General features: G+C 32.5%; 8 protein-coding genes and 2 long non-coding RNA genes across 11 annotated transcripts; 5 read left to right on the forward strand and 5 right to left on the reverse strand.

The window, feature by feature from the left end:
* Positions 1–4,072: 4,072 nt before the first annotated feature.
* Positions 4,073–5,601, forward strand: LOC106325887. Of its 2 annotated transcripts, none has more exons than XR_001267082.1 (3): positions 4,073–4,578; positions 4,645–4,790; positions 5,244–5,601. It is a non-coding gene; the product is annotated as an uncharacterized LOC106325887 (long non-coding RNA). The 2 variants fall into 2 exon arrangements; XR_001267083.1 differs by having other exon boundaries at positions 4,073–4,561.
* Positions 5,602–6,353: 752 nt separating this feature from the next.
* LOC106324242 lies at positions 6,354–7,380 on the forward strand (the record flags this gene model as incomplete). The annotated part of the gene is made up of 2 exons (XM_013762242.1): positions 6,354–6,735; positions 6,812–7,380. Coding segments are annotated over 2 exons (507 nt in total), but the record flags the coding sequence as incomplete, so codon positions are not given.
* Positions 7,381–10,041: 2,661 nt separating this feature from the next.
* LOC106324243 lies at positions 10,042–11,846 on the reverse strand. Its single transcript, XM_013762243.1, has 2 exons — positions 10,141–11,846; positions 10,042–10,051 (listed from the first exon to the last, which is right to left on the reverse strand). The coding sequence occupies exons 1-2, from the start codon at positions 11,844–11,846 to the stop codon at positions 10,042–10,044; spliced, it is 1,716 nt and encodes a 571-aa protein (XP_013617697.1).
* Positions 11,847–18,476: 6,630 nt separating this feature from the next.
* LOC106326497 lies at positions 18,477–19,600 on the forward strand. The gene is made up of 3 exons (XM_013764469.1): positions 18,477–18,528; positions 18,676–19,047; positions 19,137–19,600. Exons 1-3 carry the CDS (start codon positions 18,480–18,482, stop codon positions 19,520–19,522), a joined length of 807 nt encoding a protein of 268 aa, XP_013619923.1. The 5' UTR covers positions 18,477–18,479; the 3' UTR covers positions 19,523–19,600.
* A 2,790-nt stretch (positions 19,601–22,390) lies between these two features.
* Positions 22,391–23,961, forward strand: LOC106325943. The gene is made up of 3 exons (XR_001267098.1): positions 22,391–23,366; positions 23,458–23,584; positions 23,673–23,961. It is a non-coding gene; the product is annotated as an uncharacterized LOC106325943 (long non-coding RNA).
* A 920-nt stretch (positions 23,962–24,881) lies between these two features.
* Positions 24,882–25,503, reverse strand: LOC106326397 (putative invertase inhibitor). Its single transcript, XM_013764385.1, has one exon. The coding sequence runs from the start codon at positions 25,466–25,468 to the stop codon at positions 24,941–24,943; it is 528 nt and encodes a 175-aa protein (XP_013619839.1). The 5' UTR covers positions 25,469–25,503; the 3' UTR covers positions 24,882–24,940.
* A 5,254-nt stretch (positions 25,504–30,757) lies between these two features.
* Positions 30,758–31,431, forward strand: LOC106322961 (putative invertase inhibitor). Its single transcript, XM_013761111.1, has one exon. It carries the CDS (start codon positions 30,831–30,833, stop codon positions 31,356–31,358), a length of 528 nt encoding a protein of 175 aa, XP_013616565.1. The 5' UTR covers positions 30,758–30,830; the 3' UTR covers positions 31,359–31,431.
* Positions 31,432–42,275: 10,844 nt separating this feature from the next.
* Positions 42,276–45,293, reverse strand: LOC106324244. The gene is made up of 2 exons (XM_013762244.1): positions 44,360–45,293; positions 42,276–44,305 (listed from the first exon to the last, which is right to left on the reverse strand). Exons 1-2 carry the CDS (start codon positions 45,291–45,293, stop codon positions 42,276–42,278), a joined length of 2,964 nt encoding a protein of 987 aa, XP_013617698.1.
* Positions 45,294–51,440: 6,147 nt separating this feature from the next.
* LOC106324245 lies at positions 51,441–54,153 on the reverse strand. The gene is made up of 8 exons (XM_013762245.1): positions 53,965–54,153; positions 53,208–53,481; positions 52,726–52,848; positions 52,495–52,576; positions 52,372–52,402; positions 52,050–52,213; positions 51,847–51,937; positions 51,441–51,782 (listed from the first exon to the last, which is right to left on the reverse strand). Exons 1-8 carry the CDS (start codon positions 54,151–54,153, stop codon positions 51,441–51,443), a joined length of 1,296 nt encoding a protein of 431 aa, XP_013617699.1.
* Positions 54,154–55,741: 1,588 nt separating this feature from the next.
* Positions 55,742–56,399, reverse strand: LOC106322962. The gene has a single exon (XM_013761112.1). It carries the CDS (start codon positions 56,295–56,297, stop codon positions 55,839–55,841), a length of 459 nt encoding a protein of 152 aa, XP_013616566.1. The 5' UTR covers positions 56,298–56,399; the 3' UTR covers positions 55,742–55,838.
* Between the last annotated feature and the right edge of the window lie 12,671 nt (positions 56,400–69,070).

Genomic DNA, 69,070 nt, shown 5'->3' on the forward strand with positions numbered 1-69,070 from the left:
GCTCGGTCGCTACGTAGCGACCGAGCGGAACATGTGTTTGGTTTCTGCGTAGCGACCCTCTTTGAGCTCTTGTCCGATGACTCGCGTTTCTTCCGCAAAGCTTTTCGTAAAGAAGAATCTATTTCGAAAAAGTATTTGTCGAAGAAGTTTTCTACGTTTTCTTCTTCGGAGATTTTGACGTTAACTTCGTTGCAACCGTTTTCGACCCCAACAATAACGATGATTTCAGATCTTGGGGAAGTCGAATTGATTGGATAAATATAGCCCACTTTGGATATATACCATCTATGAGATACTATCCCATATGATACTGATGTCCAATGACAAAGTAATTTACTTTTGGAGCTTGGGCTTGTAAAATATTATCAAAAATAGGTGAACGGTCAAGAATATTGATATCATTTAAGGTACCTGGAGGTCCAAAAAATGCATGCCAAATCCATAAGTCATGTGAAGCAACAACTTCTAAAACGATTGTGAGCTTTCCACTTCCACGGGAATATTTCCCTTTCCAAGCGGTAGGACAATTCTTCCATTCCCGATGCATACAATCAATATTTCCTATCATACCTGGAAATCCCCGCATCTCTCCAATATCTAGTAGTCGTTTGAGATCCTCCGCAGTAGGCCTTCTTAGATAATCTTCTCCAAATAAAGATATAACTCCGTCAACAAAATTTTTCAAAATGAACTCACTGTGGTTTCACCCATCCGGAGGTATTCATCCACTGCATCACTTGCACAACCATATGCCATAATACATATAGGTGTTGTACACTTTTGTAGTGTAGAAAGACCTAACCTCCCCGTAGCATATCGTCTTTGTTGAAAAAATCCTTCTTCATTTGAGAGTCGATCAACGATACGTACGAACAATGATTTGTTCATTCTAAACCGACATCGAAATATAGCATCTGAGTAGAATGTATCACCTTAGCGATAGCATATTACAATATAATATAACTTAAACAACAAGCATTAGAAGCATAAAATTACAACATCTCATCAATGATTTTGTTCTTCAAAGTTTCTTCTTTCTCTGAAAGTTGTTCTGTTTTTTCCAGAAGACTTTTAAGGAGCTCCGTCTTTGTTAGTTTCTTTATCTCAGCTATGTCTTTCTCCTTCAGAGCCCACAAGTTCTCGAGCCTTGATCGAGAGTTGGACTTCCTTTCTTGATGTGTTGTTTTAGTAACAACCTTCTTTCCTTTGCGCTTTGATGACTTCACACCAAGGGGACGGACGAGCCATAAATTGTTCGTCTACGTTACTTTCTGTGTTAGAGCTTGAAGAAAATGTGCCAGCTTCATCCAGTTTTGTTCTTTTTGAATTTCCACCACTCTTAGAATTTTGAGAGCTGTAAGAACTACACTATTTTTGGTCATGACGGAGCTCCTTCCATGCATGTTCCAGCGCGAATTTAGTGTTGTAATCGTTGAAGTAGAATTGGTATGCAACTTGGACAACATCATCTTCAGACTGGCCACTAGTTCTTTGACTCACAGCTTGATCATAGCATCCAACAAACTTGTTGATACTATTATTTATTTTCTGCTACCTTTGCTTGCAATTACTGGATTCTCGTTTTGGTAGACTTGATACTGCAGGACTTGATGAAAAATATGCACCAATTCTTTTCTAAAAAGCAGAAGTTTTTTGTTCATTACCAATAAACGGATCATTGTTCGTGTTTAACCATGCCTTAATAAGAACAACATCTTCAATTGGACTCCACTTGCATCTTGTTTCCTTACAAGCATTGGTTGTGCTCTTAGTTTGATTTGGATCATTGCTTTCTCCACCCATATTATCATATTTAGTATTATATTGTGATATTTCAGATGAACTTATTTGGGTAGAAGGTGAAATAGGATTAAAAGAATACGTAGTGTTTCTTTCTTGTTGGCTATCGAGAAGATCAATAAAATTTGTAGAGAAAGTGAATGGATTGTTTGAAATCATAATGAAAAGAAAGAGATACAAAATGTTATGAGATTGGATAAGGTTAAATATGAAGGCTATATATGGAGAAAAGATAATAACTACACATAATTATTTGTATATTTCATATCTTAGTAAATATTTTTTAATTTCTAAATTTATAGTTTTCAGTAAATTATATTAATTAAAAACCCAATATACTATTATTGTATAAATTTTTAGTCATTTCAATTTAAATTAGTATTAATATATAATCTATGAACAACTTGTTACATAGATAATTTTATTTTAAGATTTATAAAAAAATGTAAAAATATTTTTAATATCATAAAAACAGTGGCGGATGTACATGGACAAAGGGTGGGGCAATTGCCCACCATGGATTTTAAAATTTCAATGTATTTTTAATTTTTTTTTTATCAAATGCCCTTGTTGATGTTGTTCATTTTATATGTATGCGCCGGATCAAAACAACTTCTAGATCCGCCACTGCATAAAAAGTATATAATTGAACTTTAAAGTGCATGTGTTTTTATTTTGTTAATAGTAATCTTGGTTAATAACAAAATGACATGTGTCATGTTTATCAATGAATCCAAACAAAAACAATACTAAAAGATTTTATAGTTTGCATAATATTTTGAACATAGTGGAATATGTTAAAACAATAGAAATAATAATGGATATATAATCATAATATATTTCTGAACACTCCCAATAAAGTTTGTATTTTTAAGGAATAACCTATGGTTTGACGAAAATAAAAAGGAATAACCTATGAAGTTGAATTGTATATACTAATTACTAAGGAGTAAACAATAAAATAGAGCTTGCACAAAATAAACAGGATAAACATTTAAAAACAGTTTTCATCAATAACATAAAAAGATAAGTATTTTACAAACTGTTAAAACTCTTTTAAAAAATAATACTTTGAACCTTTTTAAAATTGGTCTTTGTCGTTATGTGAAACCAAAGAGAGGGAGAGTAGAAAAATTGACAGCTCATAATACTTTTAATGGGTTTCTTATTTTTTTTATTTTTATTTCGTTTTTGTCTCATAAAAAAAAATATTAAAAAGAACCAATCGCGGATAGCCACGTGTTAGTAGGGCCCGCAAACAGTTGAAAAAACCTACAGAAAACGTCTTTTACTTGACGACTTGGGCATACGGTATTTGGCGACTTGGGTAAACAATAGTGGGACCCCCACATAAGAAACTCCCGATGCAATGCTCTGAGACCATGTTTAACGCTGTTTCTTAACAGGGTTTTTAAAGAAAAATAAGTGATTTAATTAAATCAGAAGTAAATGAAAGGGCAAATCTCCAAAATAGCATTTTTCTAAGTTTATATCACAAAAATAGCACTCAAAAACTAAAATGACCAAAATAGTATTTTCTCTTTTGAAAATTTTAAGTTTTTTATTTTTCAAAATTTGAAATCTTATCCCCAAAACCTCATTTCTCAACTCTAAACCCTAAACCCTAAACTCTAAACCCTAAACCTTAAACTCTAAACCTTAAACCCTAAACCCTAAACCCCAAACCCTAAACTCTAAACCTTAAACCCTAAACTCTAAACCCTAACCCCTAAACCCTAAACCCTAAACTCTAAACCCTAAACCCTAAATCCTAAACCCCACCCTTTAACTCTAAATTCTAAGTTTGTGACTTTTGATAAAATGTTAAGTGCTATTTTTGTAACTTTTGACCTTGAGTGCTAGTTTGGAAACAAAAACTTGATTTAGTGCTATTTTTGTGGCAAATCTCCAAAGTAGCACATTTCTAAGTTTATATCACAAAATAGCACTCAAAAACTAAAAATGACCAAAATAGCATTTTTTAAAACTCTAAACCCTAAACTCTAAACCCTAAACCCTAAATTCTAAACCCTAAATCCTAAACCCTAAATCCTAAACCTCACCTTTTAACTCTAAACCCTAAGTTTGTGACTTTTGATAAAACATTAAGTGCAATTTTTGTGACTTTTAACTTTGAGTGTTAGTTTGTAAACAAAAACGTGATATTTTTGTCTTTTTTTTCTAAATGAAAAGGCAATCACCCATCCTTAAATTGGGATTTTGGAAACCGTTTTTAAGAGGGTTTTTCAAGCATGTGTCAGCAAGAGAAGGCATTGAATTTCTTTTTTTTTCTTTCTTTTCTTCTCTCTCGTTTCTCCATCTCCGTCCTCCTCAACGGAAGTTCTTGTTGTTGTTGCTGCGGGGAAGACGATGGTGGATTGCACGAACTCGCAGACCACGAATCGTTTGAGCTTTCGTCACTATAGAAAGGGTTTGAATCGATCACACAGCTTGGGCTACTGCTCAACGAGGATGATGAGTCGCGATTCTTGCGTTTGAGGCAAGATTGGGTTTCGATCTGTAAACCCATGTGATCTAATTGTAATTGGAGGATGAGATTATAGCAACCTTCCACCTTTTCCTGTAAATGCACGATAACTGTTCGTGAAAATGCCAGAGTGAAACATAGTATTACTGGTGGAGTGATAAAAAGCTAATCTTGGTTATGTTAAGGACACCGAGGAGGTTGGTTTGGTTTGGATCCGAGGAAGGTATGCTCACAGATAGGACTCTGCGGTTTTGACGGTACACATAGTGTGAGGTCAGTACATAGTTCAGGTGAGAAAAGGATGTCTCTAGAACATTAGTTAGCAAACTAAAAACTGATTCATGTTCTGTCTGCAGTATGGGGATAAAGTCAGTTCTAGAAGATGGAGTCTCAGGTCTTCTAAACGAACATGTGCAGCGCCTGTGAAATGGCATCTGTGTGGATGCAGAGTGAGTTGTCTCAGAATCAAACACAAGAACGCATACTCACTTATGCTGCTGAGGTGAGTCTTGAAGACTTGTTTTGGACATAAAACATGTTCAAAAACAAAACTCTAATCTCTGTGAATTTTTTTTATAGCTTTGTGACGACCATATACCATCTGACTTTGACTTTGATTTACTTTTGTTTAGCTGATTGGGTTTTGCTTATGCTTCCCTCTTTTTTTTATTATTCGTTACTTCTACATTCAGTCATCTCTTCCTGCTTCTATAGCGAATGAGTCACTGGTTTCTACTTTGAATGTGGCTTGGTTGATCTGCTGCTCTAGAAATTGCTGATTAGGGGGTTTAAAGTTTAGGTTTTTTAGCTCAATTTATGTGAATTGTATTCGAAAGCCTCTGTCTTTGAATGTAATTCTGATATGTGCTGTGTTAAAAATTGTTCTATCATCTGGGTTTTTGTTTCTAAAACTGATTTTTTTTGGTAGATGTTACATTTTGATTGTATTTTGAAGTATTAGGTTTGTGAAGATGGCATCAAAGTATCGTTATCGTATTTGGACATGAGGACATAGTGCGGAGAAGACGAAACGGCATTGTATTAAGAGTAGCCGTCATTGAGATCCTCGGAGAGAAGAGAAAGTCCCCCAATCAACAATTCATCTTCTTCCTCACCGGTGCCGCGTCTCTATTGCACAAACACAAAGGTACGGTGAGCCTCCCAATATATTTGCCTATTGCGATTTAGATTTGGTGAGAACTTGATCCTGTACCATGACTTATGGAGCTTTGCAATCTTGGTTTTGCCTTTCTGTGTGGCTTCTCTCAGTAATCTAACTATCTTTCCATTCCTTAAATTTTTTTTTTCCTAAGAAACCCAAATTAAGAAACTACCATTGTAGCACAAAAATTAAGAGCATGATTATCCGGGGTCTTTAGTGGGTTTCTTAGTGCGTGGACCCCCACAAAACCCTTAAGGATCGGTTACAAAAACCACTAATTAAGAACCGATTTGAGTGAGTTTCTTACACTGTTCGCGGAATCCACTGACACGTGGCGGCCCGCGATTAGTTTGCTTTTTAATTTTTTTTTTTTTTTTTTAAAGTAAGGGATAATCATGGCCTAAGTGATTCTTAATTAAGGTCCTTAGCTAAAATTTAATAGTTAAATAGTCATTAAAATATACTTAAGAAATCTTATGGGTTTCTAGGGATAATCATGCTCTAATGGTTTTTATCTCAGTAAAAAACATTTAAACAAAGGTAAGTAAATCACATAAGCAAGCGAAGACCATAGTGTTCTTTTTTTTTTTAAGGGCTTGAAGACCATAGTGTGTTCATTTCAACAAAAATCTATCACAAACTCCATTCTTTAAAGCGAACGAGAGAGAGAGAGGGAGAGATAACACAGAGAAAAAAGAAGAAGAAGAAGAAGAGATGGCTGAGCCAAGAGTCCTTGACATGTCGAGAGTTCCATTCATCCCAGGTCTCTCTATCTTTCTCTTCGATTACTCTCCCTTACCTTACTTGGTGCAAAAAAAAACAATAAAGTTTCCATCTTTATGAGTTTGCTGCTTTGTTAATCGTTGCTTGTCTCTTCTTTCGTGGTTCCCGTTTGCGTTATAATCGAACACAGGGAGGATACACGCGACTAACAACGAGTTCCAGAGATACGGTCCGAAGGGTTTCATGGAGATCAAGATCCTCCAAAACGACAACCTTTACGTCCGTGTCGACTTGCCCGGTGTTCCAGACGACGGTGTCCGCCACAGAGTCGACTCCGTGAGACAAAAGGTTGTCTTTTTCTCCGGTGAAGAGACTCTCAGCGACGGAGACGACAAGAAAAACGCCCGTGAGTACGCTGGAACCGCCGGTTTAGGGTGTGACTGCTGCGAGATAACAGGGTTGGATGCGAAGATGAAAGATGGAATGTTGAGGATGATTGTGTCAAGGGTCAAAGTCAAAGACCATGACAACAAGTGTACTCTCTTTCTCCCTCCCAACACAGGTTCGAATCCCTCCTCTCACTCAAAAAGATCAAACCTTTCTTGCATATTCCATTAAATGCTTTAGTTTGTTTATAGGTAAATCTGGGAGATACAATATGGATGAACCTGCTTTGAACATGGCTAAAGCGGTGGAGGACCATCCATTTGTGGTGAAAGGTCCTAAGCGGTCAGAAAATAGTGTACAACGAAGAGGTGATTGAAGTGTTTGGGTTTCATTCGACTTGCCAGGTGTTTGTGGTGATGATATATTGGTGCTTCCCAATGAGAATGAAGTCAAGTTCTACGGTGAGAACAAGGGGGTCTATGAGCACGATGAGAGTTGCCGTCAACGGTGCTTACGTTTGTGCTCCTGGAGTTCCACTTTTGAGCCACAGCATCGCTTGGGATGCTGAGTTTGGTGTTCTCACGGTCCGTATCTGACGGAGCGGAAGTAACTATTAGTAACCGATAACCCGAAGATAACGTTAAATTCTGCGAATGCCTGTTAACTAAGCGTTCTTAAAATCTGTTGAATTCTCAAAGAATGCCCGGAAACTAAAGATCAAGAGTGGATTAAAACCAAAACTCTAAATTTATATTAATATCAAATCAAAGGCGTCTCTCACAAATCCAAGAGATCACTATATATATAGCAAAGCAAAAGTCCTAAAGTTACTAGGGATAAGGACAAACAAAACCTAATTGAAAACAGAAAAAGAAACTAATATAACTATGGAAAAGGAAACTAGAAAACCAAAGCCTTTTGGGATAAAGAAACTAGAAAACCAAAGCCTTTTGGGATAGCGATGTACGCTACATCAGGTCTCCCCCCTGAAAAGGAGTCGTCCACGAATCCCGACAGAGTATCATCATCCGGTTCGTACTTGAACAAATGGCGAACATTAAACACGTCGGCGGTGTTGACATGGGAAGGTAAAGCAAGACGATAGGCATTAGCGTTGATCCTCTGCACAATCTCAACGGGACCTAACTTGCGAGGTTTCAGTTTATTATACTGTCCCACCGGAAAACGTTCCTTGGTTAGAACAGCCCACACGTACTCGCCAACCCGAATATGGACCTCTCGACGCTTTCTATCGGCATCACGTTTGTACTTGATCGTTGTACCCTGCAAATTGTCCTGTGCTTTGGCATGTATGTCAGTTAGCTCGTCCACAAGCTCCATAGCTCGGCCATGAAACTCCCCCGGTTGAGGCAGGGTTGTTAACGCTAAAGGCCCCCGCGGGACGACAACATACACAACCTTGAAAGGGCTGAACCCGAGACTGCGATTGTTGGCATGATTATGAGCGAACTCCGCTTGACAAAGAAGAGAATCCCAAGAGCGAAGATTATCACCAACCAAACACCGCAACATATTACCTAAGCTGCGATTGACGACCTCTGTTTGACCATCAGTCTGAGGATGATACGCCGAGCTCATATTCAAACTGGTTTTGAACAACTTCCAAAGGGAACGCCAGAAGTGGCTGATGAACCTAGAGTCACGGTCGGAAACAATTGAGATAGGAAGACCATGCAACCGATATATCTCGCGAAAGAATAGCTGAGCGATTTGCACGGCATCTGTTGTCTTTCTACACGGAATAAAATGTGCCATCTTTGAGAACCTATCGACGACCACGAAGATTGAATCATTGCCACGTTGGGTTCGTGGGAGGCCAAGGACAAAGTTCATACTGATGTCGCTCCACGGTTGCGTCGGCACCGGTAATGGCAAATAAAGGCCAGCGTTGGAGGCTTGCCCTTTGCCTTGTTGACATGTCGTGCAGCGAGTCACAAATCTTTCCACATCACGTCGTAATGTTGGCCAGAAGTAAGACTCGGTGCCGAGTTTCAACATCCTATCCCGACCCACATGTCCCTCACAATGTAGTTCTTGTATAATCTGTAGCCGCAGACTGCAGTCTGGAACAAAAAGATTGTCTTTAAATACATACCCATCCACCAGAGAGAACTTCGAACGCACACCAGCCGTAAGGTCTGCAAATATGGCCGAGAAGAACAGATCCGACGGGTAAAGGTCTGCGAAACATTCAAAGCCTGGAACAGAGACCTGCAGTGTAGAGACCAAGGCGTGCCGACGGCTTAGGGCGTCTGCAACTCTATTGAGTTTACACGATTGATGTTTAATGACGAATGTAAACTGTTGTAGATAAGCTGTCCAAGTCGCATGTCGCGATGAGATTTTGTCATGCGTTCCTAAATATTTTAACGCCACATGGTCGGTGAACAAGACGAACTCTTTATGTGCCAGATAATGGCGCCAGTGTTTGATAGATTGAACTATCGCATAGAACTCAATATCATACGTGCTGTACCGAGCCCGCGCACCAGCCAACTTCTCACTATAGAACGCCACAGGACGTCTACCTTGACTTAAAACTGCGCCAATCCCAAGTTTTGACGCTTCACAATGTAATTCAAATGGAACGTCAAAGTTAGGCAAGACTAAGATGGGAGCCGTAGTAAGTTTGTTCTTGATCAATGTGAAAGCCGCAGAGGCTTCATCGTTCCATGAGAACGACACTTTCTTCATGCAATCTGTTATTGGCGACATAATGGAGCTGAAATTGTGAATGAATCGCCGATAGAAAGAGGCAAAGCCGTGGAAGCTACGAACTTCAGAGATCGTGGTTGGTGTTGGCCAGCTTGCGACCGCCTCGACCTTTTGTGGATCCACCCGCAAACCGTTCGCGGAGACCACGTAACCGAGAAACAAAACCTCGTTCGTACCAAACTCACACTTCTGTTTGGCGATCAACAGCTTGTCCCTGCGGAGGACAAGTAACACCTTGCGGAGATGCTCTAGATGGTCCGCCATTGTGTTGCTGAAAATAAGAATGTCGTCAAAATAAACGACTATAAACCTCCCAATAAATGGCCGTAAAGCTTGATTCATAACTCTCATGAACGTGCTTGGCGCATTCGACAATCCGAAGGGCATGACTAGCCATTCAAATAATCCTTCACGCGTCTTGAAAGCAGTTTTCCATTCATCCCCCAGTATGATCCGAATTTGGTGATATCCACTTTTAAGATCCAATTTGGTAAAGATCGAAGCATTTCTGATTTGGTAAAGTAGATCGTCCAAGCGGGGAATCGGGAATCGATACCGTGTAGTGATCTTGTTGATTGCTCTACTGTCCACACACATACGCCATGATCGATCCTTCTTTGGAATAAGTAGGGCAGGCACTGCACAGGGGCTCATACTCTCGCGCACGTAACCTTTAAGCAACAAGGCTTCGACTTGTCTCTGTAGTTCCTCATGTTCTTCGGGGCTCATACGGTAATGTGCGCCATTAGGTAGAACTGCATTAGGTACGAGATCAATATGGTGCTGAATATCCCGAAGTGGTGGTAATCCCGCAGGGAGTTCGTCCGGGAAGAGTTTGTGAAACTCTTCGATGATAGGTAGAAATTCTGCAGGAATTGGTAGTGATACAACTTTTTCTGTCTCTATTGCGACTAAAGCAAATATCTGAGAAGTCTCGCGCAGCTCTTCGTTGAATTGTGACTTGGAAACGATGAGCAGGTTTGGTTTAGACGGGTTTAGTTCCTTAGGCGGCACGCGATCTGTCTCAGGGGACGGTAGCAGCGTGATCCTCCGGCCTTCAAACATGAAAGAGTTCGTGTTTGTCTTACCGTTGTGAATAACCTCTCGATCGTATTGCCATGGGCGCCCAAGGATGATATGAGAAACGTCCATTGGGGCGATATCACAACAAATTGTGTCTTTATAGAAAGAGCCAATGGACAATGATATAATGGTTCTCTTCGAAACATAAACCTCGGCGCCAGTTTGCATCCATAGAAGGCGATATGGGTGGGGGTGGTTTTCGGTGGTGAGGGCAAGCTTGCGGACTGCTTCTTCGGAGACGACGTTCGCAGAACAGCCCGAGTCGATGACGAAGCGACAGACTTTACCTTTCACCGTACAAGTCGAGCTGAACAAGGTTGTTCTTTGCCATGCTTCGGTTGTCTTTGGAGCTAGACAATTTTGTCGTATCATTAGGAAAGTTCCCGTGTCGCCGGAGACTTCTTCTTCCTCCACGTCGTCGAATTGACCGTCTTCTGTGTAATAAACTGGATCTCCAGTTATTTCTTTTTCTTTCGCAAGTAATCCACGACGTCCTTTATGAGGGCAAGCCGTCTGAATATGACCTCGTTCGCCATAGGTGAAGCATCGGAGAGCGTTGGGACGAGAAGGTCGTGGTCCCACGGTTTCATTCGGACGAGGATCTGTTGTTGTATCCCGACCTGTGGACGTTTTTGAATCGTCTGTAGTGGTTGTTGTGTTGCGTGTTTTGGTATTACCGGACCACTGATTGGCGCCGAGACGGGTTTTCTGTTCCACTAAGAAAGCTCGTTGACGTGCTTCAGCGTCAGAGCCCGGGTCGAATTGGTGGAGTATTTTCTGAAGCTGGGGTCGCAACCCTGCTATAAAGCGGGCTACTAACTGGTCTTCGGAGTCATTGATATCCACTCGTGTGAGCATCTGGTAGAACTCGTTAGAGAAGTCTTCGAGAAAATGTGGTCCTTGTTTTATGTTATGAAATTTCTGAAACAAAAGACGCTTAAAGTTATATGGGATGAACGTTTTCCGCATATGTTTCTTGAGCTTGTCCCATGCAGTTATTTTATCTTTCCCGCGTCGAGAACGAGACAGCTTAAGTTGGTTCCACGAGGAAGCGGCGTGACCGCGAAACCGAGTAGTAACTAAAGGAACTTGCTTGTTGACTGGTACTTCTTTGAATTCTAACAACTCATCGACCGTTACGAACCAGTCGAGAAGCTCTTCCGGCTGAGAACTACCATGAAACTCTGGGATATCGAGTTTTAAACCTGATGTCCAACGGGTATTCTCGGCGTGTCTGGGGTGATGATCTCGATCATGCTGCTGGCGTCGATTGTTGATGTTGTCTCCGAAAGGGTTATCTTCTTCAGAATCATCATTGTCATCTTCAAACACCGGATTGTGACGACGGTTTTGGTGCTGTTGTGGCCGTGCGTTTGCTGCATTGGCTGCGTTTGCTGCATTGGCTGCGTTTGCTGCAAGGGCAGCTTGAACTCCTGCTTGAACTCCGGTCTGAATTGCATCAGCCATTGTTCGTCGCATATTATCTTGAAAGTTTTCTTGAAAATCTTCGAGAAACTGTTGCATTTGTGTCCATTCATTAGGACGCGGAGCCATTGAAACCGAAGATCGATAATCATGATTAGAATCGTAATCAAAGGTCTCTGATACCAAATGACTGAGCGGAAGTAACTGTTAGTAACCAATAACGCGAAGATAACGTTGAATTATGCGAATGCCCGTTAACTAAGCCTTCTTAAAATCTGTTGAATTCTCAAAGAATGCCCAGAAACTAAAGATCAAGAGCGGATTAAAACCAAAACTCTAAGTTTATATTAATATCAAATCAAATGTGTCTCTCACAAATCCAAGAGATCACTATATATAGCAAAGCAAAAGTCCTAAAGCTGCTAGGGATAAGGACAAACGAAACCTAATTGAAAACAGAAAAGGAAACTAACATAACTATGGAAAAGGAAACTAGAAAACCAAAGCCTTAAAGCCTTTTGGGATAGCGATGTACGCTACATCAGTATCACACCTCCTGGTAGCAGCAACACCAACAGCGAGTAGTAGTCACACGGTCTCATCTCTCTACTTCATTTCACATGTGTTGTCTTTGGGAGAACTTTTAGTTGGCTACTAAGTCTTTTGTGTTTTAAGTTTGGACAATAATAATGCGTCTTGTTTTGGTGTTTGTTATCGAATGACTTACTTGGTGTCGACGTATCACTTCCACTTGACATAGTTCAAAACGAGAAGAAGTTCACACTATTCTTCAAGTCATTGTATAGTTAACCACAAGCCTAACACACTCATATTCCTCCCTGGAAAACGCGTGTAAAAGACTTTCAGAATAAATGTCCAATTACACGCTTAAAACTAAATAGGATTGGAATTCAAACCTATAAAATGTGTGCAAAGCTATTGTAGTTATACTATTGAACAAAGGCTATAATAGTAACTTTAAGGTCTTTGGATAAGTCATGAATTTGTTGAGGTTGCTCGCTGGAACAGAGCTATACAGAGGAAGGATGAACATCTAGTGCAGAGAATTTCCATTTAGAAGCAAAAGATAACATAAGTGATTCATGTAGATAGGAAGATGGAATTATGAAAAAAAATACACAAATAAAATAACAACTGAGGAACCTCATGAGAAGTGTTCTTAAGGATCAACTATTAGTCTTTTCTAGTCCAGTTTATGGAAACTCAAACCACTATATTCCTCAAGTCACGCCCAACCTGACCAATTCCTATGCTCAGTGTTAATCTCCCGTAGTTGAACATCATTAATTACACTCTAAAAGGCAGAGCACGTCCATAAGGTACAGTCAGAAAATGTCCCAAAGTGAACAATTTTGATAGATTCAACATGTTATGAAAAGATGGTATCACCACGTAGTGACGGAGAGCATCAGAGCATATGACACAAATTTATTATAGCCTCTCATCTTTCATTGACCAAACGTGATGAATACTGGATTGAGATATGTTGGCAAAGAAGCCAGGGACATATACTATCATTTGATCTTATGTGCAACATCACAGCTTATCTTGTGTGATTGATCCCATAACACAAGATACTTACAAAAAGTAGAATCATGGATGTTCCATATGCCTAAGAGAGTGGAACATCCAAATAATGGTGATGATCACATCATCATGCGTATTCATATAGTCGCATATATGCTATGCATTGATGATTACTAACCTCTTAAATTCTTAATCATAACAATAGCATAATTTAAGCATTTCAATAAAATAACTTTTACTATTCCTAAATCATAGTTATATAGTTGTAACATACATGTCCGACTGTCCGAGTATGGACACGACGGACGCAAATACGAAGGCAGAGTGGTTTTGGATCCAGTGGGTTTCGAGGTGAAGAGGTAAGGGGTTTATGGTTTTTCTACTACTTTTGTTCTCTCTTTTATGGTTTTGAATAAAATGATATGTATGACGCGGACGTTGCTGGTTTTGTGTTGTGTTTATCTGGTTAATTAAGTAATTTTAATTTCTTCTACGTATATATCATCTTATGAATGTCATGAAAAACGGTTTAAGAGAGAATCTATAACGCGATATTTAAGGGCTGTTTCAACAAGCAACGAACTTTAAATTGTCGTAAAAACAAACTTTAAATGATAATAATACTTAAGATCCATGAATAATTTGTTGAAAATAATTGGATGAACATCAAGTAAAAACGGCTGTAATTTTTTGCTTTAGAAGAAAGAACACGTTGCATTGCTTTGTGGGTCTTTTTTTTGCCGTATATATTGAAAAAGGTTGAGGAGTTAAAAAAGAAGAAAGTTGACATTAACGTCAGCGACTCGCGTCTTGTATGCTTCAACCATCTTCTGTAAAAATAAGAAAGAAAGGGGATGTTTATGTGTAGTGGTTTCATGAGTAGTAGTGGATTATTGCTATAAGCCAACGGACGATATAGCTTTCTTCTCATAATGAACCCAAACAAAAACGATATTAACATTTTATACAGTTCTTTTTTTGAAAAAGACCATGTATTATTAAAAGGAACAAACTTATGAAAGTGAATTGCACGTACTAATAATAAAAATAGAGCTTGCACAAAATAAACTGTAAAATGAATTCGTAAACTAAAAAACTTGATATACATTCAAAAAGTAGTTTTTAAGAAAAAAACAAAAAGATATATAAAAAATTACTAAAGGTTTAAAACTTTTTACATATTCGATTTACTTTGAATCTATTTTTATGTTGGTCTTTGTCGTTATGTGAAACTAAAAAGAGAGAGGGACAGTAGAAAAAGTGACAGCTCATGAGTGTTTTACCATAGATAAAGAGCTTCTTTAATGTTTTCACTCGGTTGAAAAAAACATTTACACAAAGGGTAAGCGACATAAGCAAGCCAAACTCCATTCTTTACATATCGAACGAGAGAGAGAGAGAGAGAGAGAGAGAGAGAGAGAGAGAGAGAGATCACACAGAGAAAGAAGAAGAAGATGTTGAAATTATTTTTTGAACATTATGAATAAGGTATTCTACGTCAAAAATGAAGTTTTATTTGAACGAGAAATGAAGTTCTAATGTGTGTGATTTGAGAATCTTGTATAAAGTAGTAAATACATACATTAGATATTTGATCTTGTATTTGGGTTTTGAGTTGTTAGTTGGACTTCATGTTCATTAACTTAAATCAAATATATATTGATCTTTTATATTGATAAAATATAAAAAAGAAATCTATTTTAAAGTATATTATTTAGTTTGAATTGGTCAAACAAAAAATAATTTTACTCTTTAATTTCTTGGTCAAAATGTGGAATAAATTCACATAATAATTGACAAGAATTAAAGACTCCATTAGTGCACATGGAGGTTTAATTTTTTGTGTTGAAAAATGAAACTTGTGATTCTCATGATTTTTCTATAAAAAGGCTTGCTAGCATTATAGAAAATACACACATTCATACAATCAAGAAACATTTCTTCCACTCAGAATAGTTATGCTAGTATTTTTTTTTATTTTGAGTCTGAGAGTACATCACAGAAATAGGGTCGATAGATTCTGTGTTTCGGTGATGGTAAACAGAAACAATGATGCAGTTGTATCCTGGGAATCTGAGCGCCATGAAACTGTCACACTACGGGATGTTTAAAGATTTAAGGAAAGAGAGTAACTATCTCGACTCTGCAATTCTTCTTTATTTTTATATTTCGGTATTGAAATTTTAATTTATGTTCTTATTATTCTTTACAAATATCAGTTGTCCTATGGTAGTAAAATAAAGTTCCTACACTCTTAAATCTTTAAATATTGTTTATGTTTTTGCACTAACAATACTGATATTTGTTAAAAGTTTTTGTTTTTTAAGAACATGTTAAAAGATGCTCGAGTCCGATCTGCTAGATTATTTTAAAATAATTTTTCTGCCACTTGAGACAATCGGTTATTAGTATTAATCGTGTTCAGTCAATAGTAGTGATCGTTTTCAGCACTAATGATACTAACATTGGCTTAAGTTTTATGAAACTAGTCAACAGGTGCTGATCGTGGGTTCTAGCAATCGAACGGGAAAGTAAATAGCAGGTTGTGGTATTTGATTATTGATTATATTAAATTGCAAAATTTATCAGTTTTGATCAGTTTCAATATGTTTTTTTTTAAACAAAAAAGAAAAGAAAACTGATGTTGATTTTATATCAAACCGTTACAAATTGCAAAGGAAAAGGGTTTATTGCTTTTGGTCAAAAATATATTTATAACTATTGGTACTTAATTAGTAAAACAATATGTTGAATAAAACGTTTTCCTGGATTAGTTATTGTGGAGTTATTGTTTAAACATTATTAGTCATATGTTTGGTATTGAGTAGTATATTAATCTGGGTTTGGTTTCTAGTGAACAAACTCATATTTCAATATAGCTAAACCAAAGTGATTAATAAAATCTCGATCTTTAAGAGATCGAAAGGTATATATATGGAAATGGATTTAGTGAGTCGACGCCCCAAATTTAGTTTGGGAGAGGTCTGCCACATATAAATCATTTGCCATAGAAAATAAAATGTTTGTTGATACTGATCAAAACATTTATATTTCATCAATGCTTAAATGCAATTTGTAAAAGGATTGACCATGAAAAAAAAAATGAAAATTCTAAAACCAATATAACTGGAACTGACATGTGTTTTGTAGTTTCTAAAGTCAATATGGTTGAGAATAATCATATAAAATTGTGTGGTTTTGATGGCAAAAATAATATCTTGTAATGATATGTATATTTGCTAAAAAGCAAAATATGGTTTTGGAAAAATCCAAAACATACAAGTTGGATTTATAAATCAACTTGAGAGAACTAGTATGAAAATAGTTGTATGTAAAATATGAATTTCTAAGAATGAAACACATTTTTCAAGAAAATTGTAATAATTTTCGAAATTACTTTTTATTCATTTAAATCTAAAAGAGTTGTAGATTAACTTTCTAAACTCTTAAGAGATGTTAAATATAATTATGCATGTTTTTGAGTTATCTTAAGAAATGTGGGGGAAGTTTTGCTTACCATATAAAGTCATTGGCAAGAGGCCAAATGAACTTAGTGATCGTTATCACAATATTTTTTTTTAGAAAACAAGTGTTATACACTTAGTTTTGTGTATAATGGTTAATTGTATCTTGAAAAACAGATGACAAAATCATTAGACAATTGATCTCGACTAATCTCAAGAGATTATGTCCACTATGATGACAACCTAGGATCTTTTTATTAAAGGTGTGTTATGAGATCATATTGTATATCATAAAAAGGAATGGGTAGCCTGTGAATTAAGATGAGGTTTGGCGGTAACTCTACCTAACTGACTGGAGATCCCAAGAAATAGGTTCAAGGAGACAACTAAGTCAAACTAAGTCTGTCCAAAGCTCTGTAAGACTTCGGTCTATACCCAGTTCCTATGATGATTAAACAGTGCTACATGTAAGGATTATAGGATAATCATTTGCTTTTAATGATTTGTGTCCATAGCTTTGAGATATGAATGAAGTAGTACATGATACTCCTCTAAACAAAGCTAATGGGAAATCACCTTGTGAGTGTGAAATGGGGCCGTTTCTAGGAGAATGAAGGAAAGGCTATATTCTCCAAGTTCACTCATGATTACCAGGACTGTTCACGGCCAAAATGAACACAATGGAGAACCTAGTTCTGTGAGAGAATGAAGCTGTGTTGTAGCTATTGTCTAGGTTTACACCAAAGCCCGGGAGGTTCAAGACATCATGGCCACCTCCTGGCCGAGTAAATCCGATAGCTATTAACAATGACTGGTTCAAGGCTGAAAAATTGCTACCAACTCATCATGCAGTGGATTTTTCGTTTGTACTCTCAAAAGTCCTTATTCATATGTCAAAAATGAAGTTTTATTTGAATGAGAAATGGAGGTCTAATGTGTGTGATTTAAGAATCTTGTATAAAGTAGCAAATACATACATTAGATATTTGATCTTGGATTTGGGTTTTGAGTTGTTAGTTGGACTTCATGTTCATTAACTTAAATCAAATATATGTTGATATTTTATATTGATAAAATATAAAAAAGAAATTCATTTTAAAGTATATTATTTAGTTTGAATTGGTCAAACAAAAAATAATTTTACTCTTTAATTTCTTGGTCAAAATGTGGAATAAATTCACATAATAATTGACAAGAATTAAAGACTCCATTAGTGCACCATGGATGTTTCATTTTTTGTGTTGAAAAATGAAACTTGTGCTTCTTATGATTTTTCTATAAAAGGGCTTGCTAGCATTATAGAAAATACACACATTCATACAATCAAGAAACATTTCTCCCACTCAGAATAGTTATGCTAGTATTTTTTTTTATTTTGAGTCTGAGAGTACATCACAGAAATAGGGTCGATAGATTCTGTTTTTCGGTGATGGTAAACAGAAACAATGCTGCAGTTGTATCTTGGGAATCTGAGCGCCATGAAACCGTCACACTACGGGCCGGGCGTTTAAAGATTTAAGGAAAGAGATTTACTATCTCAACTCTGCAATTCTTCTTTATTTTTATATTTCGGTATTGAAATTTTAATTTATGTTTTTATTATTCTTTACAAATATCAGTTGTTCTATGGTAGTAAAATAAAGTTCGTACAGAAAAAGAAGACATGGCTGAGGCAAGATTGCTTGACATGTCGAGAGTTCCATTCATCCCAGGTCTCTCTTTCTTTCTCTTCCATTACTCTCCCTTACCTTTACTTGGTGCAAAACACAATAATGTTTCCTCCTTTATGAGTTTGCTGCTTTGTTAATAGTTGGTAATCTCTTCTTCTGTGGTTTTGTTTATGTTATAACCGAGCACAGGGAGGATACACGCGACCAACAACGAGTTCCAGAGATACGGTCCGAAGGGTTTCATGGAGATCAAGATCCTCGAAAACGACAACCTTTACGTCCGTGTCGACTTGCCCGGTGTTCCCGACGACGGTGTCCGCCACAGAGTCGACTCCGTGAGGCAAAAGGTTGTCTTTTTATCCGGTGAAGAAACTCTCGGCGACGAAGACGACAAGAAAAACGCCCGTGAGTACTCCGGGACAGCCGGTTTAGGGTGTGACTGCTGCGAGATAACGGGAGTGGATGCGAAGATGAAAGATGGAGTCTTGAGGATGATTGTGTCGAGGGTCAAAGTCAAAGACCATGACAACAAGTGTACTCTCTTTCTCCCTCCTAACGCAGGTTCGAAGCCCTCCTCTCTCTCAAAAGTCAAAAAGATCACACCTTTTGGAGTTTTGCTTATACATTACTGTAAAATGTTTCGTTTATAGGCAAATCTGGAAGGTACAATCCAGATGAATCTCCGTGGAACTTGGCTGAGTTGGAGGATCATCCCTTTGTGGTGAAAGGTCGTAAGGACTCGTCCACTTCAGAAGCAACATCCGATGGAGGCCGTCTCTTTTCATTGGATCTGCCAGGTGTTTGTGGTGATGATATGCTGGTGCTTCCCAATGAGAACGAAGTCAAGTTCTATGGTGAGAACAAGGAGTTGTGTGAGCACGATGAGAGTTGCCGTATCTTCATGGGAGCCATCAAGGGTTCTAGCTTTTGTGCTCCTGGAGTTCCACTTTTGAGCAACGACATCGCTTGGGATGCTGAGTTTGGTCTTCTCAAAGTGCGTGTCTCACCTCCTGGCAGCAACATCAGCAGCGAGTAGTCATGCTCTCATCTCTCTATTTTGTGTCTTTCATTTCAAATGTCTATCTTGTTTTAGTTTGGGAGAACTTTTGATCGCTACCAAGTCTTCATGTTTTAAGCTGTGACAGTTATGTGTGGTTTTTCGGATGGCTTGCTTGGTGTCTACGTATCACTTCCACACTTAAAGCTACACTCAAAACTAAATGGGATTGGAATTCAAACCTATAAAATGTGTGCAAAGCTATTGTAGTAATACTATTGAACAAAGGGCTATAGTAACCTAAGGTCTTTGGATAAGTCATGATTTTGTTAAGGTTGCTCGCTGGAACAGAGTTACACAGAGGAAGAATGAAACATCTAGTGCAGAGAATTTCCCAGTTAGAAGCAAAACATGAGAGAAATGACCTATGAAGATTGAATTGAAAAAATATGCACCAAAATATAACAACTGAGAAAGGAAAAAGCTGTAGGGGAACCTCATGAGAAGTGTTTTCCTGAAGCATTTTTAGATCCATGTTCTGAGGCTAAACTATTAATCTTGTCCAGTCCAATTTATGAAAACTCAAACCACTATATTCCACCACGTCACGTCTAACTTGACAGTCATATGCTCAACGTTAATCTCCAGTAGTGGAACATCATTACTCCCTAAACCAAGAGCATGTGACACGAATGTATTATAGCCTCTCAGTTTTTTTTTGACAAAACGTGATTTGCTCCAAAGTGAAAGTAGAACACAGAGAAGTTCGGATGTGCAACAATATAGTTTACCTTGTGTTAACTTACAAAAAGTAGAATCATAAACGTTTCCATTTGCCGAGAGAGTGGAACATGAAAAAAAATGGTGATGATCACATCATCATGCTTATTCCCTATATATTAATCATTCCCTATATATTAATCATGGAGCATTACAACATATTTTTGTAGCCACGTGTCATCACGATAATGATTCTTAGAATTGTTAGAAAAATAAGTTGGTCCATATAAGCATATACTATGATTTTTATTAAACTAACTATCAAATTAATTAGTAGTGTACAAAAGAATATTTCTTCTTTCCTTAAATAAAAGTTACGGAATTACCTAATATGGTTAACATATAGATGACAATTAATGATTGTGAATAATACATATTTGATAACAATTTTTCTAACATCTCTCTTTTCTGTTTAATTTTATACTATTAAAAAAATTAAACAATCACATTAATCATATAATAAACAAATTTAGATTTTTTCTTATATATTATATTTTGAATTTTTAAAACGACTATAAATTACTAAAAATGGTAAAAGTCCCACATTGGAAATTTTGTGATCAATGGTTTAACTTTTTTTTGTTCAAGCAAAATGCAAATGATCATATATCGTAGGGGTAGGCGTTCAGATACACGTTCGGATTCGTATTCGGTATTTCAGTATAAAGTTATAGAACCCATTCATGTATTTTTTATATTTCGAGTCGGTTTCGGGTATTTTATGTTCGGGTTCAGATATTTTGGGTTGGGTTCGGATATTTAAATTTTTTTAAAAAATAAATAAATTATTCATTGTTTAAGTTTTTTGTATTTAAAATATATTTTAACTTAACTGGTTTTTTAATTTTTAAAAGATTAAACTATTAATCGATTAGAAAGACACAAATTTAATTGTTTTTTTGAAAATTTAGATGCAACTTTTGTTAATGCAAGAAACAAGAGCTTGATATGTATTTTAAATTTTTAAGTGAGTAGCAAATGATTTTGTCCATAATTAGATGTATATTATCTAATTTTGAGCAATAATCATTATTAATATAAATAATTTGAATAAAATGAGAGAAGTAAACTAGAAATATATGGTTAAGTATACTTATGTTTGGTTTTCTTCGGATATCCATTCGGGTTTACCCGTTCGGATTCAAATATTACCTGAACTGCTCAAATAAATAATTTGATTTATTGTTCTTGAATTAGATGATTTTCAGACCGAGCTGATGAGTATATACTTAACATACATTTATATTTCGAGTCTGCACTTATATCCTATAACAACTTGATATATTAGATTTGAACACTAATCTGTTAATATAGTTTTCCAGTGATTTTTTTTCAAAATTTTGATTCTTAGATATGTATCTGGAGTGAAACTAATTTTTACAGATGTCTATTTTTTTTTAAATTGACACTTATGTAATTCACCGAATTCATAGAAGAAGTTAAAAACAAAACTTAACTCATATCAATGAAACAAAGACGGGAACGAAAACACAATTTTATAGAGGTATAAAATGAAATCACTTATGGAGAGTCAATAGTAAACAGATCGAGAGAAAAAAACCTAATCCCCTTTCGTCATTATATATAATTGATGTTGCCTATTTGGTTTTGGTGATTTGTGTCAGCCGCAAAACTTAATTTTTTTTACAATTGCGTTAACTATTCAACAACGATGATATATTTAAGAGACCAACATTTGTATTCGTCAGTATATAATCGATAAAAATTGTAGTCTTGCAAAATGTTAAAACTATTTAATAAATAAACATTATTATAAAAACTCATTTCGCGCATGCGCGTGGATTATCACCTAGTTCATATAGTACATATGGTATGCATTGATGATTACTGACCTCCTAATCATAACAATAGCATAATTTAAGCATTTCAATAAAATAATATTTACTATTCCTAAATCATAGCTATCTATCTATTTATATAAAATAGAGTTTCTTTCTCTCCAATGATGTCCACATGGAATGCCACTAATTCGTGCATCCTGCATGTGACACGTGTCCCATAATGAAACGCAGCGTGTCATGTTTTGGCTTCCGCCCAGGCTTCACTTGGGCTTCGTCCCACGCTTTGTCAAGCGGCCCAGCGACGACCTAACTGAGCGCACACCCTAATCCTTGGTGTGATGAACACATCTGTGTTCTTCGTTTCTCTTCGAACGGCCATATGCTCTTCTCTTAATCGAGTCTGTTACAGATCCATCGCATTAAACACCTTCTTTAATCCAGCAACCACTATTCTACTTTCAATTTGAGTGTTGCTTCTGAAAAGCGTTCTATATGTGAGTATAAATAGATATGTCTTTCTCCTCTCAAAATCATATTCTCGATCTCTTGGAACAATGAAATAATGTTTTTAAGATGGCGGCCTCCTCTGTCCTCCTCATAGATTCTGGTTCGATGTGGTAGAGAACGTCTAGATCCGATAATCTTCGATCTACACCAATTATATTTGTGGTTCTTCCCAGAAAGATCAAACCAATTAAAAGAGATAAACAAACAGTGAACCGATGTTCCGGTGGCCGGAAGAAAGTTGTGTTGTCCGGATTCATGTACCGATCTGGTGACATTTATGCGCTAAGATGGATTTTCCTCTGAGAATGTTTACTCCTGTGTAATTCGTTTTTTTTAAGATTTTCCAGTTGTTTTTGCTCTCTGTGCAGTGTTTTAGAAGAAGATAAATCTTTAAAAGGTGGATTCAGTTCCATGCGTGGTAGTTGTATTCTAATTGTGTTGTTAATTAGTTTGTTTTATATGTTGGAATATTTAAGGTTAACACTATGCTGCTACCTGCTAATTTTGTTTGTCAATATGGAAATTTAGTGTGTTAGATGGATTGTGTTGTACGTTTATGAAAGCTTTCTATTTTATGATCTCTAAGCTGGAGTTTTGATGTTCTTTCTGGTCTTTTTATTGTTGTATCTGGTGATGATATGATACAAAAAGCCAAGAGGTATGGGATCTGCATGTTTTCAAAAAGTGCATAGGAAAAAACAGAGGTTCAGACAAGAGCTACAAGAAGGCTTACCTAAGAAATATAAGCCTTTGGCCGGAGCTTCTCACGCCAAAGGACTCGTCCTTGAGCTCATGTAAGACATAGAATATGCTTCTTTATCTGTTTTTTTTGTGTGTGTGGACATTGTTGATGATGAGCGATTCTCTGTCTGTTTGATTATGCAGAGGAATGTAGGCTAAGCAGCCATGCTCTGGTATATGTAAGTGTTCTAGAGTAAAACTTGTCAAGAATGGAAAGAAGGTTGCTGCTTTTGTCCCCAACGATGGTTGTTTGAACCTCATTGAGCCAAATGTAAGCTGAATGAATAAAGCCTTTTGTAACCATTTATGATTAGTTTTGTCAAAGGTTGAATTCATGTTTTGTGTTATGTTGTTTGCAGGACGAGGTTTGATATCTGGATTTGGGCGTAAGAGTCATACTGTGGGAGATATTCCAGGCGTAAGGTACAAGGTCGTCAAGGTTTCTGGTGTTTTACTCTCTGCTCTCTACAAGGACAAGAAGGAGAAGCCAAGGTCTTAAAACAAAACCTTCAAAGCTTTTGAATTTTATTTTTGATGGCATAAGCACTTTTCAGTATTTTAGTTAAATAAAAGAACTCTTGTGTTATGTTCTACTTTGGGATTCAGTAACTTGGTGTGTTAAATCTTGTATTCTGATGACCATTTGAGTTTTTAGTTTATTCGACCTTATAATATGTCACTGCCAATGGCATGGAATTCTATTACTAATCCAAAACAAGTGATACATATCACTACATAATATACTCATTCGTAATCCTGGCAATTATAAGTCATAAAGATAAACAAAAGTCACACAGCCAGCTTACAAATTGAATAAGGTAGCCAAACAAGTTTAAGATCACATCAGTGACCAATCAAAACAGACCAGAAACAAAACAGACCATATCTAATATACATAAATAATTTTATAATCAATTATACATTTTAACTCATACAAAATTTTAACAATAATCTATTGTAAAAACTAAATTTAGTAAAACATAAGATAATCCACTAAAGTATATAAAATTAAGCAAAAAAATTATGTAAATTTATTTACAAGTTTGTTTCTTTTCTACTAACAATAAAAAAAAAGAACATGATGGGTTTTTTTTGATCATCCAACTACAGAAAATCACAAAATAAATGATGTAATGCCACATCCAATTCTTAATATATAATTAAAACATAGATTACTTACCAAAAGAAAATCATCTTGAACCTTTTAACAAGAAAAAAAAATTCAAAATTTAAAAAATCATAACTAATTTTTCAGATAACATGGTTTATTTAGTTGTTCATATACAATAACATGCACAAAATTTTACTATTATGTATATTTCTAAATAATAAAAATTTATATTAAATATTTACTCTAATTACTTAAATTATTTGTTAATTTTCATCCCGCACTTAGGGCGGACCGGCCCTAGTATAATTATAACATACTGTATTGATTTTTTCCGCTAAGACAGTGGAGTATTTAAATTTCCTTTTTTTTGCAGATATTATTTTTAGGGTCTTTTTGAAAAAAAAAATTCAAATAATAGCAAATATTTCCAATGGAATAATTTTCCTTTGCTCTTAAATTTATTATTAGGTAAACGAAAATCCACATTACATAATGCAAGAACTTATGGTAATTTCATCAGAGCATATTGGTAAAAGCTAAAGGAATCAAAATCTTCTGAAACGAAACATTGTTCTCGTTTGTAACGGGAGATTTAGCGTGCTTTTCTTTGAAACCATCTTCACAAGTGACAGGTTCATCCAAAGCAGCACTCAGATGCATATTAGCACTTTTGTAATCACTGGATTTAACGTTCATCAAAGCTTCTTTTAAAGAATCATAAGCATCGTCATAAAGCTTTACGCAAGTGCGTAACGCGGGTTCAATACTCGGTGCATACTTTTTGCTCTTGAGAATAGTCTCAACTATCCCTTTCACGTTAATTGTTTTGGATGCAGCGTTATTCGTTGACGCTAGGACCAATCCTGATAGACTAGTTGCAGTTTTGCTTTGCGGATCTTGTTCAAGTGATTGGATGCAAAAATCATACTTGAGATTAGGGTCTTTTGCTGCAGCTGTTTTGCAGGAATCTCGAATCAAGGTTTGCGCGGCTGCGAAACAGTTTAGGAGGAGAAAGAACATTACAACTGAAACGAAGAACTTCATGCTTTTGTTTTCTTTGTGAGAGATGAGAAGAGATGAATATGATGTTAACTTTGTGATTCACGAGACTGATATATATATATATATCTGACGTAAGGGTATATGTCATTGTTTCTTGTTTTCTTGTGTGTTATAAACTTATTATAAAAAGAATATTTCAGTTTTAATAAGAAGATACTATTTCATATTAAAAACTCTGTTTACATTTTTAAAAACTATAATATATTCACTTGGATTATTTCTCAAATTGTCAATTTATCTGAACATGGTCAACATGTAACAGTAGTTTTCCATATATACACGTCGTCAGATTTATTCAACTCTCAGAGCATCATTACTGGTTCAATTTCTTAGTGGAGTACCTGATGAGTTTAATATTAATAGAGTTTTATTGTGTAATTAAAATTAAAACCAATAATATGTACATAACCATTCGTAAAGTAACATGTGGCATATAAATCTCTGATAGACTTGGCAAAGTCTATGTGCGACCAGACGTTTCTTCCCATTTGACGCTCTCTCTCTTGCTTTATTAATTTTTTATTATTATAAATGTCAGTCTCATGAGTTACTCTTCCACTGCATGTGCTCTTAGCTTTCCATATCATACATAAAATATCAAAAATGAGATCTCTTCTACAGTTATTAAAAAACAAAAATATACCTTTTAATATCGATTTTCTCAAAATCATATTTGAGATTAGGGTCTTTTGCTGCAGCTGTTTTGCAAGAATCTCGGATGAAGGTTTGCGCGGCAGCGAAACAGTTTAAGAGTAGAAAAAACATTACAACTGAAACGAAGAACTTCATGCTTTTGTTTTCTTTGTTAGAGATGAGAAGAGATGACTACGATGTTAACTTTGTGATTCACGAGGCTGTTATATATATATATATATATATATATATATATATATCTGATGTAAGGGTATATATTCTCCTTTCTTATATGTCATTATTTCCTGTTTTCTTGTTTGTTATGAACTTATTATAGAAAAAATATTTCAGTTTTAATAAGAATATACTATTCCATATTAAGAACTCGATTTAAATTTTTAAAAATTCATAATATATTCACTTTTAAGGATTATTTCTCAAATTGTAAAAATTTATCTGAACTTGGTCAACAGGTAACAATAGCTTTCCATATATACACGTCAGATTTAGTCATTAGACCATCATTAACGGGAGGGGGTCTTAGCAATAGGGTCCTTCGCAAAAATAACTAATAAAATATTGGGTGGGTCTCACTAATTTTTAAAAATCGGGTCCAAAAATTAGAAGGCGAACCAAAAATATAAAAAAAATGAGATGTCTTCTACAATTATTAAAAAAACAAAAATATACCTTTTAATATTGATTTTCTCATCAATTTTTCATATAGAGGTCGGCATGCAAAAATCCTAAATCAAAGAATGTGTATTTACTAAATATTTAAGTAACATCTGTATCAGAAAAACCTTCAATCTCATTATTTATTCATCACGCAAAAAAATGATCATTACTACTCGTAAAAAACAGTGATGTTGTGCATTTTTAAAAATAAATATTTAATTATTAAAAAAAAAATACAGACACTATAGAAAATTAAATAAAAGTTTAATTCCACAAAAACAAAAAAAAATTGAAAATTAAAAAATAAATCAAAATATTCAAACAATTTTTCAATAAGTAAAAAAAAGATTGAAAACTGAAAAAGTTACAGAAAAAAATATTTTAAAAATTTTCTCACATATCATCGTTGATAATAATGATTTCTGACATATCACTAATGACGATGACGACTTTCAGAAAATATCACCATTGACAATGACAGTGATATGTTGAAAACCGTCAACTCATCGATTTGTCAACGATGTTAAGTCGAAAATTGTGATCAGAGAAATAAAGTATTTTAAATTTCTGTCTTTTTGCAAATACTATTTTAGTGTTTTATAATTTCAAATAGTAGCAAAAATTTCCAATAAAATAAAGTTCCTTTGCTATTATTTATTATTAGATAAAGGAAAATTCATATCACATAATACAAAAAGTTATGGTAATTTCATCAGAGCATATTTGTAAAAGCTAAAGGAATCAAAATCTTCTGAAACAAAACATTGTTCTCGTTTGTAACGGAATATTTCGCGTGCTTCTCTTTGAAGCCATCTTAGCAATAGGGTCCTTGGCAAAAACTAATAAAATATTAGGTGGGTCTCACTAATTTTTAAAAATCGGGTCCCTAAGGTTGTGATATAAGGACAGACCTTCACTTGTTTTTTTTTGGTCTGGTAAAAAAAAATTAGAAGGCGAACCAAAAATATAAAAAAAATGAGATGTCTTCTACAATTATTAAAAAAACAAAAATATACCTTTTAATATTGATTTTCTCATCAATTTTTCATATAGAGGTCGGCATGCAAAAATCCTAAATCAAAGAATGTGTATTTACTAAATATTTAAGTAACATCTGTATCAGGAAAAACCTTCAATCTCATTATTTATTCATCACGCAAAAAAATGATCATTACTACTCGTAAAAAACAGTGATGTTGTGCATTTTTAAAAATAAATATTTAATTATTAAAAAAAAAATACAGACACTATAGAAAATTAAATAAAAGTTTAATTCCACAAAAACAAAAAGAAATTGAAAATTAAAAAATAAATCAAAATATTCAAACAATTTTTCAATAAGTAAAAAAAAGATTGAAAACTGAAAAAGTTACAGAAAAAAATATTTTAAAAATTTTCTCACATATCATCGTTGATAATAATGATTTCTGACATATCACTAATGACGATGACGACTTTCAGAAAATATCACCATTGACAATGACAGTGATATGTTGAAAACCGTCAACTCATCGATTTGTCAACGATGTTAAGTCGAAAATTGTGATCAGAGACATAAAGTATTTTAAATTTCTGTCTTTTTGCAAATACTATTTTAGTGTTTTATAATTTCAAATAGTAGCAAAAATTTCCAATAAAATAAAGTTCCTTTGCTATTATTTATTATTAGATAAAGGAAAATTCATATCACATAATACAAAAAATTATGGTAATTTCATCAGAGCATATTTGTAAAAGCTAAAGGAATCAAAATCTTCTGAAACAAAACATTTTTCTCGTTTGTAACGGGAGATTTCGCGTGCTTCTCTTTGAAACCATCTTAGCAATAGGGTCCTTAGAAAAAACTAATAAAATATTTGGTGGGTCTCACTAATTTTTAAAAATTGGGTCCCTAAGGTTGTGATATAAGGACAGACCTTCACTTGTTTTTTTTTTTGGTCTGGTAAAAAAAAATTAGAAGGCGAACCAAAAATATAAAAAAAATGAGATGTCTTCTACAATTATTAAAAAAACAAAAATATACCTTTTAATATTGATTTTCTCATCAATTTTTCATATAGAGGTCGGCATGCAAAAATCCTAAATCAAAGAATGTGTATTTACTAAATATTTAAGTAACATCTGTATCAGGAAAAACCTTCAATCTCATTATTTATTCATCACGCAAAAAATGATCAGTACTACTCGTAAAAAACAGTGATGTTGTGCATTTTTAAAAATAAATATTTAATTATTAAAAAAAAAATACAGACACTATAGAAAATTAAATAAAAGTTTAATTCCACAAAAACAAAAAGAAATTGAAAATTAAAAAATAAATCAAAATATTCAAACAATTTTTCAATAAGTAAAAAAAAGATTGAAAACTGAAAAAGTTACAGAAAAAAATATTTTAAAAATTTTCTCACATATCATCGTTGATAATAATGTTTTCTGACATATCACTAATGACGATGACGACTTTCAGAAAATATCACCATTGACAATGACAGTGATATGTTGAAAACCGTCAACTCATCGATTTGTCAACGATGTTAAGTCGAAAATTGTGATCAGAGACATAAAGTATTTTAAATTTCTGTCTTTTTGCAAACACTCTTTTAGTGTTTTATAATTTCAAATAGTAGCAAAAATTTCCAATAAAATAAAGATCCTTTGCTATTATTTATTATTAGATAAAGGAAAATTCATATCACATAATACAAAAAGTTATGGTAATTTCATCAGAGCATATTTGTAAAAGCTAAAGGAATCAAAATCTTCTGAAACAAAACATTGTTCTCGTTTGTAACGGGAGATTTCGCGTGCTTCTCTTTGAAACCATCTTCACAAGTGCCCGGTTCATCCAAAGCAGCACTCAGATCCACATTTTAAATGGGCCTAAAACAATTTTGACCAAAAAAAAAAAGCAGTCTAAAATAAGTCGTTGTGGTAGAGAAATATATCGGTACGATTAATGGATCATGACGTTACCCAAACTTTCACCATGTATTCTCTTCCTCCAATAGAAAAAGAAAAGGCCCTGCTTTAAATCCTCTTCTTCTTTTTTGAAACTTTGCTTTAAAAAATATTTCTACATAATTGTGTAGTAAATGCACACACTTTGAGTCAAGATGTTTGCACGCCACTCATTTGAACACATTTATCTGGAACCGACGAATCAAACATAACCGAAACGAAAAACAAGATTCAATTCAGATTTTTATCTTATCAATTATCTGAATGGATCCTAAATTTTTAAAACTGAAAAATCAAAACCGAACCGAAATCAAATAGATACATGAATTTCTATAATATGTATATAGTTTACATACTTCTAAATATTAACTATATTTAGTTTTCAAATGATCAAATAATTTGAAAATATTATTTATAAACCAAAATATCCTAAAAAATGAATTCCATAATACATTTTTGAAATATTTAAAATTATCCAAATTTTTATCCAAAAACCTGAAATATCTGATATTTAATTCAAAAATCCGAATTTCTACTTTTTAATCCGAATTGACAAAAAACTAGAACAAAAATTGAACCAAATGATATCCAAAATTAACTTGGATATTAGCCAGTTCCTAACTTTGTTATCCGAACGAACCGAAAATTGGAATAATGAATTGAAACCAAACAGAATTTCCTAAATACTGCAAAGATCCTAAACCTATAGAACCAAAAAAAACAAAAACTGAACCAAATGCCCATAAATACCAATAATCTAAGAAAGTCAATACTAAAAGGTGAATATTTGTTTTTAATAATTAAAATGTTGGTGAAAACGGCAAGAGATCTCATTTTTGATATTTGTATGTATGATATGGAAACACATCAAAATGAGTTGACTAAATCTAAAGCGTACGTATGGAAAGCATATATTGCATGTTAACCAAGTTAAAATAAATTGATTATTTGAGAAATAATCCTTAAAAGTGAATATGTTAACATCCCTGACGACATATATATATACAACATCCTTGTGAATCAAAAACTAAACATCATATTCATCAATCCTCATCTCTCACAAAGAAAATAAAACATGAAGTTCTTCGTTTCAGTTGCATTGTTCTTTCTCTTCTTAAACTGTTTCGCTACCGCGCAAACTCTTATTCGAGATTCTTGCAAAACAGCTGCAGCAAAAGATCCTACTCTCAAATATGATTTTTGCGTCCAATCTCTTGAACAAGATCCCCAGAGCAAAACCGCAACTAGTCTAAAAGGATTGGTCTTAGCATCAACTACTAACGCTGAGTCCAAAACAACTAACGTGAAAGGGATAGTTGAGACTATTCTCAAGAGCAAAACGTATCCACCGGGTACTGAACCTGCGTTACGCACTTGCGTAGAGCTTTATGACGATGCTAATAATTCTTTAAATGAAGCTTTGATGAACGTTAAATCCGGCGATTACAAAAGTGCTAATGTGGATCTGAGTGCTGCTTTGGATGAACCGGGCACTTGTGAAGATGGTTTCAAAGAGAAGCACGCGAAATCTCCCGTTACAAACGAGAACAATGTTTTGTTTCAGAAGATTTTGATTCCTTTAGCTTTTACAAATATGCTCTGATGAAATTACCATAACTTTTTGTATTATGTGATATGAATTTTCCTTTATCTAATAATAAATAATAGCAAAGGAACTTTATTTTATTGGAAATTTTTGCTACTATTTGAAATTATAAAACACTAAAATAGTATTTGCAAAAAGACAGAAATTTAAAATACTTTATGTCTCTGATCACAATTTTCGACTTAACATCGTTGACAAATCGATGAGTTGACGGTTTTCAACATAGCCAATTTAGTTAATCATTAAAACTGTTTTAGGCCCATTTAAAAAAAAATGATGATGGTTCATATCGGTTCTAGCCAAATTTCAAAATTAAAATATTAAGGTCTCAATACTCTTTCAATGCAAATTTCAAAATTAACATATTTATATATTTTTAAATGGTACATAGTTTAATTTAAACGATATTAATATGTATATATATTTAATATGAATATCTATTAAATAAAAATTCATATTAATACGATTGTATGATCATTTTTATCTTGTTATAACAAAAAAATTAAGCCATTGATCGCAAAATTTTCAAAGGGATTTTTAACATTTTTTGTAATTTAAAGTCATTTAAAAAATTCAAAATGTAACATATAAGGAAAAATCTAATTTCTTTTATTATATGGTTAATGTGATTGTTTAATTTCTTTTAATAATATAAAATTAAACAAAAATGAGGAAGGATACAAAAATTGTTATCAAATCTTTATTATTCATAATCATTAATTGTCATATATATGTTAATCATATTAGGTAATTTCGTAGCTTTTATTTAAGGAAATAATACATACTTTTATATTTTGAGTTAATATAATATTCTCCAGTAATAAGAATTTGGAACAACATTTTTTAATTGATTCGTAAGCTGTCAAGTAGGCAACTTTTTAAATGACACTCAAGTGGAGAATTCTAGACTTTGGGCATATAATATCTCATACAACCAAAACGATTTTTTTCTTGTACTTTTTTTAAACTTAAAACTGTTTTTTTTTTTGGACAAATAATCTCTCATACTATCGATCAATTTTTTATTTAGTTTATAATTTCTGATTTATAAATATCCCTCAATCGAATATAAAACATAAAAATGTGACTATTTCTGATTTTGTTTATAATTTATATATGATTTTATGTTCAAATTCTTATATGACTAGTATTATTATTCATTTGACATTTGACATCATCAGACAATCAAAAATTTGTAGCTAAGTGTAAGAAAATTTCAAAAGTACTCTTATTATTGTCTTATAAGTAACTAATTTTCCTTTTTTAATAGATAATTTTGTATGTTAAAAAAGCATGACAAAAAATAGATACAAATATTTCACATCTATATTTAGGTTTAAGCTTTTACATATTATTTTTACAAAACACAATTGTATTTACATGAAGAGTATTACCTCGGTATTTTCCTTTAATATCTTGATACAACTCAACCTTTTATTATCCTTATTACATCTTATGATGCTAACATACTTTTATATTTTGATGTTGTGTTTGTATATATAAGACAAAATATATAAATAATAAACAGAATTTTTCTACTAAAAATAAATAGTTGTATAAAAATCTAAAAGAAAAATTAATTATAAAATAATTAATTTCCTTTTTAAAATCTAAATAAAATAAATATATAAAAATAATCTTATATTTTCTTATAACTAACAAAATTTACTTTTTAATAATTTTGTGTTAAAAAAATATAAATCAAAATTAACTTCAAATATTTCACCTGATATGATTGTGACATGTGTCAATTAAAAAAATATATTGAATGTGTCAATAAAAACTGTCATTATGTGAAGATAACTTCATCTTTTCCTAAAATCCTAAATAAAAGAGATTTCTAAAAAAAAAATATTTTCTAATCTTAACCAATTAAGAATTTTTTTTCCTTTAAAAAAAACAAATCCTGACCAGAGAGAATTGTAAAATTTTATTTCATAGTAATTTGTACTTATAAAAATTAATGATAAACATGATAGTAAAAAAATATTTAGTTAACAAGAAAATTTGTAAAAAAAATATTAGTGATATTGGAAAAATGAATTTTGAAAATGGCAACATTTAAAAATAGTTAATATTACTGAAAATAATTATTTGATAGAAATTTTATTTTTCTAAATCCTAGAAAAAATATAATTGTAAGAGGTTATGTAATATTAATTTCCTTTTATAAAATCCTAAAAAATTGTACAAGAATATTTGATAGTTGCTTTACTTATTTATATAAAAAATCATAAACAAAAAAAAATTGTATCATATTTTTAAGTCCTAACCAAAAGAGAATTGTAAAAAATTATTTGATAATATTTTTAAGAGAGTATTTGATGATGAACATGATACAAAATATTATTTAATTAAAAAAAGAAGTGTAAAATTAGTTTTGATACAAAATGTAAATTTTTTTATTAGTAACTAAAAATAATTATTTGATAGCAATTTTTTTTTCTGAAATTCTACAGAGAAGATAATTGTAATAGGTTATATGATAGTAATTTTCTTTTTCTAAAATCTTAAACAAAATTGTAAAAGAGTATTTATTTTTTTTAATTGTAAATAAAAACGAGATTTATAAAATAGAATGTTTTCCTTTTTAAAAACAAATCCTAACAAAATAAAATTTTAAAGAATTATTTAATAAAACATTAAATTATTACATAAGAACATGTATAATGTTGTCATTGACTCGATTAGTGTATTTGACTTTCATTTCTTTTTACTTTTCATTTAGTTTCTTATTTTGGGTTGTGTTCCGTTTAAACTTTTAGATATAGTATTTTATCTAATTCTAAGTACAAAGTTTATAAAAATTCATCTTTGTACCATGACTATAAAATACAAATATTAACTTAAACTTATGTGTAAAAATGAGTTTTAATTATAAAATAAATCTCAAACAACATATGCAAAAAACAATCATAAAACTATAATAAAATTATTTATTATTTTATAGTTTTTATTAACTTAAAACATTACATAAAACTCGTTGCAACGCAACGGGCACATATATTGTACAAAATAAAGCTATTAACGAGAACTAATCATATTTATTAATAACTTTTGTTTTGGTAAAACTCACTTAACACCCTATTCCTTAATTAGGCTCTATAAGGGGCCAGCAGCTCCACTAAAGTTGGTAGTGGGCATTCAGGTACCTATTCAGATTCAGTTCCGGTTTGTTCAGGTTTTAGATTTTCAGAGTTAAGGATTTTAACCACATTCGGATATTTTTTAATTTTAGTTCGGTTTGGTTCTTTACGAGTATGATTCGGGTTCGGATTACTCTTTAAATTATAATTAAAATTTTTAAATTCATTTGTACTTTAAATTTCTCAAATTTAAAAATATAGCAATATATAACATATATACTTGAATAATGTATGCTAAAATACCTAAACTTAACATAAAAATTGGTTTGGTTTCAAGATTTGGATGAATAATCAGTAGATATTTTAAGTATTTTTGATGTTGTGAGGTTTTTTTGCTATTTTAAATATTTACTTTTGACTATTTGTATATATTTTTAAGTATATTGGAAAACTTCAAAATATCTTATATATTTTATATATATTTTGAATATTAAATTTAAAAATAACTAATATATTGAATTATAAATTTAATGCGGATATATTCAGATACCAAAATATTTCGGTTCGGATCGGATTCGGTTCTAGTTCTCTAATTATCAAAATTTTGAACCTTTTCATATATGTAACCAATTTTGGTATGGTTCGATACTACTTTCCGAATCGGATTCGGTTCTTCGAATTCTGGTTTTTTTCACAACCCTAACTAAAGTAGTTTGACAGCTATTTTAATGCGTGTAGATGAGTAATGCTATTAAACGAGTAAGAAAGTCGATAACAACATAGACATCATTCTCTTTTCTCAGGGGAGATATCTGTTAATTCTCGCCGTTAAATGACAATTCACAAATTACGAGTCCATCCATCTCTTACCTTCTTGAGAACATGTGAGGCCTTATCCCATTTTCACGCTTTCAGGTATTCAAAGCTGAGGTTACGAGTGATAGCCATCTGAGTGAGTCTTAAGACAATCTTCCAAAAACTTCTTACTACTCTTAAATCTCTTCTCTTTATAATCTTCCCTCCAATTCTTTTCATGTTCGTAAGGTTTGCTATAGCGTTTTACGTACCTACCAGGGTCAATCATTGATATTTTTCACTTTCTGGCTCTCGGGATTCTCTTTGAAATATGCGATGCAAAACTTATAGAATTCTTCGGTGTCTAACGGCAACGGGGTTCTAATTAAATTGGAAATATACTTGCATTTTTTTTTTTTGATTAATAGAAGCTGCCTCTTTGTTGGCTGTTAAACCACTGAAGATAAGAACATGGGCGGATCTAGGATCAAATATAATTGGGGGTACATACACAAATTTTCACTATACATATTTTTTTTAATTGGGGGCACTTGTTCCAAAATAAAGCTAATCGTTAAAGAAATACAAAAGTAGATGGGGGCACGTGCCCCCGTGACGTCCTCTCTCCATAACGAACACAACGAGGTAAATCAACAACATTGTGTATTGTTTGAAGAGTTATATACGGTCACTAATGATCGAATTTATAAGCAAACAAAACCTATTTTTCTGCATGTTTTTTTTTTTGAAACTTTTCATGTTCTATATTTTTCTTCAAATATTTTCGAATCAGATAATCTGACACTCTGTTGGCCATGAAACGGTTTAAGAGGAGAAAGAACACAACACATGCCTTCTTTTAGATGGCTCATCATGTCATGCGTTACCACTCCACTTCGTCGAATTTGGAACTACGTTGAACATGAGTGTTATACAAACACATGCTTTTCTAATTATCTATAAGAGGTATGTTTGTTATATAAACACACTAGATGATAATCCGTGCGCATGCGCGGAATGAATTCATATAATAATGTTTGTTTATGAAATGATTTTAACATTTTGCAACACTACAATTTTTATCGATTATAAAATGATGAATACAAATGTTGGTCTCTTAAATATATCATTGTTGTTGAAAAGTTAACGTATTACATCTCATTTCAATTATTTATAAGACTTCATATGCACAAAAGAAAATTAAGTTTTGCGGCTGACACAAATCACGAAAACAAAATAAAAAACATTGATTGTATAATGACGAAATGGGATTAGGTTTTCTGCTCTCGATTTGTTTACTATTGACTCTCCATAAGTGATTTCATTTTCTACCTCTATAGAATTGTGCATTCGTGCTCGTCTTTGTTTCATTGATATGAATTAAGTTTCTTTTTTTAACTTCTTTCATGAATTCAGTGAATTATATAAGTGTCAATTAAAAAAAATGAACACATGTAAAAAATTAGTTTCACTCCATATACATATCTAAGAATCAAAATTTTGAAAAAAATCACCGGCAAACTATATTAACAGGCGAGTGTCCAAATCTAATATATCAACCTGTTATAGAATATAAATGCAGACTCGAACGATAAATATTTGTCTAGTATATATTCATCAGCTTGGTCTAAAAATCATCTAATTAGAACAATAAAACAAATTACTTATTTCACCAGTTCGGGTAAAATCTGAATCAGAACGGTAATATCCGAATTCGAATGGATATCCGAAGATAACCAAACATAAGTATATTTAACTCTATATTTCTAGTTTATTTCTCTCATTTTATTCAAAATATTTATATTAATGATTCTTATTTCTCAAAATTAGATAATATACAAGTAATTATGGACAAAATTATTTGCTACTCACTTAAAATACATATCAAGTTCTTGTTTCTTGCATTAATAAAACTTGCATCTAAATTTTCAAAACAACAACTAAATTATCGTCTTTATATTTTTAAAGTTTTATCTCCAAACCTATTAATAGTTTAATCTCTTAAAATTAAAAAAAAACAGTTAAGTTAAAATATATTTTAAATACAAAAAACTTAAACAATGAATAATTTATTTTATTTTTTTCAAAATTTAAATATCTGAACCTGACCCAAAATATCTGAAACTGAACATAAAATACCCGTACCCGACTCGAAGTGTAGAAATACCCGAACGGATATACCTTTATACTGAAATATCCGATACAAACCCGAACGTATTTTTTGAACGTCAACCCCTATGATATATGATCATTTGTATCTTGCTTGAACAAAAAAAAGTTAAACCATTGATCACAAAATTTTTAATGGGGGACTTTTACCATTTTTTAGTAATTTATAATCGTTTTTAAAAATTCAAAATATAACATATAAGAAAAATTCTAATTGTTTTTATTATATGCTTAACATGATTGTTTAATTTATTTTAATAGTATAAAATTGAACAAAAAAGAAAGAGGTTAGAAATTTTTTTTTATCAAATATGTATTATTCATAATCATTAATTGTGATATATATGTTAACCATATTGGGTAATTCCGTAGCTTTTATTTAAGGAAAGAAAAAATATTCTTTTGTACACTAGTAATTAATTTGATAGTTAGATTAATAAAAAGCATAGTATATGTTTATATAGACCAACTTATTTTTCTAACAATTCTAAGAATCATTCTCATGATGACACGTGGCCACGAAAACATGTTGTAATGCTCCAAGATTAATATATAGGGGATGATTTTAAAAAATATTATATTTAAAATTGAGAGGTGTCGGAAGAACAAACTCTTTCAAGAATATGTTTTTTGGATAGTTAATTGTTTAAAGAAAATTTAGAAGTTAAGAATAGAGAAACTATTTGAAATATCCAAGTTAAATTCATGCTATCTAGATGAAACTTGTAAAAATGCTTTAGAGGTTGAGTTATTCTTGTGTTCACCCCCTAGGGTGAACCTCTAGGTTCACCAACCAATAGATTTCATTATTTCAAATTTGATATCTTTTAAAAAAGGAAACAAAATATTGGCAAGTTATATTATGTTTTTAAAATAAAAAAAATAAGAAAATAATAGTTACAGAAAAAAGAATTAAAAAAAAACTTTTTTTAACGTCGTCAGCAAAACACTAAACCCTAAATCCTAATCCCTAAACCCTAAACCCTTGGGTAAACCCTAAACCCTTGGGTAAACTCTAAACCCTTGGGTAAACCCTAAACCCTTGGATAAATCCTAAACTCTAAACAAAAACATTAAACCCTAAAAATCTAAATCCTAAACCCTAAACCCTAAACCCTTGAATGTTTTAGGGTTTAGTGATTTTGATTTAAAGTTTAAGATTTATCCTAGAGTTTAGGGTTTACCCAAGGGTTTAGAATTTAGGGTTTACCCAAAGGTTTAGAATTTAGGGTTTCGGATTTAAGGTTTAGGGTTTAGGATTCAGGGTTTAATGTTTTGCTGACGACGTTAAAAATATTTTTTTTTTGTAATTACTACGATTTTTTATTTATTTATTTATACATTTTAATTTTAAAAAAATAATATAATTTGACAATATTTTGTTTCTTTTTTTAAAAGATATCGAATTTGAAATAATGAAATCATATTGGTTGGTGAACCTAGAGGTTCACCCCTAAGGTGAACATCTAGGTTCACCAGCGAATTTGGTTGTGTTATTTCATATTCGATATCTTTTATAAAAGGAAACAAAATATTGGCAAGTTATATTATATTTATAAAATAAAAAGATAAATAAAAAATAGTAGTAATTACAAAAAAAAATATTTTTAACGTCGTCAGGAAAAAACTAAACCCTAAACCCTAAATCCTAAATCCTAAAACCTAAATCCTAAAACCTAAATCCTTGGGTAAACCCTAAATCCTTGGATAAATCCTAAACTCTAAATCAAAAACACTAAAAACTAAAACACTCAAAGGTTTAGGATTTAGAATTAAGGGTCTAGGGTTTAGTGTTTAGTGTTTTAGTGTTTAGTGTTTTGATTTAGAGTTTATGATTTATCCAAGGGTTTAGGGTTTACCCAAGAGTTTAGGGTTTCAGATTTAGGGTTTAGGGATTAGGATTTAAGGTTTAGTATTTTGCTGACGACGTTAAAAATATTTTTTTTTAAATTCGTTTTTCTGTAACAACTATTTTTTTTTACCTTTTTATTTTAAAAACATAATTTAACTTGGCAATATTTTGTTTTCTTTTCTAAAAGATATCGAATTTGAAATAATGAAATCCTATTGGTCGGTGAATAACTCGATAACGAATTAATAAAAAGTGGCTTTGAAAACTTTTAAGGCTTTATAATCTAAAAATGAACAATAAATATATTCTAAAGCCATAAGTTGCTGGCTTAAAGAAAAAATCAACATAACACGTTAAAACAACAAAAAGTGGGCTGTGAGAAATTTTACAAAGACTTTGAGGATTTTTAAAAAATTTAAACGTGATTGGAAAAAACTAAACTTTGAAGACTTTAGAAAGAAGTCAAACTTCTCGCTAGAAACTGTAAGTATGTGCATGCAACATTCCATGTCACTGCAGAAGCATAAGTTTGCAATGTTGTTTAGAGATCAAGATCAATGATGCTTAAGCGTAAGATTTGCTCTTCTAAGTTTACTTACTCAAAGCTTGTATTTTCCTCCTTGTCAGTCATGAGAAAAACTGTAGACGGCACGATTTTGGCAGGACCACAAGTGTAAGCAAGCCCAGGACCAAGCAACTTGAAGTTCTTTTTTTTTTTTATAAAAGTAAGCTTGAAGTTCTTTGGAAGCTTAATAGTTTTGTTCGTAGTTCCAGCCAAACCAACACTAACCTGAAACTGTGATACAGCGGATGGTGGATCTTGACCCCAAGCTCTAACTACCTGGCGTTTGCAACAGTTTGAGAACTGTTGATTATAAGGGACACCTGGCAAGAGATCAACGACACTTGGGGTTTTCTTACAGCAATGAGGTACGTTTCCCTTGCTAGTACTAAGAATTGTTGTTTCCAAGTGTGTAAGACCTTGACATGAACCAACCAACTTGATTTATAAGTCTTCAAATCTTTAATCGCAGTAATTTTCATATTAGCAGCCATAGAGATGTCTTGTTGGTAGTGGTTTGTTTATGAAGCGTTCTAGGTAACCATATTTATAATAACAATGGGAAAACACGTTTAGGTATTTAGGTTCGTATTTTTAGGGATACCTTTGGAGAATATTCTGAATCGTATCTTGAAGGATTTTCAAAATTAAAATATACTTCCTCTGTTTCCGAAAGTAAGAATTTATAAAGTGTTCACGTTTATTAAAAATTCAATAAATTTTTATAATTAAAATTTTCTTTTACTTTATTATGCACTTTTCAATAACTTTTCACCAATGAAATTTAATCAGTTCAAATATTTTCATTTAATGTTTCTTAAAAGTATAAAAAAATATCTTAAATATATAGAAAATCTATCTTTGTGGAACAAGTAAAAAATCTAAAATATCTTACTTTCGGGAACGGAGAAAGTAGTTAATATTGTGGATTATATTTTAACGATGAGACATATTCGGTGACCATAATTTAGAAAATCGTTTTAAATATATTTATATTCTCCGTTATTGCTATAAATGATTATGATTGTTACCAAAGCTAATAATTATAGAGTTAGCTAAAAGCTTCAAAAATAATCAACATGTATATTGTTTTCATATATTAATTGTATCTAGCAGATTGTTTAGTTTGTTTGTATTAAATGATATTAGGTTCTTTCTCCGCGCGATGCGCGGAAATAGTGTTGATATCTAAATTTTGAACGTTAGTTTTTTTTTTTTTTTTTTTGAAATGAAGGCATTGTTTGCTCTAAAATGTCTGAAAACGGTAAATATTGATTGAACGCAGTTTTTAAAAGCTAGAAGAGTAGGTAAGTAAAGTAAATAATGTAAGAAACAATATAAATCTTTTGGAGAGCAGAGCTTGTGTTGACGTTCATAAGAAAGAAAAAAATCTGAACTTGGATAAGAATAGTTAGTCAGCATAAAGTTAGGTAATTACAATAGTATTCCTATTTATGTTAAAAGGTTTGTACCTGGATTAGATGTGAAAAAACTGTGTGTAAGTCTTTTCTTTTTTGGATTGAATCATCGCTTGGTTGATACTTCGGGATGTTAATCTGTGAATATAATATTTTATCAGACCTTTGAAAATGATGGGAGTGAAAACTACTAAGTTATTTAAAATTACTCTTGTCGGGATGAAGGCCTTTGAATATTTCTTTGTAGAATATGTTCTTCAATTTCAACTGGTGGGAATCTTCGGCTTTTATGATCTTTAATCCTGATTTGCTTGTGACACGTGATAGGGCCACGTAAAGTTGACCATGAGAGAAAACCGGTTTAGACAGATATAAGATGACCTCTTTTAAGCTATGGCCTTGACTTTTGTTGATTGTCATTGCGTAGCACAATCTGATAGGAAACTGCCGACGCCGTAATGTGAACGGTAACTTTGTTTCATCATACAAAAGTACAATCCTTGGGATCAAGACCTCTTTTCCAATGTGTGAGCCAGTGGTTATCTCGGCCTTCAGAACGCGTTCGCCAACGTGTGTTAGGATCATTCGCGTACCATTGCATAATCCCATTTTTTTATTTATGTTTCTGAGAAGCATAACTGGGGCACCAACTTTCAGAGTAAGTTTGTGCGAAGGCAGACCCGAAAATTCCAATGAGTTGAGATACTCAACGGCGTATAGTGTATCATTTTGATCTGATGTAGTATCTGATAACTCAAAGCTGTCTGAGCTGAAGTAATCCCTTGATACCCCGTCGGTCCGTGAGATGGTGTAAGCATTGATTTCATTGACGGTTTCATTACGGGGAGTGAGGATAGCTTTATCGGTATAGGAAGTCTGGGAATTCATCGGGCTGCTTATCGGTTCATATGCGGCATCAACAACTCCTTCTAATGGGTCAACAAAACTCCGACAAATCAAAGATTCATCGATATCTATGAATTGGTCATGGTAGCCATCATCCTCATATGCTTGTCCCGATTCTAGACGACCTTACCCGACTTTGAGAAGCCATTCAGAAAACTCTTTCTCATCCTGATTGACTAGCATATTTGTTTTCAAAGAGAACTTGTGGCAGCTATTCCATAGATATGAATGGCTTATCGAAGCTAATACACTATCAGCTCTACTACCTTGTGGAATGACCGGTAGGGTCTGTCTGAAATCACCGCCTAACATAACTGTCTTGCCGCCAAAAGGCTGATTCTTTGCGGGTGGGTTTTTCATAGACATTATGTCCTTCAACGACTTGTCTAATGCTTCGAAAGCATGTTTGTGTGTCATAGGTGCCTCATCCCAAATTATGAGGTCCGTTTCCTCAATTAGTTCAGCCAGCATTGTACCTGGTTTGATGTTGCAGAGCTTATCTTCCTCGAGCTTCAACGGAATATTGAAGCAAGAGTGAGCTGTTCTCCCGTTTGGTAGAAGCAATGTGGCTATTCCCGAAGAAGCAACCGGTAGAACAATTTGTTTTCTTGAGCGGAGTCTGGATATGATAGTCTGGTAAAGGAATGTTTTTCCTGTGCCTCCTGCGCCATATACGAAGAAAATTTTTCCCTCTTTTTTATCAACAGAGTCTAAGACTGAACCATAGATTGCAAGCTGTTCAGCATTGAGTAGGTTGTACTGCTTGTCATGTCTTAGTGTTTCCTCAGCAAGATCGTAATCCATTTCTTGGTTCCACAGACTGTTCCCCAATTCTTTGAGCAAAACAGGGTTGATCTTCGGCATATCTTTAATATCATTTAAAGAGCGATCTTGCATGCGCATCAACTTTTCTACTTCTATCAATGTGTATTGCTCCAGGGTCTTATCGTCCAGCTCCAGATTTGCGTGACCCAAGATCCTTTGCCTCTTGTGAAGTATGTCCTCGCTCATTGATTTCCATGAGTGTTCCCATAGTCCTTTAGGGCTTGCGACGAAGCAATTGATTAGGAATGTGACGAACATATCACGAAGCTGGTATGGAGTGGCTGTTCGAGCACCCTCTGACATACTCTCGAGCCATTCAACATCATCGTCCAAAAGGCCTCGTGCGTGGCAAACTGATTTGAAGTCAGGGTGTTTCACGTTGTTGTATGTTTTTAGCTCGTCGTAACTTTTAGGACCCTTAATCTTATTAATGAGGACCCTCAGATAGTATCGATCACCTGCTGAAGGATGGACAGCTACGACTCGGCCAATGGATTTTCCTTTCTTACGTTCAGTCCACACCTTAGCACTGTTGTTCCAGACAAAATATTGAGGAATCTGCACATATGTCAGTGTCCGGGCAAACGCTGACCTTCTGCATAAAACCATCCATTCCGTGAACATCGTCTTCTCGATACCCGGTTTGCGGATTACACGGTCGAGGTTGTCTGTTGATTTAACTGTAATATTATGTTCGCCTTCTAAGTGAATGATAAGCTTCTCAACTGATGGCTTTCTTTTGTGTATGTGGAATGCGAAAGTCCGCCACATAGACTCACAAGCTGATAAATATCGGGCTTCGATGTAGTCTTGGATCTCATTGCGCTGGCTGACGACTTTCTCCTTTGATCCTCCGGATCCCGTGGCGTCAGATGTAGTTGCTGTATTTCCTTTCTCGATAATAGCGGTTGCTCGATCAACGCCCTTTGTTATGTACTTGAATAAGTATTTCACCGCGCTTGTACGATTACACCATTCAACGTTGATATGAGCTTCGTACTTCTTCAGAAGCTTAATGTTATGAGGTACGACAAAAGTGTTATCTAGTACAGCTCCAGCCTTTACTGTACACGTATCATCGTTTCGGCGTCGACGATATAACACATACCCGGATTTGTCAATCGAAGTGTTGTCGTTATTCGGCTGAGGATACTTTTTCGTGCACACGTTGTTTTCCATACATGGTGACTTCGGATTGAAGAGCCCACATGGACCGTGGATCATATGTTTCGTGACTAAGTCGTAAGCAGTTGGGTCTTCCTCTTTGTTGGGGAGCTCAGCAGAAATTATTTCATCCACTTCTTCTGCACTCGGTGTTCTGGTAGAGTTTCCTAACCACAATAATATATGTGCATGAGGGAGACCTATTTTTTAAAATTCTATACGGTGGAGAGCTGCCTTGTATGGCTTGAAGAAAGTTCCTGCTTTGAAATCCTTTAGCAGTTGGTCTAGCTTCAACTTAAAAACCCGACATTCAATGTCTGGTCTATCATTAGGAGAATCACCACCGTATTTCTGAAGATGTTCTTTAATCTCGCTCCAGTTGGGATTGGTCGTCATCGTGATAAACAAATCTAGATTGCCAAATTCCCTGCAAATAGCCATAGCATCGTGGTATTTCTCAACTAAGTACCGGGGGCCTCCGGTGAAACTTGGCGGCAATATAAATCTCTGCCCAATAATTTTAGCATCAGTGTCACCTTTGCTTACAGCATCAAGGACATTGCTGTAGAGCTCAGCCCGCAAGATCTCTTGGTTATTTCTCGCCCACCTCAGTCGATCTTCTTCAATTGCTGTATAAACGTCCACAATAAATTGATGGAGGAGGCGACCGCCTTTAATCAACGTCATTCCTTGGGTAGGACGTGTTTGGATTAGAGAAGCGTAGTATTGACGGATGGTCACGAATTGCCTCGTTTTTGAAGTACCTGTCTCAAGATGCAGGGGAATTTCTGGGTGAAACCCATATTCACCATACGGAAACAAAAGAGGGTATTGGAGGCTCATATATTGAGGGTGATCGTCACGTATCTGCTGCAAAGTGTCAGATCGAAACTGGACCACTATATCTCGTTCTCCAATTGTTGATGTTATATCCCCCACGATAAGATCTGCCACCTCGCTTGTACTTGGAAGATCGTATTCTTTCCCCTTCCCTTTATCTGGGACTAACCTAATAGAAAACTCTGACCCGACGTTTTCGTAGTGGTCTCGTGCACGACGAAATATCTTAGCTAGACAATTATTCTCGTCAATCATCTCGATGAGGAGAGCTAATGTTGGCTCGTCGAGATTACCTTCTGCTGAAGTTTGCCCCATTGCATTTAGGCGGTTTCTGATTCAGTTGGCTGTGTCAAATATGTAAAGCTGGAGATATTCCGGGGGACAGCCTTGTCGTGGTATGAGCGAGCCAATTCTGTGGTGGGTTTGACCTTGGATCCGGATAGTATAAGGACCAGGTGCGTGGACCACATTATAATCCATCTTCATTCCGACGGATGTAAAAGCAAGTATAGAATTATATACTCGAATAGTATCTCAAAACCATTTGGTTTGAAGAAGTTTTTCTAACAGGGCTGGCGGCTGGTTGATTGGTGGAAGTTTGATTTGACCATGGTTACAGCAAAGGGTGAAAGTTGGTGCACCTGTGTTACGATCTCTACCGGTGCTTTCAGAAGTCCACATTAATGCACCACATTTCGAGCATGCTACGATTGGGTTTTCATCGAGTTGACGTCGAAGCTTTTTCTGAAAAAATGTTTGCTACGGAATCTTTAATTATTGTTTATATAACATCTTATGAATTTATCAGATGTCAAAGTATTATAAATCTACATTTTGTAAAATTAATTTTTTTTTTATTTTTGTTTTTTCATATTTTTAAAGGATATGTTAAAATATATTACTTCTAAAGTTCATTTTCAGTTGATTTTTTAAAAAGTAGTTACGTTGGAAATACTTTTTTGAAATTAATTATTTTATTTTAGTTGTTATCTTATAATAATTTTTTTTTTTCATATTTTAGTATATTTTATTTTAAAAAATATGTTGTTTAATGGCAGATTTTATATATGTTATTTACAGATATATTTACAAATATGGTTAGGTAGCAAATAAGGGAGTTTTAGTATGCACCTTTCTTCTTTGGTTGAGTGCGACCCATTCCTTGTGGATGTGGTGTAGCAATTGTATCTAGGCATAAACAATGTATGTGAGGACCATCAATTTATTAAATCTAAGAATATTTTATTAGTCATGCACTACAAGAATTCATCAAAATAGTTACAGACTGGCGAAAGAATTTCCGTAGCCAAATTCATTAGCTACAGATATAGCGACAGAACGTAAAATTTAAATTTTGTAGCTAAATCTGTAGCTAACTGTAGCAATCCGTAGCTATATAGTTAGAGATTGATTTTGTTGCTGATCTGTAGCTAAATAGCTACGCTTTGGCTATGGATAAGCGGTTGCTATAACTGTTCTATATAGCGACCATTAGCTACAATTGTTTCTATTGCTATATAGTAACGATGTCTCTATTCTCACCATTCCGTCGCTTTGATAACAATACTATATATAGTATAAATAATCGAGATAATAAAAATTATAATATTTCATATATATATATGAATATATAAAAATGAATATATAAAAATGTTATATCATCTATTAATGCAAATACAAATTATGATTTAATATAATTTTTAATCCACATGTATTGAAACAGATTAGTGTAGTGGAAGTAAAGAGTAGACGCATTTGTTGGTTTAAGTTTAGTCACTCATAGTAATTATCAAGCATTTTTTTGTTAGGTTTGCAGTGAACATTATTTCTCGCTGCACATAACTAGTTCTAAGTGTATATTAATTGTGGCATTGATCAGTTTATATAATGAGGTCAGTAGTGATTCTTCTTTCATTACTCTTGTCAAATACATGTTTTAATTCTTTGACTACAAAACTAGTTTAAGCCTCGTAACAAGAAAAAGTAGTTCATGAGACAAATTATTGAATTATCAAGGATTCAAAACGTAACGTATGGATGTATGCACGCATGTCTTTTGTAAATCTCCTAAACAAAATTTGATTTTGTTTTGGTATGGTAAATTTCTGAAAACTTTATGGAAGTTCTTTATAGAAGTTTTATTTTTGGATGATACATATATGCCTAATTCCTTCTCCAATCTAATATGAGTAACTTTCTAAACTCCAAATCTAAACCCCAAACCCTAAACCCTATCTATACTCTCATATATTAAAGAACTAAAACAAACTAACTGTGTATTACAAGAAATTAAAAAATAAAATCATACCTAGTATACTTTTATCCTTTTATCAAATTATTATGCTATTATTAGGTAGAATTGATTACAGTTAAGATATATATAGGATTTAATAAAGTAGAGTCATAATGGAATCAAATAAATAAATGTGGGGGAATAAATAAATCACCGCTTACTCTATCTCACGAGTGATTGCCACTGAAAAAGATATTTCTGGACACCAAATTTTCGTGATGGCCGCCAAAATATTCACCAAAATTTTCAATCTCCGCCATAATTCATTTTCCAAATCCCAGCCACAATATTTTATTTTTAAATCTTCTTCTCCACCTAAACACTATCTTCTTATCCAGTAAATACCCTCCCAATCTATTATCCTCCGCTACAAATTAACAGAGCCTCTCTCAATATATCAATTTTCGTTTCCAAAATCTTTTGCAACAGGTTCTTCTTCACTTCTGCTAATTGTATTTGTTAAATGGCTGTTTATATTGTGAAATAAATTTTGGGTGACTTTCTTATCGCTGCGTTTCCTTCAGTTTAGGGTTTATGTTTCCAATCGATTTTGGGGTTTATTTCTTGTCTCTGCGTTTCATTCTTCATTCATTCTCTGTGTTTTCATTTCGAAATTGAATTGGGGTTCAGTCTCTGCGTTCTCATATCTTCTTTCAGTCTAATAAACTAAGTGATTCATCGATCTAGATCTCTTCTTTATTTGTTTTGGACAAAGTTTGAATGATGTTTTACCTCAGGATTTGTTCTAAATCCAAGAAAAGGAAATCACAACGTGGTGGAGATGGTATACATCAACACATCTCAGGTTCCAAATCTTTTGCCAAGGTCAAATATGATATGGTATAATAAACTTATCCTTATTGTCTTTTTGTGTCTCTATATTTCTCTTACGAGTCTTTAATCCATTTGCCTTATGTATATAGATGATGGGGTTGGGTGAGGAGCCAGCTATCACTGACTTCAACTCAGAAACATCAATCACACCAGATGAGGCATTTTACACGGTAGTTGTTGGATTATTTTGTTCTTGGTTCTGTTGCTTCAGTTTTTAATGCTTATTGGTAAATTACTGATTAGTTTTTTTTATTTTGTTATGGCTATGCTGTAGTGTTATGTTTGATTGTAAGTGTCTAGTAATTTTGTTTCTTGTTTTTCTGGTTTTGTAGGTGGTCAAAGCCACACAAAGGAAGGCTGTTTGAACTTGGAACAGCACAAATGGAGTAGGAGTTATTAATATTACTGGAATTGTCAACTTGATGAGCCAGCACCTCACTGCTTTGTGTGAAGCTAGAGACAGCCTCTGATGCATCTACCAACCCTTCTCCATCCGCACCTCTTAGCACCAATGAGCAGAGTATCTAGATGGTGTTGCTGACTTTATCTATTTTTTCTGTGAAAACCAACGACATAACAATTAGAATCTTTTTGTGTTTAGTTCAAACTTTGTTATGTCATTAGATTTCAAATATCTGTTTCATATTATGTTTTCTACTAGTAATGAAAATGTTCCAAGAATTTCAGTTTTATTTTTATGCTATTATAGCTTTTAAATACAAAACATTTTGTAACCAAATTTGCCGCAACTAATCTGAATCCAATTTTTTAGATACAAAACTTTTGTAACCAAATTCGTAGCCTCGCTTGCTATAACTTTGCTTAGGAAAAGTTGATGCTAAGCTCTGTAGCTATGTAGCTACACTTAATCTATTGCTAAAACTGTTGCTAATTTGCAACAGAAAACTTAGTAGCCATGTTGTGCTCGCGCTCTTGCTCATCCGTCGCGAGTGAGCTATGGCATAGCGACGGATTGGAGTTAGCGTCGACGCTGACGCCACGGTTTCAGTCCGTAGCCATCTGTCGCCTGCTGCAGTTTAGCGACAGATTTTCTTCTCTGGCGATGAATAAATCGGTAGCTATTTAATTGATTTCTTGTAGTGATGATGTGTACCTCGGGACGGTGCTAAAGTCCGTTTCGATAGCAAGATGGCTTTTCTCATATTACGTGCATTTTCCTGCTTGACTATTAAGATTAATAGTAGTTAGTTTAAAAATAATAGCGTAAAAGAAATAAATTATAGTACTGTTGCTTACTGTAAGAGTCGCAGCCATCACAGCCACCTGTTATATTAAATCCGGGAAATTAGTTTGTTTAATGAATAAGGTTTGTTTAGAATATAATACTACGATACATAAAAGCTTACAATCGTAATATTTTGGTTTGAATGTCGGTCGGTCATTCACCAGAGGAACTAAAAAGATACACAATTCAAGCAGTTGGATGAGACAATTTTGATATTAGTATTATCTATTTTTGATAGTAAATACATACCTTTTGGTTTATTTTGTGATCCATGTGGACGGCTCCGTTTCCGTTTTTGGGTGTGTCCTCCTGTAATAAGTGTGTAATGAACATTGATTAACTATTTTTGTTAATTGTACGTTGTCGTATTAATTTTCCTAATTAAAATAATATAGAGGTGGTCTCAATTTCTTCCAATTGCATAATCCTAGTATCAGTTTAATCTAATGTAGACTTTTAATCCAATATCCTAATTAAAATAAACACTGTTAAGTGTATAGTATTTATCTAATTTGATATTTTTAATGGTCATATCATACACGTCTTTGTTTATTCATATTAATAAATGTACTTCCATACACATTGAGTCTAAATTAATGTAAATGAGATATGGTATTTCAAATATAGTAAGGATTATTTTTAATTTTCAGATAAAGTAACATGAGCCTTGGACTACGCCATGTGAAAATTGTGGCCACGTAGGGGTTTGATTGAATAAGGTGGGAGAAAAAAGATTATTAAGGAAAGTAGAGACTGGAAACAAAAAATAATATAGTTATCTTTTCTCTCTTTAAAGCTTTCCTGTAAAACATAATGAAACAAATTGAAAACAATTTGAAAATTAGAATATTGCGTTTTCATATTGCTGTGAAGACTTTGAAACTAATATATATATATTATGTCTGTGAAAAATTGAAACTAACGTTCGTAATATTTAAGTATATGGTTATAGTTGTCTAAATAATTAAAGATTGTCTGTCTAAACAAACCCACTTAGCATACAATATACTGGTTTTTTATGAAACGATATTTATATAGCCACTATATATCATTGACTATAGAACTGTCCCTTATAATCATAAGGAATAATTCCAACGTAATAAAGAACATAAATAATTATAAAAATGATATGGTGTTATTTAGTCTTTCAAAAACGTGTATAAAACTTAAATAATATAAATAATGTAACGTTTCTGGGTAGTTCTTATATAAAAAATTTTGAATTATAATATAGCTTTGCAACTTTCTATGCTGAATGAGTACAATTGCCACCCAAACCAATTTATTGTTAGATATGGTTTGAATATTCATACTCCTTGGTACAAAATAATTATAACCCAAAAGATAATAAACGATACTGGATGCTTCTAATTTTCTTTTATTTGAGAGAAACATGCAGGAGATTTGGTATTTACCTGACACTTCAATGGGTTGGCTATTGGGGAGGCTATCCATACCGCTAAAACAGAGATCCGCACCACCAACTTATTCCAGACAAATGTTGCTTGGAAGTGTAGAAGAAACAGATGAGGTCTTGGTCTTTCTCAAGTCTTCTTCTTTCTAACGCAAGAGAATAAGGGGTTTTGGAAGAGTTTGATTTACTTTTCCTTTTTTCTTTCCCTTTGAAAGGTTATAGTCAAAGATTATAATTACTGGTTGAATGAATTTGTTACTTTCCTATTTAGATGAGATTTTAACATAATTATAGGATCATATGGAATATGGGATTTTAAGAAGTTTCAAAAATGTAACATAGTCTAAGATCTTCCTGCTGTGTGATGTGTGTATGTGATGGCTACGTGGAGTTCAAATTGTATATGGGATATGGAAATAATTAAGTCTAGCGAGATATTTATGAGGCCAAATCATTTGGTTTGTATAAACGAATTCAAATTATGAAAACAATTGCTCTGAGAAAACTATATAGGAAGGATAGTTCAATCGATTAAAAGCCAAAGTCTGAAATGAGATGAAACAAAGCAAAGTCTTGTTAAAAACCAAAATAGTACTTAAACTGAAGCAAACGTTCAAAAACCAACATAATACTTGAAGTTCAATGCAAAGACTTAAGCATCATCGAACTGAATCATCATTTCTCACATCTTGCCCGTTTGACTCTCTCTGGATCAACACTGTAAAACGTTCTCTTACACTCTTCATCTGCAGAATCTCCACGGCTTTTTGAAGGCTCACACACGTCACTTCCAGTCTGCACTGCTTCCATGGACGGTTCAGCAATGGCATTTCCAAGAGAGCCTTTTGTGGGTGATGGTGTCTCTAGAGGGAGGATCTTGGTGACAGTGATAGCTCGGGTGTTGCCAGAGAAGTTGTGGTCTGTAACTTTCACACAAAACTTATGGGTCTGTCCGATTATGCTGATCAGAGCTTCCGGGACAGGCACTTCATGGTCAGGGCCTTTGTCTTTATTGGCCTTGCATTCAAGAACAATAGTGTGAGTTTCAATCATTTAAGAGTATAAACTGATAGATATTTACCTCAAAGTAGCTGCTGACCAACTCAGATGCGTGCCTCCCAGTCAACTGAAAACCAGCATCACCAAGCAGGACAAAAAAACCTTGTTCACTGCTGTCATAAACCGAAATCTTTGCACGGTACCAGTTACGTAAGAATCAGAAGTTAATAATCTAAAACTAATATAAGAGAGAGTGTAATTGATCATCGAGGCCAATGAACATACTGTGCAACTCCAGCTGTGGTATCCTTCACACATCTTGGGTTCGTGCAAATCAATGAGTTTGCGCCTTTGGTAGCCTTACTATGACACCCAGTGCATGCAATATAGTACCAAGCAGATCCATGAACCACATCATCAATCGTAGCAGTGCACTCAAAAAAGGCATCCTGCAACAGTCCAAAAGCATTTGATATAAACATATAAGCGTTTAAAATTTGCAAGTAATATTTAGCTTAGTATTTAGCTTTGCAGATTCCAGAGTCATGTAGGAGAATATGTCAGATATAGTCATCGTCTCTCGCTTAGTGACCACCTCTGCACTAACCTGCTTAGCAATCTCTGGGTTTGAGGAGAGCCTAACATTAAATAGAAATCATAGCTTCAGTCAATAACTTCAATTTGCGTAAATGTGTGCTCAACATAAACTTCTATAGACGGTGGTACATACCAGGCGAAGTAATCAATTGTTGGTTGGACATCATAGTCCATGAAAACCCGTGTGGGAGACATAGAACTCAGTGCCATTGTACCTGTTAAATGACGGAAGAAGGATTAAAGATGATAGGAGTGTAAAGCTAGCAGCCAATTTAAAAGAACAAAACTTTTGTAGAATGTTTAATAACCTTAAAACATGACACAATAATCAGTCAAACGTGAAACCAAAGGGAAAAATGATTACCTCTGAGACGTTTAGTGTTAACGGCTGTGACCAAAACAACTGTGGGAGTGTTTTCGTAAGACTTAAACTTCTTGCAGAAGTCCGTTGCTGCCTGGTCCCAGAGGTAGAGCTTCATGACAAGTCCTCTGAAAAAATAATATCTTAGGGACTTAGGAACTAAAGAGAGATGGTGTATTGAAAATAGGAGAACACACTTACTCATGTGATTGCACATGAATCATAATGTGCCGAGTGGTAGCGATCTTCGCTTCATCAATAGTGGGACGCTCGGTAAGAATCTGTCCATCGACCAGCTTCATGTGGCCAAGAACATATATAACATTTATCATTAAGAACGTAATTCAGATTTCTAATCTAACAATACAAAAACGAAACACGTGAACTAATTATTTAACCCAATAAAATTCTTCAATTCTTTAGCAAACATGAACATAGACCGAAACAACATCAAAATATAAATTTAGTAAAATTAGTATGCTTACCATAGAGGTCACCTTTCAGATCACAGTTGGCCTCAAAATCCTCATACGAATGCATCCTGAAACGGTCTTCATCAAAAGGGATTGGAATGTCGTGAAGGACCGACAACTCAGAGTTCCATGCGAAGGACACGGTTGCGATATGATCAGCAACCCGATACATCGGTTTGTTCTTCGATCCGTAGAAGTTGATGAGTTCGTAAACTGAACCTCGCTTCATCTCAGGCAAGTATTTCTTAATACGTCCTGGTGGGATGAATCCTTGAATGACAGTTCCCTATTGTCGAAAGTAATAACAAAAACACAAAAGGAGAATCAAACCTCGGATTTAAACAAAAACTATACCAAACCATACTAACTAACTAAATAACCGTATAACAAAACGTCAAAATCAAAGTATAAAATCTTATTAACATAACTAATTAACCATAGCTTCGTCTTCAAAGTTGAAAGAAACGTCAAAAGCACAGCTTAAAGTTTAATTAACTATTCTAACATAATAACTAATGAACCCAAGCACGGATCTCACGGTCTAGAAACAATTTATATCGTCGGAAAAAAATAACAAAACACAAAATGTATAATGAACCCAAGCACGGATCTCACGGTCTAGAAACAATTTATATCGTCGGAAAAAAAAAACAAAACACAAACGACAAAATCACGGTTCCAGATTTAATTAACTAATCTAACATAACTAATTAGCTTTAACACAAATCGACCTCAAGCTGTAGATAAATTTTTTAGGAAGTTGACGTACCTGCTCGTCGATGAGAAGCATCTCCAGGCCAATAAGGGTCTTCTTCACCGGATTCTGAGCCTCCCAGAAATGGATGAGTCGAAAGCGCATACGGGTTTCATGGGGACCTAGAGAGACATCTCTGAAGAACATCACTTTTTCGTTAGAGTCGGAAGAGGCAGGAGACTTTCCATTTCGTTTCATCGCCATAGCTTGAGATCTGAGTTTTTCAAGGGTTTTGCTTTTTACGGAGAAGAAAGATCAATCTATATAGGAGGAGGAAAAGAGGGAGGTGAAACGAAATCATAATGAAGGTATTGATTGATCGAAACGAAACTATTAATAGTGTAGGATTGAATCGATGGAGTCTACGGATTTTTTCTTTTCGATTGGAGAAACCGAAGTGATAATGGTGAGGAGAATCGTCACCTTTCGAGGTCGGCTCATCTAAATGATTCTTGTCGCAATCACGAAACAACCCGAAGCCCGAGTCGCAATCCCTTAAAGCCCAAAGCGAAATCAGTAAGCCAGCCCAAAGCGAAATCAGTAAGCCCACGTAATTTTTTACTCGACTTTAGTCGGAGAAAAACCGTGTCTGACGTGGCGAAGCAAAAGAATCTGATTGGCCAAATGAAAAATCCTACGTGGCACTCTGTACGCTCTGCGTATTCGGCTTTTAGTAGTGTTAGATTGATTGGTGGCCAGGTTTGAATATCATGAATTAACAAAACTATACTATTGTCCCCTTGAACAAAACCAAATATTATCAATTTTGGACTTTCACTATCCTTCTTGTATATAAAAATTTATATCACCTGATTTGACCAAGAACGAGATGTAGAGAACAATTAGTTACCAGTTCCATATAATGTTTCATGGGTTCATCAGAGCGTCCGTGGGATTTCTTTGTACAAAGGCACAAAAGATGAAACCAGTTATTCATGAGATGCCGGAGAGAGGATTTATCAGAGTTTTCCGGTTGGGACAATAAGAGAGAGATGTGGAGGTGACGAACAAAGAGAAGCTGGCGATAATACTTGAAAACTCTGCAACAGCTAAATCGTAAGTTTTGAAGTCGGTAAATAATGAGTGGGTATGGGACTAAGAAAATTAGTTTTAAATTAGTTTTTCTTTTAATATTTTTTAAAATTATATAATTAGAGGGTTATAATTGGGTTAACCTTAATATTAGCTCTAAGTGGAGAAAAATCCTTAATACTATTCTAAGGGGACAACAGCTAAGTTTTGTTGTTCTTTATTAGCAAAATTCCCAAAACAAGTTGTGTAAAAATGATATATCAAATTATGAATGCTAATAAAAAGAGTTTTTTTTAGGAATATACTGGAAATAAAGACGATATTCATATTCAACTTTGCTAAATAATTTAATAAAATGTAAAACAAATACATTTTGTAAACTTTGATATATCATTTTTAAACAATAATGTGATATTGGTAATACAAACGTTCTGTAGGCAAGATTTTGTTTTGTATGAAGATAATAGTTGTATAACCCTATGTTAACTTTTTTATGCTTTCGTTATCTTAGGCTATTGTTAAAATTAATGGTTTTGCTTCCAATAGTATTGTAACTGGTATATAGGGTTTTATTGTTCGTAAGCTACGGTGTTGGTTTAAGGTATATAAGAGAGGTTGATTTTTCTATTGGTTTTGTTGTATAAGAGACTGTACTAAATGATGCAATGTAATTGGTCACTAAATACTTGCTATCGATTGGTGTATATTTCTGACTGATTTTAATTAATTATGAAAAACTATAATTAAAGCAGTGGCATTCTCTTGTAAATAGTTTGAAAATTAAGGGCAGAATCCTAATATAGTTCTTGCTTTAATAATATAGATTCTTTATCTTCTTTTTTTTCAATTGAACTCACTTAACACCCTGTCACACTCGTCTCACAGTCAGCCAGCTCACTAATCGTGCAAGGAATGAAGGTCATTACGTAGAGGACTTCATCATTCTCTTTTTTGAAGGGATTTATTTCGCCTTTTTTGAATCTCTCCCCACAATCAACCACTTCCCTGTTTGCCATCCCCAAATCAGGGGAAGCCATATCACGATCCTGCTCTTTGAGGTAATTTAAACCTGAGGTTAGCCACTCATAGCCATCTTGGTAATGGTTAAGACAAACTTCCAACTTCTTTTTAATAAGCCTACTTTTGTATCTCTTCTCTTTTATGAACTTCTCCACAATTCTTTTCATGTTTGTTATGTTCGATATCGCGTTATTCGTAGCTACCACGATCAAGTCAATCTTATTTCTCACTTTCTTGGTCTCTGGATTCTCTTTAAGAGATCTGATGCAAATCTTAAGGAATTCTTCTGAATCCATCGGGCTTGGAATATCTGACAAACTCTTGCAATTTTTTTGAATCAGAGAATCTGCCTCTTTGTTGGCTGTGAAACCACTGAAGAGAAGAACGAATACAACGAGGTATGTCAATAACATTGTGTATTTGTTTGAACAACTATATGTGGTGTTTGTGATCAATTTATAAGCAAACAAAAGGTTGAAAACATGAGTATTTTAGAAACGGACATTCTTTTTTTAGATGGCTCATGTCATGCGTTGCCACTCCGCTTGCTTCGTTAGCCATTTTTCCTGGGTCAATTTCAGTTTGTGCGCCTATTTATTTCTTCATTTGAATATGCTATTTCTTTGTCAAATACATTGTGCAATAACTTTTCTGGATATCTCTAAAACTGATTTGTAATTGGTCTTATAAGAAAAAAAGGTGAGATGTAAAATATTTTCACGCAATTTTTTTTTAACAACTATATGGATTCTGATTATGGAATATTACTAGAATTTTCCTTTTATTATTTTAATTAATAAATAAATTACAAAAAGTACAAGAAATACACACATTTTAAACAATAAAACAGTAACTTCTGCGTTGATCTTATCACGTTTTAGCAGTGGTTTTAGACATCCTCTTAGACATTGATTATTTTTTATAAAGTAATTAATGTAAATTTAACAGGTATTGCATTGATTTTATAGTATTTTTATGTAATAATATATGATTATATAAAATATTATTGTGTTTTTAATATTCTAAAGTCAAATTAAAATTCCATATAAATATAAAAATAATTGCCACAAATATCACATTCATAGTACCACTTTTCATGTTTATACTAAGGAAAAAATGTCATTTAAATCCTCAACTTTCAAATATAAACCAATAAAAGCCTCATCTTTTATCCAAACCGTTTAAATCATCAACTTTTTGTAAGTTACCTTTTAAATCCCAAACTTCCATTGACCAAATAAAAAAGAACCCAACAAAAGTCAACTGTTAAATCTATAGTAACATCCGTTAAAGAAAAAAAAACTGTCGGAATCGTGTAACTTTAATTTAATAAAAAACAAAAAGACGTTCGGACCACGTACATCCATCTATTTTGAGGAACACGTTGCCAATTGGGCTAGTTAGCATATTTGCATTAATCGTACTTACTTTAGTTACATATTTATATATTCACTTGGTTTTGTGATGTCACTAAATAAATTAGTTTTAATATTTTAAAATAACTAATATAATGAATGAACTAATTAATTTCTAAATTAAAATTTAAAGGAATATACATTTTTTAGGATTATATATGATGCTTTAGTCCTTTTTATTTGAATTGTTTTTAATAAATAACCGAAAACCTCCACGTAATTAAAAAATAATAATTAGTTTGATAATTTAATAAATAAATAAGGCTGAAATTCAGTAATTTCAAAACTAATATATTTATTAAATTATTAAACTTATTAATCTATTAAGTTATCAACATTACAAAATTAGTATAATATAAAGATTTATGTATAAGCAGAAAACAATCAAAGCCAACTAGCGTAGTTGGAATTGTGGCTGGAGAATTGTTGACGCCCTCAGTTCGAAGCCCTTGGTTTTGTATTTTTTTTTAAGTTTAACGTACGTCTGGAGAATTTCGAAACGACATTGTTTTGTTATTTAACGGATGTTAATAAAGACTTAACGGTTGACTTTTGCTGGCTTCTTTTTGGCTTGGTCAATGAAAGTTTGGGATTTAAAAGCCAATTTACAAAAAAATAAGGATTTAAATGGCTTAGATAAAAGTTGAGGCTTTTCTTGGCTTAAATTTGAAAGATGAGGATTTAAACAGCAGTTTCCCTTTATACTAAACACTTTTACCTCCATTTTTAATGAAGAGTAAAATGCATTTATACCCCTAGGGTTGACTAATTCAGATTTAGCGTTTAGAGTTGAGTGGTGGGGTATCGTTTTTGGAATGTGAAATTTAGGATTCTAATAAATATATAAATAAATACTTAAAAAATATAAAATTTTTTTAAAAATAGTTCCAAACATAATTTTTGATTTTCGAAAAGAAATTATGAAAAAAGAAATTTCAACAAAAAAAATTCAAAAAGAAATTATAAAAAGTTTTTAAAAAGTATAATTCGAAAACATAAAAATGTACATATTTTTTATTTATTTATTTAAATAATTATTTATTATATATAGAGAGAACAAGAGTATAAGAGTCTTTTGCCACTTAATGAATAAGATATTTTTAAAAATATCACTTTAATGGTGGTAAAGATGAATAATTGTATCATGAAAGTGGTTAATATGAAATTTCCCCAATATTTTATTGCTGAATTTTTTGTACCTAAAAGTTTATAATTAACTTAACTGATTTTTAAATTTTAATAAGTAGGAAGATTAATAGGTTTGTAAAAAAAACTTTGAAAATGGAAAGACAATAATCTAGTTGTTGTTTTGAGAATGTGGATACTTTATTTATGAATGAAACACGAAGTTTGACATGCACTTTAAGTGAATATCAAATCACTTTTCCTGCAACTATGTATATTATCTGATTTTGAGCTATCTATATTATCAATATAAATATTTTAAATAAAATGAGGGAGGTAAACTAGGAATATAGGGTTAATTATACATATGTTCGCTTATTTTCGGGTATTCATTTGGATTTAGATTTTATATATTTGGATTTGGATATCCACTCTCTTCTAATTCAATACCAGTTGGATATTTTACTACTTAGGTTTGAATTTTGGTTTGGATTTTTTGGCTCAGATTCAGGTGGCGTAGGATTTCTTTTGACAGGTAGGGAAGGGATGGGAATATGTTAAGAGCAAGCTTGGTAAATGTATTCCAAAGCATGGAAAGATATGAATATTTGATTGGAAATAGAAATTAAAGTGACTAGGCAAAAGAATGGACCATATTTACATATAAAAATATATATACTAGATGATAACCCGCACGCATGCGCGGATAAGTTTTTTATGCTAATGTTTGTTCATTAAATGGTTTTAATATTTTGCATCAATATAATCTTTGTTCATTGGATGTATCATTGTTATTGAAGAGTTAATATATTACAATTCATTTTAATTATTTTCAAGACTTCATATGCACAAAAGAAAATTAAGTTTTACAACTGATACAAATCACAAAAACCATATAAGCAACATCGATTGTAAAATGACGAAAGGGGATTAGATTTTCTGATCGATTTGTTTACTATTGACTCTCCATAAGTAATTTCATTTTCTACCTCTAAAAAATTGTCCTTTCGTTCTCGTTTTTGTTTCACTGATATGAGTTTTGTTTATTTTTTTAACTTTTTATGTGAATTCGGTGAATTACATAAGTGTCAAATTAAAAAGATGGACATCTGTAAAAATAAATTTCACCCCAGATACATATCTAAGAATCAAAATTTTGAAGAAAATCACCGGCAAACTCTATCCACAGGTTAGTGTTCAAATCTTATATATTAAGCTGTTATAAAATATAAGTGCAAACTCGAAATATAAATATCTGTCTAGTATATATTCATTAGTTTGGTCAAAAAATCATCTAATTCTAGAACAACAAAACAAATTAATTATTTTATTAACCCAAGTTTTTGAGGTTTAGTTACTTAAGAGTATATCGATAAAAAAATAATATATATATATATATATATAATATTTTACCATTTTAGTATATGTAAACTATGTATAAACTAAGAACTGTTTGATTTATTGAATGATAAACCAGAAAACTTATAATAAATAGTTCATATCTCTCATTCTTACAATTTTAATAGCTAGATAGGGTATTAGGGAGAAAAAAATATTAGACGAATGATCAAATCTTTCATTATTCGAACAAACACAAAAGTAGGTGATTGGAATCTTGTCAAGATATTTTAATAAAAGTTTTTAGGATAAAAATCAAGACTAACATATCTAATCTGAATGAAATAATATATATATATATATATATATATATATATAGTGCTTCCAATATTAAAAATCTCTTCGATTTGAAGAAGTGTATTTATGAGATTTCCAGGATCAAATAATGATATAACTCAGATTACCATAAGAAGTGATTTACTCTCTCAAATAAGAGGTCGAGGTTTAGTACTTAGGGATCGAATTCACATGAGCAAAGGGAAAAAATAGATCTATCTAGTTATGTAGTTAAGCTAGGCAGATAGGTTTAAAGCGGTAAATAGCAGGGGTAAAAAAGTAATTGTTCGACTGATTGGGGTTTTAAGACATATATGGAAAGCGTTAGTCTTAGGGTTTCTATTCAGACAATCATGATTTTAATGATATAGATACTAAGCATATAATGGACATTCTAGAACTCAAACAATAAGAATAGTCTATCAATTTTTGTATTTTTAGACTATCTATCGCCGGATCTAGGACCTCAGCTGTCGCTTGTTGGTCCTGAGTAAGTGTCGATCGATTCCAACATCGGAGTGTCGATCGATACACCTTTCAGCCCGTCGATCAATACAACTAATGAGTTGTCGATCGATGAACCTTCCAGGGAGCGTTATTGCACGGGTTTGACCTGTTCACTAGGTTTAACTAAATCAGCTTCCGCTTGTTTCTAGCAATCCTAGCACAATCTAAACTAATTCAGACAGAGAACGAAGCTTCCGCTTGCGCCCTAATATCTATAGGCAAAGTCCTAGTTGCTACTCTAGAACATGCATTAAGAACAATTTAATTGATTCATATCCTAACACTTAGCAATTCTATATTTTGGGTTAATCCATCATGAATATTTGAACCCTAAATCTAACAAACAGAACTACTCAGACATAGCTAAGCAATTCATAACAATGAAGTAAGAAAACTGCATAAATAAAATAGAGTAGAAAACTGGAGTTCCAATCAAAAATCTTTGAAAGAGTTCTTGGATCTTCTCTCCAAACCTAAGATTCTAAGTATTTTTTTCTGTAAAGTAAGAAAGTGTGTGTTGCCTAGAACTCATCAGGGATAATCTGGTAATTCTTGTGGGACTTGGGCTTAAAGTCGGTTTGAACCAATTTGGCCTCTGAGTGCTTCGCCATCGATCGACAACACAGAGTGTGTGTCGATCGTTTATCATCTTTGATCATCGATCGCTAGGCTGGTCAACGTTTAGCTACGGGTCTTTATCATTTTCTTTCCAAAATGCACCAAAATCACCACTTTCTTCCAAATTACTCTAAAACCTGAAAACATACTAAAAAGACTCCAAAAATCCTAATATGCATTTAAAAACACCTATATATCATGGCTAAAAATGGGTAAAATCTATGGTATATCAAATAACATATTAGAAACCACGGATTTAAGAAATAATTTGTATATATAAAAGCATATACATTAGAGGAAGCACATAAATAAAACAAGTATCTCTTGTTCATTTGCAATCATGTTTTTGGTAAATAAATCAAAACAATCATTTTATTTACTTTATATAGTATATAATTAAACTTTAGTGATATTGACATAGATTTATATATATATATATAGTACATTTTAATATAAATATTTATTATTGACACTTTCAACTCATTTGATTTTATTAAAAACTTTATATTTGCTGTAACAAATATTTAAACCATTAATCACAAAAACATTAATGTGAGATTTATAAATACAAATTTCAAATTAAAATATTAAGATCTTAGTAATTTTCGAATGTAAATTTTGAAATTAACATATTTTTATATAGTACATAATTTAAATTAAATGACATAAATATATATATATATATATATATATATATATATATTTATATACATATATAATGATTATCTACTAATGAGACTTCATATTCATACGATTTATGATCATTTGTATCCTGCTTGAACAAAAAAAAAGATAAACCATTGATCATAAAATTTTCTATGTAAGGCTTTTACCATTTTTAGTAATTTATAGTCGTTTTAAAAAATTCAAAATGTAACATACAAGAAAAAAATCTAATTTTTTATTAAACTAGAAGTCACTTAAGCGAATTTTACTTACATGTCGATCATTTGTGAAGTCTTAAGAATTTTTTTTATAATTTTCTTCGTCGATAATTTTTAATTCTATTTATTTTAGTTTATATTTTTAAAAAATATAGATCCAATTAATATCACTTGCCAAATAGTCTAAATTATATTACAAATAATCATTTATGGTAAATAATTGTTGAAATTATATAAATAATATTAATGTTTGATCAATTCATTTTTATATTTATAAACAACATAATATAATGAACGGAACTGTTAAAATGTTTTAATTATTTTAATTACATCTAAAATAAAAGGCAAGTCTAATACTAATTACTATCACTTGTCAAATAACCTAAATGATATTACAAATCATAATTAATGGTAACTAATTTTCAAAAATATAGAAAGTGAAATATTTTTGATCAATTATTTTTCTATTTATATACTACATAAAATAATGAATATAAAACAATTTATGGAAATCGATATAATTATTTCATATTCATATAAAAATATAGTCGTGTCTATAATAATTACTAATCTCTTATAATGTCCATACATGCTTTATAGATAATTATGATTTGAAGATTGGAATGATTATATTTAACGGAACATGTTAGAACTTTGAGTTAAAAAAATATTTTGCATTTAAGTCAAATAATATAGTGAATAAGGTAATATTATGATTGATAAGAATTCTAAGATATATTTTTGGTTCGTTGATTATATGTTTTGTTTTACTATTTAGAGAGAGAGAAATAAATATTTGGCAAAATATGTAAAAATTAGGAATACATTAGCGAAAATTTAATAAAGAGAACGAAATGATAACGAAAAAATAAGAAAATGCCAAAGAAGATGCATAATATATGTTGGAAAAGTTAATGTGATAATTACATATATAATTCCACAAGGATTTGTTATTACTAAATATTCATCAGTTATTTTTACATTAAGTTTATAAAATTTTACGATTGATTTTCAAACTAATAGAAGTTAAAATATTTGTAATGTTTCTAATTATTATTCAAAATTTATGACATTATATACATAATATATATTTTTACAATATTTATATCTGCAAATTTGCGTACAACTACCTATTATATATTTGCATTGACCAACTTATCTAACAATACTAAAAGTTCTTAATATTGAAAGGAGAAGCATGCCACGTGTGTTTGGAAAATCATCCAATCAAATGTAATTATTCCGCCACATCATTTTGCCTACTCACTTCTAGTTACTTAATGTCTTTATAGAAAACAATTACGAAAATCATCCACCGTCAATCTCATCTCTTTATCTTCTTCCCAAAATTTAATTTCCTATTTACCATTGATATATTCATCTCCTTTCATGTACTTTCGTTTCTGATAGGATTAATTGCATAAACTCATTATTTAACATTTTTACTATTATATATTTATATTTACCAACTTATTTTTTTAAGAATTCTAAGAATCATTCTAATGATGGCACGTAGCTACAAAAACATGTTGTAATGTTCCAAGATTAATATATAGGGGATCTCTATCAGGTTATACTTGGTTCATTTACTACGTTCAAAACATATATATATATATATATATATATATATATATATATATACAGTAGAACCTGTATAAATTAATAATGTTGGGACTTTGAAATTTTATCAATTTATAGAAATATTAATTTATGAAAGTTTCCTATTTTAAGATATATTTAATCTAAGATATGAAAAATAATTGATTTTAGTGTATAGGCATTAATTGTTTTTTAAAATTTGAAATTTGACTTTATATTAATTTTATTATATTATTTGGTGTATATAATATATATTGCAAAGAACTTAAATGTAGTTTTGGATATAATATTACCAAATCTAATCAAAAATATATTAAGTGTTAAGAAAATATAAAGATAATTTCATTGTGAATATAAATAAACAATATAATAATAAGTTCTTACTTATATAAAATATGTATACATAGAAATTATTAATTTATAGTTTTAATGGAACCATATATTAACATATCATTTTCTAAAAATTATTATCTTATTATTTTATCAATTTATCTCAAATTTTGAACCGGTCCAAGTTGAAACTGACAAAGTAATTAATTTATAAAGATCATTAATTTATCTAGTATTAATTTATAGAGGTTCTACTGTATATATATTATCTTCATTATGGTACGCATATAATCTGACTAGGCAAAAGAATGGACTGGTTCAAGGATAAATCAAAATTTTAACAAACCTACTTTTAGTGAACCCATTGTGTATACAGAGTTATCATACTATGTAGAGTATATCGTATCACATAGAGTATATCGTATCACAACTATACATAGAATATATAGAATATTCTGATCATCTCTAAAAATTGGATATTATCATATCCTAACTAAAACTCCGAGCAGTCGGAGTGGAGGTTGTCGGAAGCTCAAGCTAGAGCGAAACTCTGTGAACAATGGTGTAGGGAGTCCCTTGGTGAATATGTCAGCATATTGGAGATTTGATGGCACATGAAAAACTCGAATGTGACCAAGTGAGACCCGCTCGCGAACAAAGTGAAGGTCAATCTCAATATGCTTTGGGCATTGGTGTTGAACCAGATCAAGCTATAGTGCTATACCAATGTGATGCATCGAACAAGGTTCAGTTTCAGTATTAGCCTATTACTTGTTTGATAAAATTCTTCAAATAAATCAAATCAGTCGAAACTTGATTCTTTAGCTGAAGCCTTTGTCAATTCGAGCTTAATGCTTAACAAACTTCAAGCTATTTATTTAAGGATTCTAAATCATTTTTAACACTTTGCCTAGGTACTAAATTAGTGTTTTAGCGCATGAACAGAGACTTGAGTACAAGTGAGACAGTCCGATAAGCTGAATCTTGTGACAGAATTAATATGTATTACAGTGAGTTAACTTACACGTTAGTCTATAGAATCAAACAAAATTTGTATAGTCGTATTCATAGATTAAATATTTTTTTGGTTTTATTATAACATTCCTACTACATATTTATTTCTCCATGACCCTCTATTTCTAATTTTGCAGAACCAATCTATATTCCGGCATGTTTGGACCATTTTCATTTTTTCAATGTTAGCATGTTACAACACACAAGGCGGTATAGTTTTGAGTGGAGTTGATACAAATTTCTCAATTCTTCTATACGAGGTAGTGATTCCGTTTTTAACTTTAGTGAGTAATGTACCCCTAATTTCAGGGGATTAAATCGTGAATGGAGCACATGATGCACTGTAACTAGGAATTAGTTATATAAACTAGATTCTGACCCGCGCGGTTGCACGGAATTATTTATATTTATATCTATACTTTCATATTTTTTTTAATTAAAATTTTCTAGTTTAACAATATTTAATATACTTCGGTTAACATCAAGATTATATTTTTGATTTATTGGTTCTGGTTTGGTTGTGAATTTTGGTTTTGGGTTGGTTCAAGAAATATAGTAATAATTTGGTTATTTATAAATTTGGGTTAAGTTATTTTGGTTTTTGGTTTGGTTCAAATAACAATGTTAGAAACGTGATAAAATTTTAAGTTCAATTCAAACATAATATGGATATGGATATGTAATTTTCTTTACAAACATAATATAGTCTCTTGTCTAGATATCTAAAATAGTCATACTTGAACAAAACGCGAGATTGTTTATACTTATATATATATATATATATATATAATTTATGTTCTTAGATTAAGATTTTATGATTTTGTGATATTTTATAGGGTTTAAGGAATAAGTTTCATTATTGGTTTAAATTAAGTATATTGGTAACATATTCAATTAGTTTTTATTATTTTGTCACAACATGTTTAATAGGTCCAAATTTAAAATATGCCAAGGTAAATTTTAAATAGGACTCTATTTTAATAGATTAGATACCTTATTGTTATTTTATGTTAGCATGTGAACGCATTGAACAAAGTAGGTCAAAATCAGAAGTGAAATTAGGAAACTGACTATGAATTTGACGTAATTAAATTGGCGACATTTAACCCTCACATGATCCGGTTCTACCATTTATTGCAACAAGTTGTCGGTAAAGCAGGAAAAATAGATTACGTCGACTGTGATCTATGTGGCCCAAGATAAAAGTGAGTTGGTGGTAATTTACGAAAGAGAGGAAAAGCACATCACTTTAATATTTACCGCATACGGAGTTACTGTGCGCAGAAAATATGTGGACTAAAATAGAACTCCTTCCAATATATTTTGTATTCCGTTTACCAACCTCAATCACTCTATTCCATTTCACCAAAATATATTAGGACATCAACCTCATCCCAACTCTAAATAATAAACCATATCCCAATCCAGTTCCAACTCATAACTATTAAACCCTAAACCCTAAAAAGAAATATAAACCCTAAACGGAAATAGAAACTTCAACCCCAACCCATAAATACTAAAACTATTTAATAAAAAAAATGTATTTCATATCACTGAAATAGTACAATATTCTAACCGCACTCACAACCACTAAATACTAAACCCAACAACAAAACAAACAACATGCTTATTCATTGTAAAATAATATAAATCATATCAACTAACCACTAAACTCTACACATAAATATAAACCTTAATCCAATGTCATCCCAATTTTCCATATACTAAACCCAAATTTCAAAATCCCACTAAGATACATTATTATTCTACATGAGGCATATAGAATAGAAAATGTAAAAATATAATTGCGAATATTGATATGGCTATGCCTTCATGGAAGGTGGTAATGATTTCCGTAATCTCAACCCCAATCGTACATTAACTAAACCCTATCAACTAATCACTAAACCCTACACAGAAATATAAACCCTAATCCAATGTCAACCCCAATCTTCCATAAACTAAACCCTTGCCACTTATCATTAAACCCTACATGAAAATATAAATCATAATCCAATGTCAACCCCAAACTTTCAAAACTACACCCAATTTTGAAATGCAAGTAACATGCATTTTCATTCTACATGAGCATATAGAATAAAAAAGATGACAAATGATATATCACAATACATATATATTGTTCAAATTTTGAAGTGTCTATGGTTGCAGGAAAAGAGGTAATGCTTACACCAAATTCAGATTGATTGTGGCGAAAGAAATGAAGATTGACGACATTAGAGAAAAGAGGTGGAAGAGACAACATCATATGCATATCATTCCCATTCAACATCACATTGTATTCTATATTATTTGATGTCATAATAAATTATATTTTATTTACGTTCAATATATTATTTCTTTTTACAACATTATATACATACTAATATAAACCACATATATACACCTATATAAAACTCATTACAATGGAACATGAAACAACAACGAACAAGATTGAACCATATCTTTCAAGCATCGAATGAAATATAACTTACTAAATAGTATATCTATTCTATTAAAATAGAAGTCACAACTTTTATTCATGTGTGATTTTTTTAAAAGATAGGCCTTCACTAGAAAATCATATTTCATTTATTTCAGATTAACATTTTGGTATCATTAAGATATCACATCTTATATAATCAACACATATAACAACTTCACCTATAAAATTGTTTTAATATTATTTTTACTATAAACATTTATTGACAAAAAATCTAACAAAATCTTACTAAAAATTAAATATGTTTATATAATAATGTGTTAATTAATTTCGCAATTAAAAGTAAACTATTATTTAAAACAATGTTAATTAAGATTTTATTATAAAAGAATTGTATGCTATTTTCATAAATTTTCTATTTATAGCTTATATTATATTGAAATACAAGTACTATATAAATTAAATATAAAAATATATTCTATTAAAATAGAAGTCACAACTTCTATTCATGTGTGATTTGTTAAAAGTTAGACCTTCACTAGAAAATCATATTTCATTTATTTCAAATTAACATTTTGGTATCGTTAAGATATCACATGTTATATAATCAAGGAGAATTTACCAAAACTAACCCACAACTTGATTTTAACCTCAAACTTATACCTAAACTTGAATCAAATGTAAAACTAACCTAAAAGCCTTGTGAAATTACAGTCAACCCCTTGTGACCAAACAAAAAAACAGAAGCCATTTTTACGAATATAACCCTAGTAAGTCGTTTGAGTCGTCTGAGATGTTGGAAGTCGCCTGGACGACTTCAAAGTAAGTCTTCTGGTGTAGCTGATCTTAAAAATAATTTATAAAAATTTTAAAAAATATTTTGATAAGCGAAAAATTAAAATCATGTAATTATAAACAGTTTTAAGTGATATTAATTAAAATATAACAAAATCGAATTGTTTTCAACATAAATGAGCAGAGGTTATGTTTAGGGTCTAGACGACTTACATTTCAGTCGTCTGGTGAAGAAATTAAAACAGATGACTTACATGTAAGTCGTCCAAATATTTCCGCCTAATTTTTTTTTTAAATTATTTTTCCGCTTAAATAATTTAAACCAGACGACTTACTTGTAAGTCGTCTGGGAAGTCGTCTGAATCAAAAATTTTTAAACTAATTGGATTTTTTGTCTCCCTATATAAAGAAAAATTTACACATTCTCTCCCCTCCTCTTAAATGGCTGCAGCAAAAATATAATGTTCATCATTCTAAAACTCTTCAACCTCTCTCTAATCTCTTTGACTTGAAAACACCAAACTTTATATGAATTTTTCAGTTTTGTCTCATGTCTTTCTTACTAATCTATCTTTTTATGCAGATTTTTAATCAGATGGTACTCATCTTTCACTCATTTAAAGGTAGATCTATTAATTTTAGATATGTATTTTTGTGTGTTATATAAA

The sequence above is a fragment of the Brassica oleracea genome, chromosome C2, assembly GCF_000695525.1.
Source record: "Brassica oleracea var. oleracea cultivar TO1000 chromosome C2, BOL, whole genome shotgun sequence".
Taxonomy (NCBI): domain Eukaryota; kingdom Viridiplantae; phylum Streptophyta; class Magnoliopsida; order Brassicales; family Brassicaceae; genus Brassica; species Brassica oleracea.

Coding starts and splice junctions, on each gene's coding strand:
- LOC106324243 (XM_013762243.1), bottom strand. CDS start 11,846: ATGGCTGATGCAATTCAGACCGGAGTTCAAGCAGGAGTTCAAGCTGCC.
- LOC106326497 (XM_013764469.1), top strand. CDS start 18,480: ATGGCTGAGGCAAGATTGCTTGACATGTCGAGAGTTCCATTCATCCCA. Junction 18,529..18,675: donor GAGAGTTCCATTCATCCCAG/GTCTCTCTTTCT, acceptor AACCGAGCACAG/GGAGGATACACGCGACCAAC. Junction 19,048..19,136: donor CTTTCTCCCTCCTAACGCAG/GTTCGAAGCCCT, acceptor TTTCGTTTATAG/GCAAATCTGGAAGGTACAAT.
- LOC106326397 (XM_013764385.1), bottom strand. CDS start 25,468: ATGAAGTTCTTCGTTTCAGTTGTAATGTTCTTTCTCCTCCTAAACTGT.
- LOC106322961 (XM_013761111.1), top strand. CDS start 30,831: ATGAAGTTCTTCGTTTCAGTTGCATTGTTCTTTCTCTTCTTAAACTGT.
- LOC106324244 (XM_013762244.1), bottom strand. CDS start 45,293: ATGGGGCAAACTTCAGCAGAAGGTAATCTCGACGAGCCAACATTAGCT. Junction 44,306..44,359: donor ATACAAGGCAGCTCTCCACC/GTATAGAATTTT, acceptor TATTGTGGTTAG/GAAACTCTACCAGAACACCG.
- LOC106324245 (XM_013762245.1), bottom strand. CDS start 54,153: ATGGCGATGAAACGAAATGGAAAGTCTCCTGCCTCTTCCGACTCTAAC. Junction 51,938..52,049: donor ACCACAGCTGGAGTTGCACA/GTATGTTCATTG, acceptor GGTTTATGACAG/CAGTGAACAAGGTTTTTTTG. Junction 51,783..51,846: donor TGGTCAGCAGCTACTTTGAG/GTAAATATCTAT, acceptor CTTGAATGCAAG/GCCAATAAAGACAAAGGCCC.
- LOC106322962 (XM_013761112.1), bottom strand. CDS start 56,297: ATGGATTCAGAAGAATTCCTTAAGATTTGCATCAGATCTCTTAAAGAG.